General features: G+C 44.4%; 2 protein-coding genes across 2 annotated transcripts; one reads left to right on the top strand and one right to left on the bottom strand.

Moving 5' to 3' along the window:
- Positions 1 to 30920: 30920 nt before the first annotated feature.
- Positions 30921 to 34015, bottom strand: FAM43A (family with sequence similarity 43 member A). Its single transcript, XM_004278769.4, has one exon. It carries the CDS (start codon positions 33112 to 33114, stop codon positions 31828 to 31830), a length of 1287 nt encoding a protein of 428 aa, XP_004278817.1. The 5' UTR covers positions 33115 to 34015; the 3' UTR covers positions 30921 to 31827.
- An 11625-nt stretch (positions 34016 to 45640) lies between these two features.
- LSG1 (large 60S subunit nuclear export GTPase 1) lies at positions 45641 to 70433 on the top strand. The gene is made up of 14 exons (XM_049710471.1): positions 45641 to 45808; positions 47481 to 47607; positions 51553 to 51673; positions 51853 to 51939; positions 52473 to 52559; positions 57569 to 57629; positions 58775 to 58951; positions 62250 to 62645; positions 63070 to 63171; positions 63321 to 63466; positions 64139 to 64260; positions 66647 to 66726; positions 68252 to 68425; positions 69948 to 70433. The coding sequence occupies exons 1-14, from the start codon at positions 45710 to 45712 to the stop codon at positions 70128 to 70130; spliced, it is 1962 nt and encodes a 653-aa protein (XP_049566428.1). The 5' UTR covers positions 45641 to 45709; the 3' UTR covers positions 70131 to 70433.
- The last annotated feature ends 1290 nt before the right edge of the window (positions 70434 to 71723 follow it).

Genomic DNA, 71723 nt, shown 5'->3' with positions numbered 1-71723 from the left:
TAAGTGTTTGTATAGTCACATATACGTGCTCAAAACCAAAAAGAGATGACAGCAGTGGTGCTATGCCATGAAAGCTAGATTCAAACCCATCCACCTCCAGGGAGTTGAGTATTTCCACCCCACCATCATCCCTCCCTTAAATATACACATAGCACCTACTAGTTCATGTGAGGATGGGCAACTCCCACCTTTTACCAAGGTATACTCCTGAAAATCATATTATAAGTGGATTATGTTTTCTTATAACAATAGAATAAATGGAGGTTGTGTTCTAATTAAGAACTTGGCAGCAAATAAATCACAAAGATGATCAACAATGTCATACAAAATTATCAAACAATAGCCTCCTATGATTGATTCAAGTGTGAAACTTTAAAGTCCCTTAAAATGGGCCTAAGTATGTATGTCGATTAGTCAGTGTTTATAACGTGCTCAAATACCACGTAAGAACACCTAACTCTCCTGAATCATCCGTTTAACCCACCTAAAATGAATATAGAAGCTTCAGTAAATGGTAATTAACTTTTTAACTGAAAGAATTGGGTTTGCCTTCTTAATAATTAAGAAGCCTTTGAGGGGTAATTCGGATGATCTAGCTTTCTTTGGAGGAGAAGAGAAGCTACCAAGGGAAATCTGAACCATGGCTTTCTATTTTTCTTAAAGAGACGCCACTGGCCAATGTTTCTTGAAGCCTGCTCTGTGCTAGGTATTGTGCTGAAGGCACCAATAAACAAAATGATTCAAACTCATTTCATTGACCTCAGAGCTGCACTTGTGGGAGAGACCATTCTTTACAAAAGAGCTGCTGCATTGTTTAAATATTTGAGGACCTTACTATAGAGTCTGATTGCATCCTGGATGTTGACTTTTTGTTTATCTTACTCTCTCTTCATTATATATTTTAATGTTTTTACTAATTTTTCTTAATTTACTGTAACCATTGGAAAATGTCACCCAATGGCTGGAATCTACAGGTACTTATGCCACTACTTCTCAACCCTAACTGCACTTCAGAATCATCCAGGGGAACTTTTAGAAATGTTGATGCCCAGTGGCACCCTAGACTAGTTAAATCAGAATCTCTGGGATGAGACCCAGTCATCAGTACTTTTTAAAGTTTCTGGGCTCTTCCAATGTGCCCAGTCAAACACCATGTCAGACTTTCTTCCCTAAATAGAAGTAGGCAGGTATCCCTCATTGCCACTCAATAAATATGTGTCCATGCCTGAAGCAGGACTCTCAATGCTATTGGATTTAGTCAGCTCAGTGCTCTGGGAAGAGCATTTGTTTCTCTAAAAGAAAAGTGGATTCTGGTCTCCAGTTTTCAGTTGTTATGGTGATCAGGTAGCTAGAGAAAAGCTTTCATAAATGTTGCCTATTCTTGACTTCCAGAAACTGTCATACACCGTTTGGGTTTCTTTTTCTCACCACTTGATGACATGGGAGGGAGACCGTCTGGAGAACACTTAACCCACATCAAGACCTCAATCTAAGGGTCTCTGAGAAAGAAAGTTTGGAATGAATGTCAGTCCAAATTCCATCTCAAATTCCATTATTTATTACTTTTAAAGGGCTGCTGTAACAAAGTACCATAAACTAGGTAGCTTAAACCAACAGAAATTTATTCTTTCACAGTTGTGGAGGTTAGAAGTCCAAAATCAAGGGATCAGCAGGAACATGCTTTCCCTGAAGGCTCTAGGGAAGAATCCTTCTTGCCTCTTCCTCGCTTATGGTTGCTGGCAATCCTTGGCATTCGTTGGCTTACATCTGCACAACCCCAGTCTCTGCCTCTGCTATCACATGGCCTTCTCCCTGTGTCTCTGTGTGTCTCTCTCCTTCTAAGGACACAAGCCATTGAATGTATAACCCACCTTCATCCAGTATGACCTCAACTTAACTTGATTACATCTGCAAAGACCCTATTTCCAAATAAGATCACATTCACAGGTTCCAGGAGGACACAAATTGGGGGGGGTGGGACATATAGAACCCAGAACAGCTCATATACTACTTGTGGGTATTCTTGTTCTTCATTCTTAGGATGCAGGTGGTAGAAACATTTATCACATTCTACCTGTAAGTCTAGTTAGATACTTAATCTTCTCTAGAGTTTTAGAAAGAAAGCCATCTGCCCATAGTTAAAGGAAAACAATTTGGCTAATTAGGTTGGCCTTTTAAGTGTTATCAATACAGAGGGATGAAAAAGGCAGGTATTATGCTTTTGTTTTTTTAGACTTTATTCCACATTTTTAGCCATTTTTCTGGTTCCATACGTGTTCAAAAATAGGAAATATGTAATATTTAAAGTGTAATGAATTCATTTTTTTTCCTAATGAAGCTTGACAGACTATATAACAAACACACACAAAGGAACTGAACTGCGAACTCCTTTTATTGTTAAAATTTAATGTTGTAGCTATTCAATTAGATGGCCCCAGGAAGCTCAAAGGGGAGCCCAGGCTGATAGTGAGACTGTAGGAATTCCTATGAGATAATCATTTGACACCAGTTGCTTCTACTTCATCAGCAACTTTCTTTTACAAAACCTGAGGCAGGTTTTAGCCAGATCTATTGCTTATATTGCTCTTCAGCCCCACACTCCAGGTGTGTTTGCAAAATTAAACTGTGTTAGACTTTGAGTATGAGAAGAGGCATTTAGAAAACCCCCAAAGTCCCCAAGGTTCCTGGGCTGACGTAGAGGTCTGGGTTTGGGAATTCACTATTCCCTCTCCCATTTCTTCCTGTCATTTGAGCTGTCACCTTGGAGATGTCACAGCCCATACATGCTTCCTTCTGTGCAATGAGGCTCATGATCATTGGCTATGAAACATCAGGGGAGTTGGCAGAGCAGCCAGGAGATGTTAACTTATTTTTACCCACAAGTTGCACCAGCTCTGTGCTCAGAAAGGCAGACACGACAGCAGCTCAGGGTTGGAAACTAGATAGCAGTAAAGAGTAAACGAACAAGGATGCAAGCTCTGGAGTTGGACTGGCTGGGTTCAAGTCTTAGAACCATTGTAGGGGTGGCGGTAAGATACTTAACTTCTCTAAGACTGTTTACTCTTCTGTAAAAAGAGGATAATGACAGCGCCTGCTTCCTGGAGTTATACGGAAGTAATGTGATAGTGAATGAAGCATGGTGCCCAGCACATAGTAAGTGTTTATCTACTTCTAGCTCTTATTAACTTGAGTACAAATTCCACTGAATGTTCATGGTTGCCTAGATCAGAATCTTGAGAGGTCATGTTCGGGCTTAATGGGAAGGAATGGCTGATAGATTTGTGATGTCTACCCGGGATGTAGAAAGGAGAGTGGGTCTGCTGGAGCCACACATCTGCCGTTCCTGTAGGGACATATCGAATTCATCTCTGTCTTTCCATGAGCCCTTTCCAGGACCATCCACATGAAAGGTACTCAGCATATATGCAGAGAAATAATTAATTGGCTAGTGCTTCTTGCCATAGTGGTATAAGGCAGGAGGGGAGGGCATGGGAACTAAAGGGGGTTCAGACATGAGACAAAACCTTTCTCCCCAACATAGTTTTTGATGTCTCCATTTTGTGAGTCAGATGATCACCTGGACTACATAGAGTCTTACCAGCAGGTAAATCCTTGCTTTGAAATGGACTGGGCTGCTGTGCGATGGTGAAGTAGAAACCTGGAAAGCTGATGGGCTAATGCTGAAAAACGGGAGGAAGAATGCTGTAGAGGAAGGAGCCATGGCCTTTCCCAGCTCCTCTGACAACCCAGCCCACACCTCTCTGCTCCTCAGCTCCCTTATCTGTAAAACAATGATAATCTCAACCAGTGGTGCTGTGAGGCTGAAATGGCATAAGCATGCAAGTTGTTTTACAGGAGTAGGGGAGTAAAGTATGAAATTCCCCCTACCCATCAAGAGCCTAACCAAATACCAACAAATAGATAGCCAGGTATATTCAACCTGTTGGTGTTTTCCCCAAATTTCAGCCAACCTTCCTTGGTACTCCTGTCTCTCTCGGTCTAACCGCATCCTGATATGACTGTTCAAGTATAAGTGAGCCTCCCCCTCACCTTTCACAGCAAGTTCTAAGCCAAGGCCTGTGGAACCTCCCAGGGGGTCACCACCTCATTTAGCCAGAAGATAGACTTTAGCCACGCTGCTCATTCAAAGCTAAATGTTGCTGACCTAAGTACGCGGCTCCAGATGCAACATCCCAACACTAGGCCCTGGACGTGAAGGAAGCAAAGCCAAGAAGTCCAAGCACTGGCCCACCAACCACATCATTTTTAGTTGCTGCGGGTAAGCCACTTCTACTCTCCAGGCTTCAGATCCTCCGTTAGCCTGGGTCTGTGCTTGGAGTTGGAGAAGCAGCCTCAGAGAGAACCAGAACCTCCCAGTCTTGCTGTGTCATACACATCTGGGAAGTCTAATAGCTAGGAGGAGCCATAGATGGGAGGACATGGGCTAATGTAGAAGATTTCAGAAGGATCCTCAAGCCCACAATGCCTGCAAGGGCCAAGAACACCAGGGCTGCTCAGAGGTGTCAGCCACGGTGGAACATCTGTGTCTCAGGAGTAGATGAGCCAAAAATAAGCAGGAAACATTACCTGAAGACAGAGTCTTCACAGTGGGCTTGATCTAGCTGGGTTCCATGTTTATTCCAGATCTGTGGCAAAGGAAAAGTGAGCCCTATGTGCAGACTGGTAGCTGGTCCCAGGGCAAGCCAAACAGAAGTACATATCGGCTCTGGAAGGAAAACCCAATTCACCCTTCAGGGCAGCCTGGAGGTTATTTCTGTTCTGTCTACCATACAAGTTATCCAAGGTCAAAGTTAAGGGAAAACTTCAGGAAGAACCTGTAAATTATTAAATGTTTCTCAAAAAAGAGTTCGGGAAATGGAAAAATGAAGATATGGTGGGTTTCCCCATTGTTACGATAATAGGGGAGCATGCCAAGGAGGGAAGGGGCCCAAGAGGAAGTTGTAGTGCTTTCAGGGATAAGAGTCTTCAAATAGACCTGAGGATCACCTGCCCCGGTAGGGGTGGGTAGTAAAAGAAAATACAGTGCCTGCCCCCTACCCCCGCTTCAGACCAAGTGAATCATATTCTCCAGGGGGTGGGGCTGGGGGTTGGATGGGAGACTGTTGTTGTTGTGCTGTTTTGGAGTTTGGTGCTTTAGTAGCTCCTTAGGGGAGTCTAAGGTTCTACAAGGTTGAGAATCACTGTTGGAAAGTCTTATCCAGAGCTGGAGGCTGGGGTTCAGGCTGTTCTATAGGAGCCTGATCACTCAGAGGTAACGTAGGGAAAGGGAGATGGGAAAAGAGAGGGGCAGAGGAAGGAGGAGGGGGAAGTAACTTGGTGGGAAGAAAGAAACGATCAGAACCTGAAAGGCCTGCCGACATAAATTGCTAAATTTGTCCCTAGGAAAAGTTAAATTAATGTGTTGTGTCTTGTGCAGGCACTGTGCTTGGAGCCTTGACAAGTGAGACATTATGCAATCATGACATCATGCCAACCTGGTGAGGTCCATGACCCACTTACCGGGGGAAGAAAGGGAGGTCCAGAGAGGAGACACGGTTTGCTGGCTGAGCTGGGATTCCAGAGCAGGTAGGTCTCCAGATTCCAAGACCAGATGAGGAGGCCCAGACTGGATTTTCTTGGAATGTTGGCACTGACCTGGACCCAACCCATTCTTATGAAGAATAAAGAAGATGAGGTAGACAGATTAATAAGTGCCTGAAACCAGGACATCGGAGACCCATGCACTATGTGAGCACCTGGGAAAGCCTGAGGGAAATAAATCAGGATCTCCAAGCCTCCAAGATTCCCCTGTCCTTTGGCAGGAGGTGGGTGTGAACTTGTGCTCTTCTTATACAGCCCCAGGAGTGTAAAGGCTGGAGCCAGCCAAGGAGGCGCACGCGGGCAGGCAGTTCACCAGTGCAACAGTAGTCAGGGGCTTGACCTTGGTGCTGAGACGTGCGATTCCCAGCAGACAGCAGATCAGAGAGGAGCCACCAGATCAGACATGAAAACAGGAAGGGGAAAGAGGCACCGCACGTGTTGGTGAGCAGAGCAGAGACTGCACCATGCAGGGAGGCATCCAGGGCCCTCGAGCCTGGTGTTGCCACATCCAGACTTGCACCCCGAGTGCATGCCAGCCCGTCTCTCCCCTGGTCATCTCCACCTGTCTCATGCTCAGAACATCCTGGTTGGTGCCCTACTTTATTTTTGTTACTATATATGTTTTTATTATGAAATACTTCTAAAAGGAAAGAGAATAGAAAATGATATAATTTGTGCACATCACCAGGCTTTGTCAAATCCTAACGTTCTTCTCCATATTTGTTTCAGATATATATTTTTAAAGACAAAACTTCACAGATGCCTTTGACGCCTCCATAGGCTGATTTCTTTTTCTTTTTTCTATTCCCAGGGGAAACCACTCTCTGGAATTTGATGTTTACTATTCCCAGGCATGACTTTACTTTCGCTGTGAGTGGACATCCATAAATAATGTTGTTTTCACATATTTTAACTTAATCTTAATGGAATCATAAATGTAAACCATATAAATTAATATAGTATTAATAAATTATATTTTATATAATATAATAAATAATATACGAAATATGATAAACAAATAAATATGATATTAGTATAGATGGAATCCAGCTGCTACTTGCTCTGTTTTTCACTGATATTCTTGATCAGGGATTCATCTATATTAATGTTAATTCATTTAATTTGATGCTGAGTAGTATTTCATTGTATGAAAATGTATGATTTATATATTCATTCTCCTTTTGATGGAAGGCAATGTGTCCACTTTTTTCCCAGTGTTCCAATTTTTTACTATTGCAAACAATGGCATAATGAGTTTTCATGAATATGCGTGGGTTTGTCCAGGCTGTGTACCCAGGAGTGGGGTTGCTGGGCTGGGGGAATGCATATCCTTCATCTATGCCTCAGTCTCTTTTAAGCCTCTTTGCCCAAACCTTGCTATCATGGGTATTTCAGAGGCACTCCTGGCGCCAAGGGTAAGATCAGGAAACGTTAACCATGGAAACAGAAACCGCTGGACATATGCTCTCAGTACATGCATGAGTGTCCACTCTGAGCTGGGCTGAGTGTGCTTGTCAGTGAATCGGGGCCTCTGGTCCAGATGCTCTCCAGGAACTGAGAAAATCAACCTGCTCAACTGAGACCTGAAGCCTGCAGTGACCTCACCAGCTATGTTTTGGGGCCCAACCTCAAACATATAGCTGCCTTGTCTTTATTTTTTCTTTTTAAATATTTAACTTGATGACTAATAAGAACCTGCAGTATAAACAAACAAACAAACAAAACAACTAATACTAAACTTTCTTTGGGTTATTTGTATGGAAATATGTTAATATAAATGTTTCAGACATTACATGAAATTTCTAAAACTCTTATATGTTCTGGTATAATGTTATAAGTCATATCTAGTTATTACTTTAAAATGTGTATCTCAGAAATAACTAAATTTCCTTGTCAATTGCATTATTATGAACTTTCATAAAATCTTTAACCGTGGTCATTTTTAAGTCTTCTGTCATTTACAGACAGTTCTGGGTGTACTCTGATGCTTTTGCAAATATGTTCCTATAAAAGGTTTCATCTTCAAGGAATTCATGGAAAAGACTCTGACAAGTACAGGTTTCTGGTAACTGACTATACTGCTGAACTGAATGGATAAGCATTTTCAGAACTCTAATGGAAAACTGATGAACTCATAAAAGTGCTAACAAAAGATCAAGATGAAAAAAAAATTAATTACATGGGACTGAGTGAACTGATGAGGATGATTTTAATTTTTGTGACTTCCTGTTTGAATAAAAAAAAAATTAACTTTATTTCCCCTGACTATCAAAGTAATATGTACTCCTTTATTTTATTGAGTATAGTTGATTTACAATCTGTAATATGTATTCTTAACAGAAATTTTAGACAAATATGTTTTATGTTAATCATTTAAAATATCACTCCTGGGACTTCCCTGGTGGTGCAATGGTTAGAAATCCGCCTGCCAATGCAGCGGACACAGGTTTGAGCCCTGATCCGGGAAGATCCCACACGCCACGGAGCAACTAAGCCCATGTGCCACATCTACTGAGCCTGCGCTCTAGAGCCTGTGAGCCACAACTACTGAAGCCCACGCACCTAGAGCCCATGCTCCACAACAAGAGAAGCCACCACAATGAGAAGCCTGCATACCGCAGTGAGGAGTAGCCCCCACTCGCCGCAACTAGAGAAAGCCCACGCACAGCAAAGAAGACCCAACGCAGCCAAAAATAAATAAATAAAATGTTTTTTTAAAAAAAATGAAATATCACTCCTCAGAAACAGTCACTACTAGCATTTTAGCCTAAATATCTTCAGTCTTTTTTCTTAGCATTTTCCCCTTACATATATATTCTATTGCATTCTGATTTTTAACCTAACATTATATAATTTTCCATATTGTTGGAAACTCTGTAAACATAATTTTAATGGATTCAGATTATTCTTTTACTCATTTTCTATTATCTACTTAATTAGATACTCAGTTATCTACTTAATCCTCCTCAGTAACCATAAGGGATTGGTTCCACGAGCCCCTTCATATACCAAAATCCTGGGATGCTCAAGTCCCTTATGAAAGTCCACCTTATAAAATGGTGGAGTACAATGAATACAGCTGGCCCTCCATATCTGCAGATGCAAAGTCCACGAATAAGGAGATCCAACTGTATATTTATTGAAAAAAATGCAGTCCACAGGTTTGGACCCTGTGTTCATTGTTCAAGGGTCAACTGTGTATTGGATATTTAGGTTATTCCTAATTTCTGTTTTTACAATTACAACGCAGTGGCCATCTTTGGGGATAAATCTTTGATGATCTTTCAGATCCTTAAGAGAGGATCTTAGAAGTATAATTCTCAGAAGGGGAAAGAGCACTTTTAAAGCTTTAGATATTATAAAACTGTTTTAGAAAGACACCCATATTACGAGTCCACCAACAAAGTGTTCAGAATGCCCAGCGGGCCCACCTTCACTGAAGCTAATTGTGAGAGCTTGTTACACTGGGGCTCAGATGTGAAAAGAAAGGGAACCTTTAAATGCCGTTGTGCCCAGTCACAGACTGTCCGGTTTGGTGGCGTAGAATGTCTGGTGTCCTCCCAAGCGGTATGTACTAACCTGCTTTCCCTCCATGAGAACTAACAAGACAGCAAAATGGATGAATCATACCGTGGGAAAGTCGGACTCCAGAACCAGGTCTCTTATATATAGTAGACACTTGAAATAGGCCACTGGGACAGTAGAAGATGTGTTATTTAAATTTCCTTAGGTTGAAAGTAACAACAGCAAAAAGACTCTGGCTAATTTAAGCAAAACAAAAAGGAATTTGTTGGAAGGATACTGAGATCAAAGGACTGTGTCAACTGTTGGGCCAGTTGTACACTGTACACCTCAGGCAGGGTGGAATCATTCACGTTGCCACCTATATGATCTGCACTTCCTAGAGTTGCGCAGTGCACTACCTACACAACCGTATATAGCAGCCTTGCTAGAATATCTCATGACCAGTGTTTCTCAAACTATCTGTGCTGAAGGCCCAGGAGTTTTTTTTCTTTATTTTCTTTATTTATTTTTGGCTGCATTGGGTCTTCATTGTTGCATGTGGGCTTTCTCTAGTTGCGGCAAGTGGGGGCTACTCTTTGTTGCTGTGCATGGGCTTCTCATCGTGGCAGCTTCTCTTGTTGCAGAGCACAGGCTCTAGGTGCGCGGGTTTCAGTAGTTGTGGCACGCGGGCTAAGTAGTTGTGGCGCACGGGCTTATTTTCTCCGCAGCATGTGGAATCTTCCCGGACCAGGGCTCGAACCCGCATCCCCTGCCTTGGCAAGCAGTTTCCTAACCACTGCGCCACAAGGGAAGCCCCAAGGCCCAGGTTTTATTATTATTATTATCCATTGTAGATCAGTACTTTGGTAAATTACATCAATATGAATTACTAGAAAAATAAAATGCCTCTTAATTTACTAAACACTCACTTTCTGAATTTACCTCACTACAGACAAATAATGCACAGTTTGGGAAACAGCACTGGTCCACAAACACACCTGAGTACACTTTGAGTAGTACCGACATAGCTTAACCAAACTGCACAAAAGTGGGAATGGAATGAGAAGTCCAGAGCCAGAACCAAGGAGTCAAATACATCTGGTCTCTCCATCTCCTGTGTTTTTCCCTCTGCCTATTAGTACTATTAAACACCATCACAGAACAGCTTTCTCCGGATACAAGAAAACATAACAACTAACAGTTCTTCACATTTTATGTCTTACAGGCTCAGCCACCAGGGAAAGAATCATTGGTCCCAAATCCAAAGATTTCAGAAAAGGGACTGAGTGGCCCAGCCCAGGTCTGGTGCTCACTCCTATGGCTAGGAGGTGTGTTGCTTGTGGTCAAGAAAATGCCAGCTCCCCTGGGGACCACATGAATGCGGCTGGGAACATTTCTCAAGAGAGGGGTATGGTGTTACCAGAAATAATCGAATGTGGATATGGCACGCAGATGAACCGGTAGGTTTGCAATTATTAGGTCTATGTTTTCCTATATCTATTTTCCGCTGAATACTTTTTCTGAAATAGTTTTATCCCCCCTCCCAAAATGGTTTACGATCAAATAAATGTAGGAAAAACTTTAGATTGTATCACTCTCATAGAGATTCATAAGGAATATTAGTATATTAAAGGCTCTGAGAAGTCCTGTAAAAAGGAAGCTTGTTTAACTATGTTTAATCCAGTGTTTCCTGACCTCATTTGATCACTGAAACTTTTTTAATGTAACATCCAGTAACACCCCATGGGATTAGTGTTCCAAGAACACGTTTTGGGAAAACCTAGGTGATAGATGTTCTCCAGAAAGATGTGCCTCAAATCCTTTAAAAAAGAAAATAAAAAATATTTAAACAAACCAGAGAGCTGGGTATTTACAGAAACTGGTAAATTATTTGCAAAGAGTCGTTTTATAACATAAGTTATAACACCATCAAAACTACGAGTTTCTAGACTCAGAGTTTTGTATGTTCAATATTATTAACATGAGATACATCTCTGCAACTCCAAACCTTCCTGCTCTGGAACATTCCTTTCCTAGGGCAATTTTACAGGTTGTTCGGAACAATTTTCATGTGATGTCTGGTACCCTGCCCCCTTCGAGGTGAGGTGTATCTTTATGTGGCCACTGCGATTTGCAAAACCAACTTAATAGCACGGGGCATCTTCTCTGCCCTGTGTGCTCATGTAATAAAGAGGCCCACTGGGGTGAGCAACACCCTGGAGAGCAGTGTTAGCAGCACCTACATCTGGGGAAGCTTGGAAGTGGGGTCAACATTAACAAGTATAATGAGGGCCTTCTCCTCTCTAATGAGAGATTAGGATCTTATACCAGATCAGCCAACTGGATTACAGGCACAACTAAAGGACAGAGTAAACTGCCTGGACAGTCAGGCTCAGAGGCCATAATAGAGGTTGGCCACCAAGTCTAGCAACACAGGCCAATATATAATAAATGGTTTATGGAGATCACATTATAACACGTGATAAAATAATATCTAGGGCTTCCCTGGTGGCGCAGTGGTTGGGAGTCCGCCTGCCGATGCAGGGGATACGGGTTAGTGCCCTGGTCTGGGAGGATCCCACGTGCCGCGGAACGGCTGGGCCCGTGAGCCATGGCTGCTGGGCCTGCACGTCCGGAGCATGTGCTCCGCGGCGGGAGAGGCCACAGCAGTGAGAGGCCCGCGAACCGCAAAAAAAAAGAAAATAATAATAATAATAATAATAATATCTATGTTTCCAGACTTTGTGGCCACTCTGGAGCCAAAGCTAGGATTTATATCAAGCAGTCACTGAATGTCAGGAGGCACTGTTCTTAATGTTTCACCTGAATTAGCTAATTTAATTTTCACAACATCCCTATGAAGCAGGTACTGTCATCATTTCCACGGAAATATGTGCAGAGACTGTGGCACAGAGGAATTGAGTATCTGGCCCCGGGTCACACCGTTGGTGAGTGGTGGAGCTGAGTTGTGAGCCCAGGAAGCCTCACTCTAGAGCGCATCCTTGTACCCACCACACTGCAGCTGCCTCCCCTGGAGGCCTGAATCCCTATGCTTTGCTAAATAGCCATCAATAAGCAAGGACGTAGGGTTCTCTCTCTTGCATTTTTTTTTAAACGAAGGTGGCTTAGGAATAATCACTGGAACTAACATCTGTACTGTTCTTTGCAGTTTGGTCCTCATCACGACTCGTTATGGCAAACCAGGCAGGACCAGTTGTCCCACTTTAGAGGTAAAGGAAGTTGAGTGTTTAACAGGATACCTACCTACCAAATGGCAGACCACGTCCTCTGACGTCAAGAGTCTCCCGGTTTTAACTCACTTGCTGTATTGGGCTCTGTGGTAACCAACGTCCAAGCTGGTCCCCAGTGATCCCTGACTCTTGTATTATCCCCTCCCACACTGAGTAAAACTCACTCGTGTGACCACTAGGATGTTGTGGAAATGATGATGATGACTTCTGAAGCTAAGTCATAAAAGACTTTGGAGCTTCTGCCTTGATCTCTCTGGATTGCTCACTCAGGAGGAACCAGCTGCCCTGCTGTGAGGAGGCCAGCAGCCCTACAGAGGCCCCTGTGAGGACCTACAGCCTCCTGCCCACACCAGCACGAATATGCCAGCCACGTGGGCGAGCCCCCATGAGAGCTGATCCTCTAACCCGTCAGATGATGGCGGCCCCAGCCGACGTCCCTACCGCAATTTCACGAGAGACCCCATGATGGTTAATTTCCTGTGTCAATTTGACTGGCCATGGGGTGTCCAGATTAAACATGATTTCTGGGTGTGTCTGTGTGGGTGTTTCTGGATGAGAAACAGTAAAGTTGATGGCCCTCCCCAGTGTGGATGGGCATCATACAATCCGAAGGGCCTGAACAGGACAAATGGTGGAGGAAGGAGGAATTCATCCCTCTTCTTCCTGCTTCACTGCTTCAGCTGGGACTTCTCATCTCATATTCTCCTGCCCTCAGACTTGGATTTACACCATTGGCTCCCCCAATTCTCAGGCCTTCAGACTCAGACTGAATTACAACACCAGTTTTCCTGGGCATCAGGTTGTAGACAACAGATAATGGGGCTTTGTAACATCCACATTGTGTGAGCCAATTTCTCATAATAAATTATATATACATAATATATATATAGGTTATATATAGTTATAGTTATATAGTTCATATATAACATATAAATTTTATATAATATACACTAGTTTAGATATTTTATATATATAAAAGCCAAATCCACCCAACTAAGTCACTCTTGAATTCCTGACTCTTGAATTCCTGACTCACAAAAACTCTGAGATAATAAATGTTTATTGTTGTTTTAAGCCAGTTTTTTAACTGTTTTTTTTAAAGTTGGGAGGAATTGTGCTTTGCAGTTATAGGTAACTATTACAACTTATACCTCCAAAGTGTCGATCCTGGGGAAGGTCACTAATTAGCTGTGATCCTGAGAAAGTCTTTGGAGCCCTCTCTGGCGCTCCGCTGCTAAAAATAATCTAGGAAAATGTCTGAGTCATTCTTAAGGTAATTAATTAACCATTACAGCTGGATTCAGGGAATGCTCTGTGTAAAGATGAACTCCTGGCACAAATGGACTAGTTCATGGTAAACATGCATCACGTACCTGTAAGTATTTAAAGAACATTTCATTGGTGCATCTGATCTACTTGAAGATTCTGCTAGCAGTAGCCAACAAACGGTCACCAAGAGTCTCTTAAGTTCCATTCTCTGTGCCGAGATACCCCAGAGGAAGGTAGGCCTTTGCTCACACTGAGCGTTCACTGAAAATGTCTTCCCTTACGCCCTACCAACCACAAACTTATCGCTTGCCCAAGGCTCATCTCAAATGCCTCTGAAATCTCCGGAGGCCACTGCCTCTGATGCCTCCGTCTGCACCACCCACAGCAGGAGAAGCTCAGCAAAGGTGTGTTGGTAAATATTTAACAACCGGCTCTCTGAGGAGAAAAGGTCCTGATTTGTAGACTATTTTTAATTTCTGTGGTGTTAATGCTACTCCCACGGCTGCTTTAAAGGTGCCAACATGATGTTCCTGAGTGCAGAGTTAGGAAAAGATGTACACAGTCCGTCTCCTGAGCCAGTGCCCGCCGGCTCCAGCACACCCCTGCATTTTGGACACCTCACTCTCCCTTATTCTTGTCCTCCTGATGATTTTGAAATGTCCCTGGGACCTGTCCCCCTTCCCCATGCCCAGCATCTCTCCCTCAGCCCAGGTCTTCATCGTCTCCTGCCTGGACTATTGCAAGAGTCTCTTCCCTGTTCTCCCTGCCTCCGGGCCCTCCCTCCTCACTGCCCCCCTCCTCCCCGCCGTCAGGAGTGAGCGTTCCTACACCAGCCGGCCGTCTCACGGCACCATGCTGCCCATCCTTCAAATCCTTCAAACCCACGGTTTTCAATGGAAAGGTCAGAGTTGTCGAGTGTGCAGGCTCTTTATGATCTGACCCCCATCCACCAATCCATCTTCACACACACGCGCGCACACACGCACTGAGCCCCAAGGCATTTCTCTGATGAACCATGATACTCTTCCTGTCCCCCCTTGACGTTCCTACAGCCTAAAATGCCCTGTCTCCAGTCACAGCCCCGCTCCTCCCTCTGGACTTATCAGCATTGTCTGCTTCCTCCAGCCCCTCTTGTCCCACATTCCCGTGCGTTTTATGGAAAACTCTGTGGGGGAACTTGCTACGGGGAACCATGGCTGCTTCTGTGTGCCTCCACCTTTCTCTCCCCCCACCAAAGCCGCAAGGTCCTTGAGGGCAGGAGCCTAGAGTGAGTCTCCTACTCTTTAGTGCCCGGCACCGTGTCCTGTGTGATGGGAGAGCCTGTCTGGCTCTGGAGAGGGAGGGTGGTGCTACGAGGTCAATGGGGTGAGGCAGTGGGAATGTGCCCAGCCAAGCACCTCTCCCACCCCAAAGCCTCGGAGCTCCCGGCAGACAGGGGTACAGGTTGCTGAGGGAGGTGGGGGTGTGTGCGGGAGGGGAGTGAGGACCAGGAAGCCTTCCAGAATGCTCTATGGTGGCTGAGGCTCCCAGGATCCCTCCCCTATCTGTTTCCTTCTTCTGGGACTGAATGCCCCACTCTGCATAGTTAAAACCCGTCTCTTAGGTTCTATGTCTGTTACATTGCATTAAATTGGTAATTACGGGCTCAAAACAACCACTGGGCCACATGTTAAAGGCTCTGGTCCAGGCTCTGATCCTAAGGCTGGAGGGCAGCCACCCCCCTTTCCCCAAACACATTCAAACTTAAGTCCCAGATCAAATGGACAATGTCTTGGATTTCAGGTACTTTCCTTAAAATAATTGTGAGAAAACACCCTTGGCAAGTTATTTCTGCTCCAATTACTAAGAGACTCGGCAAGTCTCTTCCCTCCAGCTGGTTTTTCCATCTGAAAAAGAAAGTCAGTGACCAGCTGATCACTAATATCTCTGCTGCTACGATTCTAAGCCAGTTCCTGCTCGTCGTGCCTTAATCTCCTCATCTATAAAATGGTCATAATATCTACCCATCTCAGAGGGCTAGTGAAGATCAAAAGAGATAATGGACATAAAAATACTCTTGTATGCTATAACTATATTAGTTATTATTATTTTTGAAATTTAATGAGGGCACTGAAGTCTTCTATAAACATTCCTGGGTGATTTAAATAGATTTTAACACGACGGTAGTCATCATGGTGACTGTGAATTTAGGAGAAAAGTGAGAGTACATTAAAGGCAAGACTTCCTAAATGGGGACTCTTCACATAATTGGGCAAACTCATAGGTCAGACATCTCCTAGGCGAACTATGGACAGTTACAGGCCAGGCCTGTATCAGTAGTTTTCATTATGGCTTTTCTTATTCCACAGGATCTACACAAAGGACTGGCCATTACAGTCTGTGCATGCCGGGTTATACTAAGGCTTGACCTGAATGTTCAGTCCGCCTTTTAACAGATGAGCTGAAGAGAATTAAAGTAACTCCTGCCTGTTCGCCTTTCCCAGGTGGAGTGTAGCTAGGTCACTATAGTATTTCAAAACGTCTTCATTCCATCCTTTTTATTATCATTATTATGATTCAGCCCTTCAAAACCAAGGTCAAGATTCAGAAGTAAGCCATGTCTTACTCTGATCTTCAAGATCATGGGCACACTCTGCTCAGCAGCCTACATACCCGTGTCTCCAAGCACAGTAAAAGCCTAATTAGGAAATCTTTATATAGTGTCCTTGAGAATTGGGACTCCGGAGGTGATTGAGGCCAGGGACAACAAGAGGAGTCCACGTCACTCCACAGCTTTTGCTTGAAAATGATGGCTGACCGCTCTTCCAAGCCCCCAACCAAAGAATGACACTCTTCTTTTGCTCGGTAGATTAGTAGAGAAGTACTTGTTGGTAAACACCTGTGAGTGAATAGCCATTGACCCAGGCCTCCCTGCGGTCCTCCTGTTTGTGTCACCCTGGCCACCCAGGCCCTCCCTCTGTGCCCCGCACCACACACGTGATATTGGGAGTGTAGTTTCTGTTCAGTGGTTCCAACTGATGCTTAGAATAAAAGGTTGACTCCTAAGCAACCCACTTTTTCATCAATATACAGTTACCTGATCTACAAAGGTGGACAGATACAGGTGGCCTACCCACAGGTGACCATCTATCTTGCAACAATGTAAATGTATCTTGCTGATGGAAGACACAGAGGAAGAAAGAAAAACTTACTCTCCCCACCACCCTAAAAGCAAGAGTTAACCAAGGCTCCCAGTCCACTGACCAGCCAATCAGAAACATCCTCTTGGGACTTCCCTGGTGACGCAGTGGATAAGAATCCATCTGCCAATGCAGGGGACACAGGTTCGAGCCCTGGTCCGGGAAGATCCCATGTGCCGCGGAGCAACTAAGCCCATGCGCCACAACTACTGAGCCTGTGCTCTAGAGCCCGCAAGCCACAACTACTGAAGCCCCCATGCCTAAAGCCCGTGCTCCTCCACAAGTGAAGCCACCGTAATGAGAAACCCGCGCACCAAAACGAAAAGTAGACCCCGCTTATCGCAACTAGAGGAAGAGTGCACGCAGCAACAAAGACCCAACACAGCCAAAAATAAATAAATTAGTTAATTTTTTAAAAAAAGAAAGTGAAATTCAAACATAATTATTGTTCTTTATTAAAAAAAAAACAGAAAAGAAAAGAAACAACTTCTTGGTATCTGAAAGGCAGCCCGTTAGAAAATAGGCATGAAAGCAAAGTCCAATAGTGCTATTATGAAGGGACTAAATGTCATCATTTTATTATTAATAAAATATTATTATTATTATAAAATATTTGATACTCATAAATTACTTTACAGATTAAAAACGTACTTTTCTCATGATTGATATTCTGCTAGTACAGTCATATTGATTGGTAAAACACTGAATTATTTCCATATCTATTGGTAAATAGCCACTGACCCAAGCCTCCCTGCAGTAGTGCTTCTTGGGTCACCCTGACCACCGGGCCCTTCCTCTGGACCCCCTCCCCCACCCCAACACACACACACACGCACACACGCACACACACACACCTGTCCAAGATCCAGCAATCAAAGAGTTAGCACCTGGCCAAACAGAGGTCCCTAAGACCCGTGCTAGGCCAGTGCTACAGCCAGTGTCCATTCAGTTGGGTAGGTGAACACGCCGCGCTGGTTGTTGCCTATTTTAATTCCTCCCTGCCTAGCTGCACTGAGGACTTTAGGGTGGAACAGCCTGCAGGGTTCCTGTACTCTGCACCCCACACTCTGCTCTCTGGCTCTGTGGCAGCCCCATTGTGGGAACACAAGTCAGGTGGCTTCAGAAAGCCACAGGGCAAATGCTGAGTGCCTAGGCAGACCCTTCCTTAACTGTGAGGGAGGAGAGAGAAACGTCCTCAGTGACTAGCACTTAAATGTGGCCTCCTTCCCTTTGGCTGTACCCCAGAGCCCCAGGTTAGGTGCCTCTTAAAAACCAGAAATAATAACACACAACAGTCACATGGGCAAGTCCGCAACCTGCCATCTGCATCAATTTCCCTCTGTTCAGTCCAATGGAGAGAGATAATAACCTATCTTAGGCTTAATTAACATCTGGGCTCTGCTGCTGTATCTGCATGTCTCCCTGTAATTGCAAACCTTTATTTATTTGGGCACTTTGATGACAGCCACATAATGGGAACTATGGCCCAGACCCCATCCATAGCCTCATACCTGCCAGCAGCTGCCAACCTCCCCTCCGCACCCCGACCTGCCCCTCTCTATTACTCTCCTGCCTGTCTACCCAGCCATCTCCCAGTATTCCTTGCTCATAATCCCCCTGCCTTGTGCCATTCTGTGCTTGTAGAGCACTTGGAATCTGGAAGCCTGGACCGCAGTACCAGATCTGCCCGTTACTTACTCCACCACCATGAGATGCATGCACTTGAAGTGCCCAGCGCTTTGCCTTGCATACAGTAGGTGCTAAACACTTGCGGTGGCTTTCCTTTCTACTCCATTCCATTCTTTAAACCCCTAGGTCTCTCACCTGAAACCTGAGTTATTTATGCTGCCCAGCCTGCCTCCCTTGAGTGGTTATGAGCATCAGAAGAGAAAATGGCTAAGAGCATCCTTTGTAAAGTATGCTACACAGAAGGGTGGTCTCCTCAGAAGGAGGCAGGGTTGGAGTGCCAGAGGGATCACTGACCAGAAGAACCTCCCAGCGGGGAGAGTCCCTTGGACAGACCCCAATCTAGGGTCTATCCTTTAGTAATGCAGGTCTCTAGGAAATAGGTATCCATCCTCAAGAAGTTTTCGGGGAAGTGGAACTCCCAGGAAGCAGCTAGAGAAGGACAGAGCAGGCTTGGCCACCACATGGCCAGAATCTCTCCAGGGCATGCTTCCCGATTCGCCTGAGACCCAACTGTCAGCAAGGAAAATTCTCACATTTGTGTCATGCTTTTCCATAAGAGGTGGCTTATATATGTGATTTCCTTTGAATTGCACAATGCCATAAGGAAGCATAATGACCCTGTTTACAAATTTAGCAGACCTAGGAGAAATGCACCTCTTTCTGCAACATCACACAGGGAGCCTTGTAGAATGGGGTGCAAACCCAGGTCTCTGAGTTAGAATCCTGTGCTTCTCCCCCTGTGGTGGTTACCTCTGGAAGAGGCACAGCTTGTTGCCTTTGTTTTCTTTTTTTTCCCCTCCCTTCCTTCCTTTCTTCTTTTTTTTTTTCTCGATAATGATGCATTTATTTAAACTATTTGCTAGTTTATCTCTAAACTTATCAAAGAATAATGATGAATAAAGTAATGCCATATTCCATTAACACCCACACCAGTACATTTCCCAGTTAATCCTGTTAGGTACCCTAAGCCTTTTAAAAAATACTATTCTGAATTAAAATATTTCTAAAATGCACTATACAATGTTTTTTTTAAAATTAGTTTATTATAAATGTAGCATGCTAATAAAATAAAAATTCAGCCAATCTAGTATCATATAAAGTATAAAGTCCCTCTCTCCTGCCCTCCCCCGGGTCAGTATGCAGATTGAGCATTTAGTAGAGGCATTTCTTTTTATATATATATAAATTTATTTATTTTATTTATTTATATTTGGCTGTGTTGGGTCTTCATTGCTGTGCACGGGCTTTCTCTAGTTGCAGCGAGTGGGGGCTACTCTTCGTTGTGGTGCACTGGCTTCTCACTGCAATGGCTTCTCTTGTTGCGGAGCACGGGCTCTAGGCGCACAGGCTTCAGTAGTTGTGGCACGAGGGCTCAGTAGTTGTGGCTCATGGGCTTAGTTACTCCATGGCATGTGGGATCTTCCTGGACCAGCGCTCGAGCCCGTGTCTGCTGCATTGGCAGGCAGATTCTTAACCACTGCACCACCAGGGAAGCCCAGTAGAGGCATTTCTGACATGGGACAGTGGGACCTCTCTCAGACCCCTGGGGGACAGTGCAATTCACTTAGGGCCTTCCCAGAACTTTCAGTGACCACTCACGCATCTATCCAGGTCTCCCTTTCACTGGAAAAGCAGAGCCGTCCTCTCCCCAGGTGTCTGGGTCCCTGGTGGGAGAAGCTGAGGCCTTTCTAGGAGAGAAGAACCCAGGCATCTCCCTGCAGGCGGCTGGGTCTGACCAAGGAAGAAGTCGCTGACTTGTTCTCTGCAGCCTCACAGGGCAGTGTGACAAATCTTAGAAGAACTTTTCAAGAATCAGAACTGTCATCCAGGGGCTGGGTTGTCTCAGGAGAAAGAGAGATCTGCTCCCAAAGGCCGTAGGAATTCACAGAGCCCCCAGAGAGGGGACAGTTTCCCTCAAAAATCCTTCTAGTGTTGGGCTAATGTTTGCAGCAACTGTTTCTGAAAAGTTACTGGAACTCTGGGTCCTGAGCTCTTCAAAGCAGCCCTTAGGACCAAGTGCAGACTGAATGATGACTGTCTTCACAAACTTTTTTTTTTTTTTTTTTTTGCGGTACGCGGGCCTCTCACTGTTGTGGCCTCTCCCGTTGCAGAACACAGGCTCTGGATGCGCAGGCTCAGCGGCCATGGCTCACGGGCTCAGCCGCTCCGTGGCATGTGGGATCTTCCCGGACTGGGGCACGAACCCGTGTCCCCTGCATCGGCAGGAGGACTCTCAACCACTGCGCCACCAGGGAAGCCCCCACAAGCTTTTATAAATAACAGTTTTTCTCTGATCCTCCTAAAGTCTCAGCTCATCTAAACCTGGGCCTGTGGTCATAAGATGAAGAGTTTCTGTTGCAGAGACTATGTATCTCTTCCCCAAGTCCATTTCCATTTCCTTATGAGCATACTGTTGGACTACATTTCCCAGCTGGCCTTGCAGTTACATGTAACCACAAACTGAATTCTGGCCAATGGAACATGGTGAGAAGTTGTGTGTGTCACTTCTAGGCCTGCCCATTAAAACCTCCAAATGGTCATGCACACTTTTTCTCTGTCCACTGGAAGACATTCTCTGGCTGGAAGCAGGTGACCCAGAGAGAATTTTGAGGTACTAGGATAGAGGTCAGCAAATTTTTTCTCTAAAGGACCAGATGGCAAATATTTTAGGCTTGTGGGCTATACAGACTGTTGCAATTACTCAAGTCTGTTGCCATAGTGCAAAGCAGTCATAGACAATGTGTGAATGGATGAGCATGACTGTGTTCCAATTAAACTTCAAATACAAAAAACAGCCAGCAAGTGCAACTTGGCCCATGTCTCCTGCTCTAGAAGATGGTGGAGCCACAATGTAGAAGGAACCTGGGTCCCTAAATGACTGCTTGACAACCACAAGTATTCACACTGAATATTGCATAGGTGAGAAATAAGCTCTCCTTATGTTAATCCAGTAAGATTATAGGATTTGTTAAAGCAGTTAACATTCTTTACCCTATTTAATTATACCCAACATATTCTATTCCTTCTGGTTGCCAAGTTCATGGATCAGGAAATGGACCAATGAGGAAGAAAACCCAAATATTCTTCTAAAATGGCCTTTAGAAGTACAGGGCTGGAGAGAGGTTGCAGGTAGGAAATTTTCAAAAGCATCCTCCAATCTCACCCTTTAAAAAAAAAAAATGTTCTGGAGGATTATACTTCCCCCAGAACCTAGATGAGGCAAAGTTTTAACTCAGTCAGAGTCTTTGAGAAGACCATCTTGATGGTTGAAAAGGATAACTATCTCTTTTGTGAAGCCCTCTATGGTCATCCCTCCCTCACTTGGCTGGGTAGCGGTGGGTTGGCTGCTTGTCCTGTGTTCCCTCAATACTTTACACACTGACTGCCCATACTTCTTTTTAGGTTGTACAGGTATTACATGTTTTGGTCTCTTCCACTGGATTACAAGCTCCATTAGAGCAGGGATATCTTCTTGTTTCCCTAGGTGCACCCCATCCCCCACCTCAGACTAACCCACCTCACCCCACAGCCAGCACAGTGCTTGGCACACAGTAGGTGCATTATAAATGTTTCTCCAGTGAAGAAGAGAACTGGAATGCATGGATAAAGACATGCACAGATTAAGTCAAAATTATCTAGGTAATAGGTAGGGAAACATGTAATTTATCATCCAAACTAGGACCCTTTTGAGAGTGAAATGTGGCTCTACTATAATTATGTGAGGACATCAGGCATAAATGGGGACTGTCCTGAGCAAACCAGGATCTGTGGTCATCCTAGCAGAGGCCCCTGTGGATCGTGGTCTCCCACGATATAGAGCATTCCTCAAGGAAATTGGTGATTTCTATTAGTTTTAGGATCCTTTACAATTAAAAACAAGCCAAAAAGAAGACTCAGAGTACAATGGAAAGGAAAGGGTGACGTGATTTGAAGTTTTTCTTGGCCAAAATCTCGGAGGAACAGCATAGCTCTCTCATTGCGCTGTGAGTTTTCACTGATCATTTCACACTAATGCCAAGCACAACATCTTGAGTTTACAGTACAGCTCAGCTGCATCCTAGAGCACAGTCCCAGGCACACCCACAGGAACTTGCACATGTGCGTGCGCACACACACAAGAGCACAGTCCCAGGCACACCCACAGGAACTTGCACATGTGCGCGCGCACACACACACACAAGAGCACAGTCCCAGGCACACCCACAGGAACTTGCACATGTGCGCGCGCGCGCGCACACACACACACACACAAGAGCACAGTCCCAGGCACACCCACAGGAACTTGCACATGTGCGTGCACACACACAAGAGCACAGTCCCAGGCACACCCACAGGAACTTGCACATGTGCACACACACACACAAGAGCACAGTCCCAGGCACACCCACAGGAACTTGCACATGTGCGCGCGCGCGCACACACACACACACACCAGTTCCATCAGAACAAGAGGATCCTAATTATTCCTGTGTGTACTCTATCTACATAGCATGTCTCCAAGGAACACCTCAGAACTTCCACATTTCTAGAAAATAGTCTGAAGAATCACTCTAAGAGAACCGTGTCCATTTCAGGGACATCCATTTGAGAAGTAAATGAAATCATGACTGTGAATATTTGTGGAAAGTTTCGGGAAGTAGTGCGTGTGTGTGTGTGTGTGTGTGTGTGTCTGTCAGTCTGAGTGTAGAACAGTAATCACACTAGAAATACTGATCTGGCTGATCATGAAATTACAGAGAACAAATAAAACTCTAGCCAGAGAACACAGGCAGTTGCTCTCCCGCCACAGCCGATGGAAGAGATTGGGCTGGAGGTGGAGCCGCATAGCTCAGGTGGCTATCTAGAGCTTCAGACGGAAAATTGGCCCATAATCTTTCCACATAAAGCATGCCATTTGAACGCCCACCTACTGTTTCCTATTCTTAATAGATTACTTCCTTGTGTTTGCCTGTTTTCCCTCCTTGGGTCCCTGGAATATGTTTCATGGAAAATGTCCCTGCCCAGTTATACATTCCCTCCATGGAGGAGCCCCACTGTGGCTCACTCATGCCGACTGTGTTATTTCAATCTGAATATTCCAGCAGCCACCACTCCTTTCCTGGCCTGCTCTTTACCGAGAGCACTGACTTATCCAACGTTTAGATTTTGAGCCTCAAAGCAACGCGAGCGATCGTTTGGTTAGCTATTACTACCTCCATTTCACAAAAAGAAACTTGCCCAAGGTCAAAGAGCTGATATACGGGAAAACCAAGGCTAGAACCAGGTCTCAAGTCCAATTCTCTTTTGGCTCTACCCACAGTCTCATCCCCCACCCCACCCCAGCCCCCCAGTTATTTCAGTTGTCAGTTAATATTGGACATTTGCTAAGACCTGGGTCAAAGAAATGAAGTGGCAGAGATATTACGTAACTAAAACCTCTTTGGACTTCATCAACGTGAACACCTCCAAAAGGGTCTGACCAGCCATGGGCTCTGTGAGCTTCCTTCATCAGCAACAACTGCTACAGATATGAGAGGAAGGGTCCCACACACCTTGGTGTGGCTCCGCATCTCCTTCGGGTAAGTAGTGTGGTTTGGTGTGGGCACAAACAGGACCACCTGATCTCATGGTGCTCCTTTAAAGAGATGAGCTCCTCTACTGGAAATCAGGTAGTGTGAGCATTTTCCCTGGGAATTGAGGACATAGAGGATGAGTTAGCCTGCAAAGGCTAAGACAGGTTTACCTGCAGAGGAAGGCTTGGTGGAGGACAGACAGCAGCTGTGGACAAGGAACTGCTGATGGTTTTGTAGATCTTTAGATGGTGCCTGGGAATCATTTGCAAGCCCTGATCTGGCACACAGAACTGATAGTAGGACCCAGTGGCCCTACCCACCCTCCCTCCTTGAACTCACGAGACCTTGGAAACATCACTTTCTCTGTGTATGAGTTCAGCTGCAAGAGTGTGACCTTTAGGAACGTGGCTTATGACGCTAGAACATCGGTAATGTTAGGAGAGGTATTCCCTGCACTAAAACATTTTTCCCTGCCTACTCTGGCCGCCTACATCATGGCGCCTGAAATTCTCTTATTATGGGGTTTTATATCTCAAAGGCTTTTAATATCCAAGAATACCCTATTAAAATGTCAGTTCCCTGAAAAGACCACTTAGGTAAGAGTTTGGGACACACTGTAGGCTTTAGGAACAATAGCTTGAGGATGCAAAAGTGTGAACATTACCACTTAGGGAAGGGAGGGAGGCAGGCCCTGTGCTTCACACACACACACTTGGCACATGTCACCAAGGCAGTGAGGGGAGAAATTAGAAGCCTGAGTTCTAATCGTTGCTCCACTGTAAGCTCCCTGCAACACCTGAACGAGTCCTTTCCCTTCTCTGAGCTTAGTGTCCTCATCTAGAAAAGGAAGGGACTGGTCTGGAAGTGCGCTGAGGTTCTGTCTGGCTCTCAGGCTCTCAGGGAGAGTAGATGATCTTGGAGTGAGCTGGTGACCTCTTGAGCCATTCATTGTTGGCCAATCCTGGAACAGAGGGGAGGGAGAATCCCTGACAGGCAGCAAAGAATAAATTCCCCTAGGAGAGGGATCCAGGATTAGGATGGGTTCTGGAGTAGGGAGGAACAAGAGGGTGGGGAAGATGCCCCGGGATGCCTACTCCCTCTTTTTTTTGCAGTACGCGGGCCTCTCACCGTTGTGGCCTCTCCCGTTGCGGAGCACAGGCTCCAGACGCACAGGCTCAGCGGCCATGGCTCACGGGCCCAGCCGCTCCGCGGCATGTGGGATCTTCCCAGACCGGGGCACGAACCCATGTCCCCTGCATCGGCAGGCGGACTCTCAATCACTGCCCCACCAGGGAAGCCCCCTACTCCCTCTTACTCCCAGACTTGTTGTCGGTGGGTCCTGGCCTCCCTTATTAGGAAAACAAAACACCGTGCTACCAGGTGTCCTTATGGTCTTTGATCAGATGCCTGGGCTCTGCCAAGTCTCCTTGGAGAGTGGCTGGGTTGCTTTCAAACTACCTTATCCCAACCAAAAATATACAGAGAAAAAGAGGGTAGGACTTGGAGTTAGGAGACCTGACTTCTCGCCCCAACTTTCTGAGTGATCTTAGGGCAAGTTATTTTATGTTTCCTAACCTGGCCCTTAGATACAGTATCAGTCTGCATTTTAGGACACAGCATGGTCTCCAGGTTTTGAGGTAGTGAAAGGGATGTCTAGCAGACAACTCCTGCTCTGGCTTGGCCAAGAGAATATCACCTCCAAATTAGACTCTGGTGAGGGTCCAGGCCACAGTGAGTCCTAAAGATGTCCCCAGAGTCCCAGACAGTTTCTAGCCACAGTCAGAGGTTTCTTCTGTTCTCATCCACTAGGGGATGGAGGAAGGCAGAAACACACTTGACCTTAACCTTTGCTCCTTCTTTGATTCAGAACACTAGTTTTGCTATTATCTAATGCAACCCATCCATTTTACCTATGAGGATCCCAAGGGTAGAGAGGGGAAGTGACTTGACTGGGTCAGTGCAGACAGGGTCCGGATCACTTCAAGGCCTGGATTCAAGGCTCTTCCTTCAGGCTTCTGCCATGCCACATTTTGTGAGCCTTCATTTGGCTCAAATTACAGGGAGGGATATGGGCAATAACTTTGGTGACTACAATTCCATTAAAGCTAATTCCAAGTAAACCATCCTTCTCCAAACCAGAACCATCCCTTCCCTAAGAAGGTTGGGGAAGTTCCAAGGAAAATCTTGAGAACTGAATCTACCTGATGTGGAGTGGAGGAGTCAATTGAATCCCAGTCTTCCCTCCCTTACAAACATAATATCCTTAAAACCTTGGCTCCTCCATCTGGGTGATGACCTTGAACTTTATCAGCCCTATTCTCATAGCATGAAGTGGAATCACCCCCTTTACTTACTCCCTCCTTAGCATTTCCTGAGCACCTACTAGGTGTTGGGCTCTATGCTAAGTTTGGTGAATCAGAGATGCCTAAAGTCACATGCCTGTCCTGGGAGAACTCAGCCAACCAGGAGGGATACAGATGATTAATAAATATGGTGCAAGGGAAAGAGCTCCCCCACGCTCAAACTACACCTGCTCTTCTAGGGCAAGAACTTGCCAGACCAGACCTCAGGGGTGGGAATAAGAGGAGACCAAGTTTCTCTGGGGGTGGCCACCCCACCCACCAGCAGCATCCTTGCCAGGAAGACAGACACCTGGCCCCTCTACCTGCGGCATCATGCAGCTAGTAGACACTCATGTGCACTTGTTGGTGGGAGTGGCACGTTGAAGAATGGCACACAAGTTTATCATCCAGCATCTACCATGTGTAAAATGTAGGGGTACATAAGAAAGGGGGAAACAGGGCTTCCCTGGTGGCGCAGTGCTTGAGAGTCCGCCTGCCGATGCAGGGGACATGGGTTCGTGCCCCGGTCTGGGAGGATCCCACGTGCGGTGGAGCGGCTGGGCCCGTGAGCCATGGCCACTGAGCCTGCGCGTCCGGAGCCTGTGCTCCGCAACAGGAGAGGCCACAACAGTGAGAGGCCCACGTACCGGAAAAAAAAAAAAAAAAAAAAAAAGGAGGGAAACAAAGAACAATTCAACTGCCAGGTTCTGCCATCCCAAAGCTAAACATCTAGTTATAAGCCATAAAAACTGGAGGAATATGAAAAGAGCATGGGTTTAGGAGTTTGAACCCCTGGGTCTTGGTGTCTCCTTGTATAACTTTGGGCAGGACATCACCCCTCTGTACCTCATTTGTTCATTGCTAAGTGGGGGGTGGGCAGGGCCAAAGCATGCCCTGGAGTTGCAGGATTGGTGCTGATGGATGACTGTGTGCTTGGTTTGTTTTTCCTTTAAAGTTTGGGCTTTCTTTTCTTCCATGTGATTAAAGTCTGAACTAGGTTTGTGGGAAGAAGGAAAAATGAAGCCAGGATCAGGTGGGAAGCTGGGTAATAGGAGAAGCCCAAGGGGAACGATGTGTTACAGGAGGAAGTGGGGTGGGAGATAGATGAAGAAGAGAACCAGGAAAGGAGGTGGTTGGAAGGGCTGCTCTCCCTCGGAGTTAGAAATAAGGGCCTTTGCTGGTGCCACTGAACAGCCCTAGAGCGGTGAAGGAATTAGTGTCAAGCTGCAGGGCCACCTAGCCATTCAAACCACCAAAATGGTGGTTAGTCAAGGCTGTTCAGATTGGGTCACTCCAGAGCTGGCGGGGGGGGGGGGGCGAGGGCCGGAAGTGGGGCTGGGCCCAGGCACATTGTGAACATGGATGAGCTAGCAGGAGCAGGAAAGGCCCCAGCTAACCATAAAGCCAGATCCAGATGGGGCCGAGCACATGGAACATTCTCCAGGGTAGATCACATGCTGGGTCACAAAGCAAGCCTCAGTAGATTTCAGAAAACTGAAATCATAACAAGCATCTTTTGCAACTACAACACTATGAGGCTAGAAATCAACTATAAGAAAAAAACTGAAAGAAACACAAACATGTGGAAGCTAAACAATATGCTACTAAACAACCAATGGATCACAAAAAATACCTAGAGACAGATGTGGCCAAGTACAGAAAAACCTGGTGGCAAGAGTATAGAGCGCCCTGGCCCTAGGGGCCTCCTGCCCGCCTGGAGCCCTGAGTAGTTTCCCACGTGTTAGGCAAGGCTCCTAGCACCAACAGTCTACGCACATTGCTAGCTCTGTCACGCATCACTTACCAGCAGATGCTCAGGCTACGGTTGCATACCACACAGAGGAAAGAGTTTTTCTTATTACATTACTAAACCCTTTAGAAATGAGGGCAACGAGCTCCTAATAGAATTGTTACGTTTCTCATGGTTCTTGGTGACTCCCATGCGGTTTTCTAATCTCCAGTGTGGTGCTAGGGGTGGACTTTACCAGCCATTTCTTTCTCCTTTCACAAGCAGAACCCTTAAAAGCAACTCTGTCCCTGGGAGGGCACTGTGCTTTCTCAGTATAACAGAGCCTTTCTAATTTGTTTAAAATCTACTCTTCTGCTGACTGCGGGGCAGTGAGGGGGAAGGTTTTCTTTAGGAGGGGAGCATGTGTGTGTGTAGAGTGGGTGTTGTCTGACACCCACTGACTGTAATAGTTGAGAGGCTATGTAATACCATTGTTTATTTTACTCTGCCCTACTCCTCTCTCCTTCTGCCTCAACGCACACAAAAATGGTACAAACAGGGGATGTTTGTGCCGAGAGAGGTGGAGAAACACCTCCTCCGTGGACGCATGCGGCCACCCCTGCAACCATCTCTCTTTCAGCCGTAAGTCACTCCGTGTTTCATGCAGTCAAGGCTGCAGTGCTGGACACCGAGGATTACTTAGGCTGGGGAAGACTGTGGCAAGAGTCTCACTGCATTTAAAGTACCATCGGGTAGTAAAGGAGAAACGTGAGCCTCACCTTGTGAGACGGAAAAGCTAAATTTGATGAATAAACCAGACCTCAGGTGCTTTCTGGAACGTGTATTTCCACTACTTCGCTGTGCTTTTGTCACACCACGCTTTTCCTTCTGAGCGTCAAGAGTAAATCGGTTTTCCGGTTTTGTTTTGTTTTTTCATTTAAAACATCTCTCCTTACGCTAGTGATGTCATCCCTGGAAGACTGAGATGTAAGAAGAGGTGAATCATGTATCACCTTCGCATCTCTTCTAGAATTACATCAGCCAGAGCCCTGGGGTGCAGTGGGGATAAAAGCCAAAAAGTAGAGGGGAGGAAAGAGGGAAAGGGAGGGTGCCGGTGGGGGGAGGGAAAGAGAGAGCCGGTTCTTTTGCAGTCCGCTTATTTTCTTCTTTCTCCTTCCTCAACCCCTAAACACCCCTTCCCTATTTATAAATCAGATAACAGGAAAAATCAGACTTTAAAGAGACAGTTGCCTTATATTTATTGATGGTGTTGGTGTAAATGTCACTTGTCTGAACTTTCTGACCAATCACCATACCCCCATCAGTCACAGATGAAAGCCACCTTGGCATTCTCATTGGACACATCAATTGGATTAAGAAGGAAGACATGAAGACCCTGCCCCACCCCCAAGTATTCATCAAATGATCTTCACGGTGATGAATGTTCTCATCAGTTTCAAACAGCAAAGAAACTGGCAGTGCATGGAAATAACCTGAAATATGAAATTACTGAAATGTGAAATCTAACCATGCAAACTAGCGATGACCCACAGCTGACCTTCCTGCCCTCTCTCTACCTGAGGGTTTGAAAACATCATCCAATAATGTGTAGCTGAGGTATTCAGCAAAAGGGATAGGGACTCTCAACCCAACCAAAATATAATAGAAGAGAAATATACGCTAGGCCTTGTTCTAATGCCCTCAGAAAGTGACTCTGAATATTTTTCAATTTCCCACACACCCACCCACCCTTTGCTCTTCTAAAGATCATCTTATGCCTGAACCACTCCTGTTAATTAGGGAGAAAATCTACCTCCCCCTTCCTCTATGGCTCCAGTGAATTCCAGACTCCCTAGGATCACGGGGTCTAGCTGCTCGGAACATATTTATGATGAAAACAAAACCAAGGGCCTCAGGACACTACACGAGGGAAGGCCAGGAGAGCGATCAATTTCTGTAACATAGGAGAAGGGGCCCATAGGGGCAAAGGGAAAAAAAAGTTTGCAGAATGCAGTTTTCGCAGAATCTTATTACAGCTTCCAGCTGATTGGGTGTAGCCAAACTAGAGACATCTGTTTGGAGTTTACAACAGAAACAAACACAGGGAAAGCATGAAAACGCTAAGACACACACACAGACCAAGCTCTAGCAGTTCTTCTCCGCCTTGACCTCCAAACCATTCTCCCACTGGGTCATGCTGGGTTGTAGAAGGAAAGGAAATAGGCTCTTCCACCTGCCCCTGCCCCGACCCCACCCCACATGCACCATGACTCATTCAAGCCATGACTGGAGCCTCTCCACTTTCCTCTCTCCTTGACTTTCCTCCCAGGAAAAACAGAGATGCTCCCACTCCTGAGAGCATCGTGGGGACTTTCCTTAGTTCTCTAATTCACACCTTTAAAACTCCTTGAGCTGTCTGGAAAGGAAAAGGTGAACCACAGAAGAAGGTGGTAAAACCTCAGAAGACCTTGAAAGTCACCCCTCCCTAAATAACCTCACAGGTCTGGCAATGAGGAACAGAACTCAACCGGCATCGCCAAGAACTGCCTCAAAGAAGTCAGAAAAATCCTACGCTCACACAACTAATCATAAGTGAAGAACACGGCCCTAGCTGCAGCACACAGAGTTGCAGAGGACCAGAAAGGCCCCAGGCTACGCATAAAGTGGGTTCCCCTTCCCTAATTACCTCCAAGCCCCGCAAAGGACAATGACTGTCCTCCCACTCCATCCCAGCCATGGTCACACCCTCTGCCGCCCAGCCCCACGGCCAAGCATTTTCTGAAGCAGGTCTAGACACTCACCTGTTCTGTTAAATTTTCCTCTTTATTCTCTCCCCACTGACGGGCAAACAGAACCAGAGCAGTGCTACTCTTTAAAAATAACAAAATGTTTTATACACATTTCTGTATATACAACTGAACAACATTTTACATGTCCCTTTTGCACAGCAAAAGATATAAACATTGGACTCTGACAACAGTTATGTACAAAAAAAATGTCAAAAATACTTCACAACAGTGCAAAAATATTTTACACAGTATCATGGAGTGAGATCTTTTGAGCGGAAGCAAGGTGTGTGTGTTTCTAAAGGAAAACTCCTTTTCTAGATATTAGATGTCTTTAACTGTAAACAAAATGCAACTTTCTTTCTCCCCCCCTCCCTTCCCCACCAGTTATTTGAGGAATTTGGCAGAATTTCAAGGGTCTGAGTCTGAGGTAAACAACCCAAGCTCTCGCACCAAAAAGACTGGGGGCAAGGAGGTGGCACTAAAGCCTCAAACGTTGAGAGCAAATCCTTTTTTTTTTTTTAATGACATGTCAGTGACAGCGCCAGGCCGCTCCCAGCTGGGGGCTGGTGCAGGAAGTTAACCCCTCCTCCTCAGGCCCCAGCTGCCCACAAACAGGAAACTGGCCAGCAGGCACCTCACGCCTGCGGGGCTTTGCTAACACCAGCTGCCCTTCCCCTCCCCAGACCCCAGAGGGCTGCCTCTCTCCCCTTCCTTGTAGGGTTTCCCTCCCCCATATCTCCACGTGCAATCTGAGCCCTGCTTCAAACAGAGCCAAACGTATGGGGGTGGGGGAGGGTCTGGGCCTCAAGTGTCCCCTTTCCCCTTTCTTGGGGGGGGTCGGGAAGGTAAGCAAGTGGTGGAGAGACGGGGGTGCGGTGTCACGATGCGGCAACAGGGGCGCGCACAGGACATTGCTGGGAGCTCAGCCCGAGTGGGGCTCGTCTGGTCTGGCGCAGTCGGCGGGGTCCGACTGGTCCCCGGCGGTGGTAGTGGTAGCTTCCGGGCCCCCTCCTTCGATGGAGCTCTCGCTACCCGTGCTCTCACCCGACAGCAGGCGCGTCACCCGCAAGTCGGCCTGCAGGCTGCGCACGTCGTTGCCGAAGCTGAGCTCTCCCAGATCATTAATAAGCTGGGACAGCTCGGCCTTCATGTCGGAGGTGCTGCCCAGCAGCAGAGACGGCGATCCAGCCTCAGGGCCCGGCGAGACCCCGCCGCTCCCCAGCACCTCTTCGCGGCCACTCTCCAGCGTGTCCAGCAAGTCCCCGCATTCGAAGTGCATGGCCACCACCAGCGCCCGCTGCGCCTCGGCCTCTTGCTCTGCCGGGTCTCCCTCCCCGGCTCGGTCCTCCTCCTCATCCCCCTCCTCCTCCTCCGGGCAGCCCTCCGTGTGCACCCCTCTCTCCTCCTCCTGCAGCTCCTGCTCCTGCTGTTCGCCGAGCAGATCCTCGGTGATGGAGCCGAGCTTGGGCGCGCTGCGGCTGCGCTCCACCGGCGGCTTGTAGCAGCAGGGTCCGTGCAGGAGCAGCTTGCGCAGGGGCACTAGCGGGATGGTGTGCGCGCCCACCAGCTCCTGCTGTTGGTGACGCGCGTCGTCCCGCCGCTTGAGCCGTTTAAATTCCGCCAGAGCGTTGGCTGACGTCTGGTAGAGCAGCAGGGCCATGGCCTGCGCCTTCTCGGGCTTGGACACCAGCACCGCGTGGCAGCGCAGCATTACCGCCTTGTGTTTGAGCTCGTGCCGGTAAACCCAGGCGAAGACCTTGGGCAGCCGCGCGTCCGCCACGCAGTAGGTAACGCGGTGCAGCAAGTAGAGGTGGCCCGGGCGGCGCAGCGCACGCTCCTCGGCGTGCACCATGCGGATACCCTGCGCACTCACAGTCAGCTTCATCTTGGTGCCCTGACGGCCCGCCTCGCTCTTGCTCCAGATCTTGCCCACCGCTAGGTCGGTGCAGCCGTCGCCGCGCGCCTGGATGGTGGTGGCATTGCCCAAGTAGAGCACGGTGTAAGTTGGGTCCTCGCTGGTGATGTGCAGCTTCTTGCGCTTGGAGCGGAACATGCTGCCCACCCGGCTGAGCGCGCCTTCGGGGCACGCCCGTGCCAGAGAGCTGAGCGCCGAGTAGTGCAGGCTCACCGCGTAGCCCTTGGGTTTGGACGCCTGCCGTGGCGGCGCCTCGGCCAGCAGCTCGAACTTGTGCTTCTTCCACGGCAGCATCTCCGGAGGGCGCCCCAGCGCAGCTGGGCGGCGGCGGCGGAGCGCCGATTGAGAGCCCGGCTGAGCCACCCGCCCCGGCCGGGCCCGGCCGGGGCAAGACCGAAAAATAAAACTCTGCTGGGAGTGGCCCAGTCGGAGGGAGTGGGGGCGGGGGAGATGTTCGAGAACCCCGCCGAAAGAGGTAGGGGTAGAATTTTTTTAAAGAGGATTTAACTGCAAGGAGAGGGGGTGGGTAGGAGCACACAGATTTACCCCAGCCTGGGCAGGACCAGGGCAAAGAGTCTTGGGCAAGCAAAATGAGAGAAAGCACGAGAGTGGAGCAGAAAATGTCTTTAGAAAAAAGGGATGCGTGCGTGCAGCAAAAGCAGCCGGGATGGTGCGAGAATACGCAGGAACTCCTCGGCGAAGGTGAAAAGGGGCCCCCTCGGACACACACACAATCCCCAGGGCTAGGGCCAGAAACCGCGGAAACTCAGCCGCGAGTGTGCCCAGGGGTCGGTGCTCCCCACCCCCAAGGGGTGCTGTAGGCAGAGAGCCCCTCGGCTGAGCGGGTCCCAGAATCAGCTGCTTGCCCCGAGTGCGCTCAGATGGTGGGTCCAGCTGGCCGCGGCGGGCCCAGCGCAGCAGTCCCGCCGTGGCTCACTGCATTTTCTCTCCCGCAGGACGCCGGGGACACTGGCTTCGCCGGCTCACTGTCCGGGATGGCTCCGCCAGGGCAGCGCCGGCCTCCGAGGGCGGGGCGTGCGCATGGTCGGCTCCGGGGATGGTCGCTACCTCATTTCTTCTCTCCGGAGGGTGTCCGACTGCGCTCCCGGGATCCCCTGGCTCGGCTGCCCGCCTTTGCAGCGCGCCCCCTCCGGTGTCGCGAGCGGTAGCTGCCTCGCCAGCCTCATATCCTTGCCGTCTGGGAGGAAGATCTCGGGTAAATATAGGCCGGCGCGAACCATTCGCCGCGCGGGGACAGGGGAGGAGCAGAGAAGAGGATCTGTTTCGGGCTTGGAAGGCCGGCGGGTTCCTGGTCTCTTAAAGGGACCTGGTTGCAGCCATTGGTTGAGGGAAAGGGGAGAACGGTCCAACCTGGCAATTAAATCCCAAGTTTACCAGCAGAAATTCTGTAGAATTTATCTACAAAAATCGCCAAGACCTTTGGTTACCCCGCAAGAAAAGCAACTTGAATTCTTACACTCCACCCCCTGCCTGAATTGCAACTCACTGATGTGTGTCTCCATCGGAACTTCTGGGGGAGGTGGTGGAGGGTGGGATTTACACTATAAAATACAAAAAGGTTGGGGAAATAGTGATTCTTTCCGTGTGTAATAGCTTTCTGAAATTGACTGGGTGCTGTTTAATTTTTTTTTTCCAAAATTTTATTCTATTAAAGAAAATAAAGAGGGGCAAAGAAAACGCTGAGACTTATCTTTCACTATCTTGGAGCCCTTTCTCCACAGGCAAAGAGCAGATAGTGAAAAGAGAGATGAGTGGTAATGGGATGATTAGCGTGAACACTATAGTATGTGTTTGGTAAATAAGGTGCTTCCAGCTTCTAACCCCCAGCAGTGCCCCCTCCTTCTGTCAGGCCTCAGAGTAGAGCAGTTTTCTGAGATATATTCAATTTCTAAGTGATGCTTGTGTGTGGTTAGAACTCAGTTTATAATTTGGCAGGCCAGTCATTCAGTTTTATTACATCATTGTCACATTATGGATGAGAATTCCTACTAAAAATTCAAATGATGTTTTTTATTTGTGTCAAATAATGCCCGGCCACCCTCCACAGAGAATGATTAACATTAATCATTCTTTTCTCTTGTGCCAGCTGGATAATGTCACTTTAATCATCTGGCCGGCTTGACCCTTGGCTAGTAACTCATTTCTGGGCCCTCGAAACAACGGGCTTGCCTCTACGGTCTGCTCAATCAAAGCAAAACCACTTCTAGCTGGAATGTGCACGTGACCCTGCGTCAAACTCCCAAGCTCATCCCAGAGGAGGAGAGTAGGCCCTCCCACTCCCCAGGCCCAGTCTACTGGGGATCTAGATGTCTCTGGCTTCCATACCAGGTTCTGATTTCAAAACAACTGTAACTTCTCATGGAAATTCTCTGACCCTCTACCTTTACTAACTTTTAACCTTTCTTTGAACTCTAACCCAATTTTCTAGAGTCACTGGCGCTGCGCTTCAATTTAACTAACTTTCCTGAGTACCTTTTGGTACCAGGCCCTGAGCTGGGAACAGACCTAATTCCTGTCTCCAAGAAGCTCCCAGTCCAATGAAGGATGTAAACTTCACCCACCTCTGGGCTTCTTCTGGAATGTAAGTTCTGTGAGAGCACCCTATCTCCCTCCAGTGCCTGACACTACTTAATTGTTGAATGAATGAATGACATATGCATGTAAACAAGAAGACAGAGGGAACTAAATGCCCTGAGACAAGACCCAAAGTACTCTGAGAAGCTGAAAGAGAAGGTTCTTTGTGACTAGGAAAATCAGAAAAGGTTCCATGGAGGTGGTGAAGTGTGAAATATGGACAGGATTTTGCCACGGAGGGAAGAATTAAAGGGCTTTCCAGATATAGAGAACAGCAAAATTATAGAACATAAAAATGCGTGCACATGTGTAGTTGAGGATGGCATTTGACAATTGTGACAATGAAAGAAGAAAATTTCCCGATCAAACAAGGATGTCTCCTGATCATGCCCTCCTAGTCTCTGAGGGAAGGAATGGCATTTTCATGGCTGGCTGGTCCCAGAATGTCATTAGACCAAAGCTCTAATGCCTTACTACTCAGCTGCACTGATGGGTTAATGGAGCTACGGTGTTGGAATGAGCTGGTTAGGACTATAAGAAGCCATTTAAACCGAGGTTAATTCCTCTTCTGCTCACGTTTCTGGAATATCTTGCAGTGGCAATGGAGTAGATGGTATGTGCTCCAAACAAAAAATTCCGATAAAAAACCCACCAAATTAACCTGTGCTAAGTGACCTTTAGCTGGTCCATAATCTCGAAGTCTAGACTCTACAAAAGCAGGCATCATATTCAAGCAGTTAACATTTCCAAATTACTCAGAGGTCCAGGGACCAGAAGTGTTTGAGCAGGAAGAGAAGGGACCAGTGGTGGGAGCTAAGGCTGGTCTCAGCCTCCGCGAGAGGCACCTCTTTGGGCTTCATGCGGTGGCAGGGAAACCAGTGGACCACAGCAGCAGGGAGGACTCCACTGGTGGGCCAGGCTTTCCAGTGGAGCCAGAGTGTCAGACCCAGATGCACAGGCCCACAGAGCTGCTTCTGGGCTGTCTTCTTAATAAGCCTGTTTTCAACCTGGGGAGGACAGAGAAATTCTAGGCAAATGTCAACACTCTGACATGTGAGTCCCGCTCTGTGCAGATTTGAGACACAGAGCAGTTCCAGAAGAGACCTCAGCAAAGTCAGCCGGAAACGGCTTAGAAACTGCATAGGACCGCAGACTGCACTTGTTTTTTATGACACTGCCCCATCTACTGGTGCCAGGCAGAAGTGACACTTGATGAGATGGTTTCTCATAGAACTGGATAAGCCAGTGGTTGAATCAATACACAGCCAAGTCACAGCTGGAAAGAAACCCAGCCTCTAACGTAACATGTAAGAGTCAGCCTTTTAGCGCGCAGGAAGCTTTCAGGCTGGTTTTCTCCCACCTTATTTCTTGCATAACGCTCCTGCCTCTTGGTCCCCCTCCTGCTACACCCCACTGAATGAACACCCCGCTTCAGAGACGATAAATGACGTACCTGGGATCTTCAAAGTCATTCAACAAATATTTGTGGATGTGATTTGTGGATATACTGTGGATGTGATGTTGTTGCTGGGGATACTGCCCCAAAGCAGACAGACGGGTCTCTGCCCTCATGGGATTTATATCCTATGGGGAGGCAGATAATCAGCAAACAAATAACTAATAAAGTATCAGTTAGTGATAAGTTTCCGAGGAAAAGAAAACAGTGTTAGGAGTAGGAAGTAGCTGGCTTAGACAGCAGAGCCAGGGAAGGTAGCTCTGGGCAGAGACCTGGAGGAGATGGAGCCAGCCAGGCAAAGATATGGAGGGAGAACATTCCAACCCGTGTTGGCCAAAGTGGTAGTCACTGGCCACGTGTGGCTAATGAACACTTGACATGTACTTGGTCCAAATTGAGATGTGATGCCAACATGAAATACACTCTGGATTTTAAAGACTTAGTAAGATAAGAAGGATGTAAATTATCTCAATAATTTGATAGTAATTATATATCGAATGATAATATGTTGGCTATTTTGAGTTAATAGAATATACTATTAAAATTAATTTTGCTGTTTCCTTTTACTTCTTTAATGTGGCTGCTAGAACATTTAAAACTATACATATGGACAGCTTTGTGCTAGGCAAAGGGCACACCCAGTACGAAGTCCCCAAGGTGGGAATGATTCCAGTGGGTTCAAGGACTCTCTGGCTTCAAAAGCCCACTGTGTGCTCACAGCCTCTTACCCTTCCAGCCCTCTTCATTCCTTACTCTATCACATCAGTTCTTTAACCTTCTCAGGACCTCCAGGATCTACATCAGCATTCCTCACAAGTAGACTCACCCACTGGCTGCATCAGAATTCCCTGGGACAAGTCCTGGATCCCACCCTTAAATGGGAATTTCTGGAGTTAGGGGCCTGTATTAAACTCCTCCATGATAGAACAGTTACTCAAGTTTAGTGAGCCCTGTCCTAGCCCACTTCATTTTTCCCACTATCAACTCCTTCCTAACCTCTTATCCTTGCCTTCCTCCCCATCCAAGACCTTGTGGATGAGCATCGGGTCCACAATTTCTGTGCTCTGCATCTACCCCATACCTGGACCACTGCCACAATCTCTATGCTCTGCTTCTGGAGCTGTAATGCTGAGTAGAATCCCTCAGCTGTTTGGGCAGTGCCTCAACCCATTCTGACCCCTCCTATGGTAGGCAGAATAATGATCCCCCCCCAAAGATGTCTATGTCCTAATCTCCAGAACTTGTGAATATGTTACAGTACATGGCAAAGGGGAAGGAAGATTCTACAATTAAGGTAGAATAGGTAGGTAGAAAGGTAGATAGAATTAAGGTTGCTAACTAGCTGACCTTAAAAAGGGAGAATAATCTGAATTATGCAGATGGGCTCAATGTAATCACCAGGGTCCTTAAAAGTGAAAGTGGAGACCTCAAAAACATTATGCTAAAGTGAAAGAAGACACAAAAGGTCACATACTGGGCTTCCCTGGTGGCGCAGTGGTTGAGAGTCCACCTGTCGATGCAGGGGATGCGGGTTCGTGCCCCGGTCCGGGAAGATCCCGCGTGCCGCAGAGCGGCTGGGCCCGTGAGCCATGGCCGCTGAGCCTGCACGTCCGGAGCCTGTGCTCCGCAACGGGAGAGGCCACAACAGTGAAAGGCCCACGTACTGAAAAAAAAAAAGAGAGAGAGATAAGGACATACTGTATAGCACAGGGAATTACAACCATTATCTTGTAATAACCTAAAATGGAGTATAATCTACAAAAACACTGAATCACTAGGCTGTACACCTGAAATTAATATAATATTGTAAATCAACTATACTTCAATTTAAAAAAAAAAGAAACCTGCCAAAGATTTCCAAAGCCTATGCTCTTTTTATTTTAAAATTTATTTTATTCTAGTAGAGTTGATTTACAATGTTGTGTTAGTTTCTGCTGTACAGCAAAGTGATTCAGTTATACATATATATATATGCATTCTTTTTCATATTTTTTCCATTATGGTTTATCACAGGATATTGAATATAGTTCCCTGTGCCATATAGTAGGACCTTGTTGTTTATACATTCTATATATACTAGTTTGCATCTGCTAATCCCAAACTCCCAAGCCATCCCTCCCCCATCCCTCCTCCCCCTTGGCAACCACGTCTGTTCTCTATGTCTTTGAGTCTGTTTCTGTTTCGTAGATAAGTTTATTTGTGTCATATTTTAGATTCCACATATAAGGGATGTAATGTGATATTTGTCTTTCTCTTTCTGACTTACTTCACTTAGTATGATAATCTCTAGGTCCATCCATGTTGCTGCAAATGGCATTATTTCATTCTTTTTCATGGCTGAGTAGTATTCCATTGTATATATGTACCACATCTTATTTATCCATTCATCTGTTGATTGTTTCCATGTCTTGGCTATTGTGAATAGTGATGCTATGAACATAAGAGTACGTGTATCTTTCTGAATTATAGTTTTGTCTGGATATACGCACAGGATTAGGATTGCTGGATCATATGGTAATTCTCTTTTTAGTTTTTTGAGGCTCCTCCATACTGTTTTCCAGAGTGGCTGCACCAATTTACATTCCCACCAACAGTGTAGGAGGGTTCCCTTTTCTCCACACCCTCTCCAGCATTTGTTATTTGTAGACTTTTTAATGACGGACATTCTGACCAGTGTGAGGTGGTACCTCATTATAGTTTTGATTTGCATTTCTCTAATAATTAGCTATGTTGAGCATCTTCTCATGTGCCTGTTGGCCATCTGTATGTCTTCTTTGGAGAAATGTCTATTTAGGTCTTCTGTCCATTTTTCAATTGGGTTGTTTGGTTTCTTGTTATTGAGTTTTATGAGCTGCTTGTATATTTTGGAAATTAAGCTCTTGTCAGTTACATCATTTGCAAGTCTTTTCTCCCAGTCCATACAAAGCCTATGCTCTTTGTGTTGAGTCAAGTCAGGCCTGACTCTGGAGGACCTTGAATAGCAGGCGGAGGCATCTCACAAACTGGGTGAGTCATTGGAGGCATTTGAGTAGGGACGTGCCTTGATCAGAGCCGGAGCTCAGACACCCACATCCCAGCTCCCACTCAGTGAGGGTTCCAGAGCAAGATGTTTCCCCTTTCTGGCCCTCACCTTCCTGCCTGTGAGCTGAGCGAACTCCCCTCTGGTTCTAAGATCATAGGAGGCTGTGCTGGTTTTCTAGGGCTGCCATAACAAATTACCATAAACGGGGTGGCTTCAAACAATAGACATTTTTTCTCTCCCAGGTCCTGAGGCTGGAAGAAGAAAGCATCCTTCCTTGCCTCTTCCTGTTTCCACAATCCTTGGCGTTCCTTGGCTTGTAGACATATCGTTCCAATCTCTATCTCCATCCTCTGATGGTGTTCACCCCCTGTGTCTTTTCTGTGTGTGCCCAAATTTGTGTCTTCTTATAAGGACATCATTACAGTAGGGCCCACTCTAATCACATATGACCTCGTCTTCACTTGATTACATCTACAAAGCTCCTATTTCCAAATAACATCACATCCAGGTTAAGAGTGGAAGCTCTCTTTTTTTTTTTTTTTTTTTTGGAACCTCTGTTCTTGAGAGACACCATTCAACTCAAAGCAGAGGCCATGATAGGAAATTGCAGGGGTGAGAGAAGAAAATAGACAAGTTAGATGTCTATAAACTCTGAAGGTCACCCTGTGTCTGAAGCCCCCAGAGATGTTCTCACCATGACCTTGTTTGCCCTGAAGCCCCTCCTTTCATGCACTGCTTGCTTGGAATATTTACCACCTGGACAAGGGCCAGGCAGAAATGCAAAGGCATAAGGAGGCAATCGAGAAGAACGATGAGCCTTGCAAGTGAGCCTTTCTCATCAGTGCCACCAGAGGCAAGGAAGGCCAAGTTTGTCCCCTCCAAAAGCAGAGGGCAGAGAAATTGCTATGCCTGCCTGGCTCCCTTTAAAACTGAAACCTTGTATCTTCACTTTTCCGTTTGTGCTAACAGTACTTTAACTAATGATGACCGCATTTGCTAGATGGTTGATTCATGGTGCCCTCAACCCTCACATGACAAAGAGGGTGCAATGTTGTCTTTTCCCTGGGTTATATGGTGAAGGAACCGCCCTGCTATTGACAGCCTGGGCACCTTTTCTGAGCCCGTCATTGTGCCCCTGTTATTTCAGGGACTGGGGTGAAACAAAGGGTAGCGTGAAGCAGAAGGGAACCCATTGAGGTAAGGAGTCTGTTAAGCACCTTAGTGATTATGTATTCCAACACCCACTTTGAAGTATGAACCTACTTGAGAACATCCTGATGCCTGGTTATTTAGCCTTTGCTTAAACACCTCCAGTGGCAGAGAGCTCACTCCCTTTCAAAGCTATCCATTCCATCTTTGAACCACTCCAATTGTAAGTAGGCGGAAACAGATGGCAGTGGCAACTCTGTAGCTTCTCCCTATTTGTTCTAGTTCTGCTTGCCTCATGTCTACTCAGAACACTCTTCTCTCCTGTCCTAGGGTAGTCCTTCACATAAATAGAAATGGCCCATTATACCTTCTCCTGAGACTAGCCATATTTCCTCCACCTTTTCCTCATTCCCTCACCATGCAAGTGTACCTGCTAACATTATCAATGTATCTATTAAAGTGACTTAGGGGAGGGCCCACAGTTAGACACAAAAAGTAAAATCCCAGTAGTCAGAAGACTTTCCCAGTGGATTAGGGTCTACCTGGTGGTATAGTTCGTGGCTCCACCAGCGACTTGAGCTATTTAACCTTGGATGAGTCCCTCTGTCAGGCTGATCACCACTAAAATACAAGCTCATAGGGGCAAGGAGTTTGTCCAATGCTGAATCCCCAGAGCCTAGAGATGAATGAATGAATGAATGAATGAACAAGAGAAACCTGGCACTTTCCATCCGCAGATTTTAGAGTTGGTGATTATTTTTCTTTTTTTTCTTTTTCTTTTTTTTTTTTTTTTTTTTTGCGGTACGTGGGCCTCTCACTGTTGTGGCCTCTCCCGTTGCGGAGCACAGGCTCCGGACGCGCAGGCTCAGCGGCCATGGCTCACGGGCCCAGCCGCTCCGCGGCATGCAGGATCTTCCCTGACCGGGACACAAACCCGTGTCCCCTGCATCGGAAGGCGGGCTCTCAACCACTGCACCACCAGGGAAGCCCTAGAGTTGGTGATTATTCATTCTACTTGGAGCCTTCTTTACTTTGTATTACTTCACTGAACTTTACTGGGTCTCAATTTCTACAACTAAAAGTTCAGAAAAACAACAGTGCCCTTTCTCACCTGACTGTTGTGAGGGAAAAAAGAATGACAAAGTCATCTGTGAATAAAAGACCCCAGAAATTCCACATGTAACTACAAGAGTTGGGAAAAAAATCCACAGGTTCAAATACAGTACACGTAGGATCTTGTAGCCTGCACACCAAAACAAGAGGTCATTTACACGTTTTGTTGCACACACAATGACTTGCACAAGCAGGAAATCGATGTTTGAAGTGACTCAAATTAATCATTTATAATAACCACAAAGGGTTGCTGAACTACTGAAACTTGATAATGTGTAAGAATCCACTCATTTTCAACAGGGATAAATTGAGAATCGCGGATAACCGAAGGGAGTTTCCCTACTGATTCAGTGACTCTGCAGAGACTGCCAGACTTCTATTTTCACAACTCTCAGCCTTATGCAAACTGCTTTAATGTCCTTGTGGAAGTAGTTGGTGTAGAGAATGGGAGAGAGGGAGGGGCAGGGTTGCAAGCTTGCCTGGGAACAATTTTTCTACCAGTGACACATTGTTGGCCAAGGGGTGAAAAGAAAACCAAAACAGAAACCCACCTACTCACCCCTCTCCATTCCCAGAGAGAGGTGGAGCCCAGAGGCAGAACAGTGCAGAGTTGGAGAGCAGAAAGCTACTCCCAAGGTTTGTTCCTGGGTGTGGGTTTGCGGGGCTTGGAACTACATTTGTTGAACCACAGTAAATCAAGTAGTATGCAACATCATGAATGAGGAACACTCCGTATTGCTATTTGGAAACTGGATACGAGGCTTCCAGTCTCAAAATCAATGCAACTTTCTCCAAGCGTCAGCTATTCAGAAAGTCTTGGCTTCAACAGAAGGTCTAAGCTATATGGGCATTCAGGAGGATCTGACCAGTCTTCCAGACAGAAACATTTCCACTGTCGTGACAAAGGGATGAGGGCAGTTTGGCTGGGTTGTGTTGTTCCCTGAAGTGTGTGGGTGGAATGGCTTCTGTAGTTAGAGGGCAGGGACCGGGCTGATTCATCTTTGCAACCCCCTCTCTCGGGAGCAGCAGCCAACACCTTCCCCACCCTTCACCACCACCATCATCACTCCCTCCTCATCTCACTTGGTTTCTCTGAATCTGGATCCCATAATCATGTCTCATCAGCATCCTCAGGTCCCCTCCCTCCTTGCCCTTCTCACTGAACTAGCCTCATAATCCCTCAACATGGACCAATTATACATCTGGATTCTCACCTGCATTGTCCACTTCTGGGGAAAAAGTCGTTCAGTTGTGAAAATGGGTACCCCACAAAATACCAGGCAATGAACCTGCAGCATTATCTCATTTGCTACCTCTGCCGGACAGGAATTATTATTATCCCCATGAACCACATAAGAAAACTGAGGCTCGGTTAGTTCTTTTTCAATGGTAGATTTGAGGAGCATCTTGGGGCGATAGAATTATTTTTATTTTTGACTTACTTATTGGTCAGCCAGGAATAGTTGCTGCTATTTTAATTTTATAATGTCAGTGTCTTTTTGACGCCCCACCCATCTTGATTAAATTATCACTTTATTTGGTCAAGATTTTTTGGAGCCCATAAGAGGAATGACAATAGAAACCAAAAGTGTTTGTTTTCCTTAAATCTCTGAAGGTGACAAAATCTGGAAGAGGAAATGAGGGTGAAGTCCCAAGTTTCTGATTGAGCTCTAGGAATGAGGTGGCAGGTTTCTTTATATCGTCTATTATTATTTTTAATATCTTTATTAGAGTATAATTGCTTTACAATGGTGTGTCAGTTTCTGCTTTATAACAAAGTGAATCAGTTATACATATACATATGTCCCCATATCTCTTCCCTCTTGCGTCTCCCTCCCTCCCACCCTCCCTATCCCACCCCTCTAGGTGGTCACAAAGCACTGAGCTGATCTCCCTGCGCTATGTGGCTGCTTCCCACTAGCTATCTATTTTACGTTTGGTATGTATATATGTCATATATTATTATTATTGTCACTAGAACATAAAGTTCATTGAATCTTACTGTATGAGTTAGTTTTATCTTTAACCACTCAGCTCCAAGAGAATGCCAGAAACTGCTAATTCTCTTCCATGGGTCTTCTCCATATCTTACTTCTGGAAATGATGTTCAGGTTTTTTAAAGATACACTGTTTCTAAGTTGAGAAATGGGAGAAACCACGTTCTAATGTATTCCTTTACTGATCTGTGAGCACTGCCTTCCCAAAGCCTTGCCAGCTACTACATGGCTTGTCAGCAGTCCTTTGAGTATTTCCCAAAGTTCACTCCAATTCAGTAAGAGTCAGCAGTGAGGTGTAGCACACAGTGGTCAGGGTCCCAGCTTTTCCTGACCCAAACTTGCTGTGACTGACTTTTAGCCAGTCCACTTCAGTATCTTCACTAGCAGGGAGTGGACTTCTCTTGCTACTCAGAGTGGCCTGTGGCCCAGACCAGCATCATCAGCATCTCCTGGAAGTACAGAGTGCCGGCCCCCCCAGACCTTATCAATCAGAATCTGCACGTTAACAAGATTCCCAGGGGGTTCACATGCACATCAAAGTTTGAGAACTGGATTCTGAAATACACACTAACAACCGTCATTCTCCCCTTGCTCCAGGAACGAATAAAATAGTGAGGAGACCTGGGTTTGATAACTGACTCCGAATATAGTTCATCTCTGACTTGGGCAAGCTGCTTCCTCTCCGGAGCATCACAACATTGAGGTGTTTCTCCTGATTAAGGAGAATGGAGCTTAAACGCCCAACACCCACACAACTCTGACCCGACTTTTCTAACGATAAAGTGAGAAACAAAATCCAGGCCGAAAAGAGTGGAGCGGGGTCACTGTTTTTCACTTCATTTTAATTTATAGGAAAATTTAAATACAATTCTAGGTGGAACTTTTAAACGTTTTTTAAAAAATTATTTGAAAACAAAAGCATTTAAGTCAGATCCATTTGGCTTTCCTTGCAACCTTGCCAAGCTCTTTCCATTCCCAATTACCATCAAGGCTGGGACTCTTCTCACCAATTCACAGCTCCGGAAGAACAAGTATACAAAAAGCTGTTTAGTTGCCGGGCGTGACAGCAGCGAGGCCACACCTTAGAACACCGGCCGAAAACTAGCGCCAGGAAGCAACGCCACCTAGCGCTGCAGGAACACCCTTCACCCGGGTCTCCGCCTCCTTCTGACGAAAGTAGCCGGGAGGCGGGGCTAGTATCCCTAATATGAAAGGCCACGTTTTCCACGTCTCCTAGTTCTACACCGGACGCTAAAGACCGACGCACAAGTTTGGAAGGTACCATTCTTTTAATTTAATCAACTTATCAAAATTTGAGATATTCATAGGAAATATATTGAAAATTAAGTCCTCAGACCACTTTACATTTATTTCCCATCATAGTGGCAAATATGAGATATATAAGTGGTGATTTGAAACAATTATTGTGTTTCCCTTCAACTTCGGGCCTTAACTACTTGGGCTAGCTCATACGTCACTTCCGGAGATCTATCGCCTAACTATCCAAAAAACAGGAGCGGGTACGGCAAGGAAGATTCGTGTGCAGACGGGGCAGATATGGGTCGGAGGAGAGCGCCGGAGGCTGGGACCCTCGGTCGGGCTCTTATCCGCCAGCAAGTTCAGCGGAGCCGTAGCCATCGTCACACCGACTCCTGGGTAAGACCTTGTCATCTTTCCCAGTCTGTCTAGTTATGAGAGTCTGAAAGCTGCGAAGCTTGGGGTAAGAGGTCACAGGGAAATTTTCCAGAGGAAATGATGCCAAAATAGGGTTTCTAAGGATGAGTACAGTCGTCCCCCGTTAACCGCGGGGATCGGTTTGGGACCCCCCAACTCCCCGCGGATACCACAATGCGCAAATGTTCGAGTCCCTTAGAGCCTACCAGGCAGATAAAGAGGCCCTCCTTCTAGCAAGGCACAGGGCCCAGAGGTGGAGGCTAATGTGGTGATGAGGTTGCAGTGAGATCTTGAATGCCAGGATAAAAGTTTGGTCTTTGCCCCGTAAGCTATGGAAGCGTTTGGAAGTTTCTGCACAGGAAAGGCATAAAAACGACTTTTCGTATTCATTTGTTCAAAGAATTGACCCTCCAAGAGCCGCTGGTTGGTTCCAGAAGTACAAAATAACTCAGATTCCTGCTTCACCCTTTTTATTCCCTAGTGGTTTCACTCAAAGATGAACAACTCATCTCCAAAGTTTGGCGGGCCTAATAGTTCCCTGGGCCTGGGAACGATCATAATTTTTAGGATCCTTGAAAAGCGGTTGAAGTAGTTTGACTTGTGTTTGTCATTTTGACATTCATTCCCTCATGTATTTGAGAACTCACGAAGTTCTCTGTAAGAATCTGTGCAAAGTCAAAGGTGTCTCTAATTATCCATGTGCACTTCACACCATCTAACTTCCATCTGTGTAATCTGCAGAGTAAACAGCATACAGAGCTCATCAATATTCATCAGGTCAGAGTTACTCTGGACATTAGATTACCAGTAATTTTAATTGATTTTGAAGCAACCTGTTTTTAATGTACCCATTAGGAAGTAGTGGGAAGATTCGATTATGAATTCTAAAGAACTGGATTCTAATCCTTATGCTGATTTTTGCTGATTCTGTGGCCTTGGGCAAACCACCTAGCCTTTTAACCTTTAATTTTTTCATTTACTTGCACCTGTACAGAGTGTAGAGCTTAGGATGGTGTTTATCTTATCAAACTGTGGGTTGTGTCTGGAAATCAGTTCAGTAACTCTCAACTAGCCAGGTTTTCCACCCTACAGAATAGAATTCAAGAAAATACCAGTCTGTGTGGCATGTAATAAAGTAACTTTGTTTCAGGATTCTTTTGTTTCCATTTTACTATACTGAATGGTACACAGTTGTATCACTAAGTTTCTCACAGCATTTGGGTCACTATGTGAAGTGTATTTCTTACTGTGGGTCTCCGTCAAAAAAATTTGACTAACAGTGGCTGCCAGGACCAGAGTATATGGTATATGGGTTCAGGTTCTTACCTCTACCACATATTAGCTTGCCACTATAGGCAAGTTGTTTTATCTAATTTAATCCTGTTTCCTCATCAGTAAAATAGAGATACAATAAAATTTATCTTAAAAGATTTTGAAAATAAAATGAGAAAATAAATGGAGAGTAACTATCCATCTATAAGATGGATGAGAAAGTGAGGTAGGAAAGTGCTCATTTAAATGTTAACTGTTATTAATATTGACTCTAAAGGGGCTGATACCACTCTCAAGACCATAGAATAGTTACTTGGGAGTTAGTTTGGATGTTAAGAACAGAAGAGAGCAGCTATATTACCACCTTGTGTTTTATTCATAGTTGCACACAAGTGAACTCAATGATGGCTATGATTGGGGTCGTCTTAATCTTCAGTCCGTGACTGAACAGAGCTCCCTGGATGACTTCCTTGCCACTGCAGAACTTGCAGGAACAGAGTTTGTAGCTGGTAAGTTGTTGCTGAGTGCCTACAGCACATTTGTGTCTTTGCTGACTATATACAAATAAGTCTGCTCGGAAATGTTTTGCCAATCCTACCAAACTCATAAAGGAGCTGTCTTTGATCCAAAGGCAGATATCCCAGAAGTAGTGTGGGGAGGTCGAGATGAACTCAACTGGGAGGTACAGAATGTGCCACAGGTTTCAAATTCAGCTCTAAAAAACACTTCAGATTATCCATCATCATATCAAATTCAAGAACCTCAGTCTCTCATAAGGAAAGAGACCAGTCAACATTACAGTGGACAATACCAGCATTTTCCAGAAAATGTTTTCTGATACCGTTGTTAGAAGCAAAATCCTGGGCCTGCTGCTGTAACGTAGGCAATTTGAATTGTATTTTAAAGCACTTGTTAACACATTATAGTGAATTTTTCCATGCATGTAATTTGTTTTAGTCACTGCTTTCCCTTTTTTTGTTTTTGTTTTTTCTAAGCACTTAGAAAACTACCTGGCACAGAGACAGCATTATAAACTACCATTTCTATTGCTCTTCTCTTATTATAAGTGTTATTATGTGGTTTAGCAAATTCATTCATTTGTTCAAAATGCTTTTATTGATCCCCAGCTACTCTCAGGTATTGTACTGGCTCCTGAAAGTATGGTGTTGACTAAGACAAATTTTGTTTCTGCAGAATTTTGTCTAAGGTGCTATAAAAGAATTCTGTAGCAGAGAATAGGGTCATAAAAGATGGAGTTGGTGTTCATTTCTATCTGAAGGAAAACTAGGGCCAGTCAGGGCAAGCTTTACCCTGGGGCTGAGTCTTAAAAGATGAGTAGATGTTAGCAGGACAGGTGAGATGACACAGGACGTTATACACAGGCAGGCAGAGCACTTCAAGCTAAGATCTGAGCAGCTGTCTACTTTGTTCAGAAAACGGACTGAGTGAACTGATGAGGATGATTATAATTTTTGTGACTTTCTGTTTGATTAAAAACAAAATCCCCCCCCAAAAAATAAAACAAAACAAAAATAATAATGTGCAAATAAAATAAAATAACGTGCAAAAAGAAAAAAGAAAATGGTTAGGAGCTTCGCCCTGTTGGTGCTTAAAGTACATGGGGACGGGATGTGATGCACAAACACTAGGGAGGAGGGCCAGGGCCAGGAGAGAATAAGGGCTTGAAAGGAGTCTTTAGAGGGATGTAAGCAAGTAGGAAACATTTTTTGAAAGATCACTGGTGGATTTTGAGGAAGAAAGAGTAGTTAGGAAACTATTGCTTTAGTACAGCAAAAGAATCAGACTAGAACTGAAATAGTAGTAGTAGAAGAATGGAGAAAAGAATAGGAACAAGATTTTTAGTGAGCTAGAATAAACCAGACTTTATGGAGGGGGTGGAGTAAGTGAAGAGTGAGGAGTGTCTTTTTGCATTTTAACGAGGACCCCTAAATAGCTTCAGGATGGGGGTTGGTCTTGTGAGCAATGTAAGGTTAATTAGAAGGTTGGAATTTTTAGCCCCACTGGGGAGAGGAGAGGAGCTGGAGATTAGTCACTAATGACCAGTGACTTGAGCAGTCATACCTACATAATGAAGTTTCCATAAGCCTTTCAAAAATCGGTAAGAATTCCTCATTGAAATTAATTTCATGCCTTTTTCCCTTTTCCTTAATAATGTAGAAGTGATAGAATTTTATCTCAACTCTCTATGGCCTTCAGACAGCACTTGTCTCCTGGACACACAGGGACAGGGATTTAACCTGGAGGCTACAAGTTTCAGCTGTGAGCCCCTCAGATTGCAGGCAAAATTGTACGTCTGTGTGTGTGTACATAGTGCGTTTTGAATCAGATTAGGTCCATGATTTTTAAGCCAGTTCTCACATGGATCCCTGACCTTGCAAAGGAGAGCAAAACAATGAGAAATGCTAAGTGTTCACTGGGAACTCTTTACCTTTAAAAGATGGCACAGGCCGTACTCACTTCTTATGTTCAGCAAGTAAGAGGAAGATGTGATATTGTGATATAATAAGAAATACATTTATATTTGGTCTTCATCTCTGGTTCCTTGATACAAGAGCTTCTAAAACCCTTGTAATTTCTTGAGTGGTAGGGGTGAGAGGAGTGTCTTTTGTTGTTCATAATAAGCCCCTTGCAACCTTACTAGAGTTTATGCTAATGAGGTGACCGGTGGGCCCCTAGGTAACTTCTTTGTGGGGGCTGATTGCCACAGAAACCAACCCTGGGATTTGAGGGTTGGGACTTTCAGAAACTCCTCCCTCAACCACTGGGGAGCGGAGTCGTCCTGGAGATTGAGTTAATCACCAGTGGCCAATGATTTAATCTATGAGGCCTCCATAAAAATACATTCAGAGATTTGGCACCTGAAGTGGGGAAGTCACTTGATAATTAGTGTCAGAATAGAATTGAATTGTAGGACACCCAGTTGGTGTCTGGAGAGTTGGAGAACTGGTTGTTGGTGTGGGAAAACCCACACATTCGGTGTCAGAAGTTTTGGTAGTAAAAACAGTTCAGAGACGGGTGGCTGCATTATTGTGTGATTACCTCCAGCAGAACTCAGCATCGTTACTGAAATGAGAACGAGAATGGATAGTTGGCTCGGTGCAGTGGGCTAAGGAATTTGATGTTTGGTCGGAGAGGGGTGGAGTGGATGGACCATATGGTTTTAGCCAAATAGGGAAGGAAGTGAAGCTACAAGCTGGGTGGTACCCTGGGAGAGGAGGAAAGAATCAAGGGGCTGGAGGCGTTTACAGAGGTTGGCCCAAGCAAGGTGGGAACACTGGGTGGGAGATCACCATTGGAAGGAGGAATTAATGGGAAAGAATTATCCACTATGGGGCTAAAGGGATGTGTATTCTGACTGTTGGTTGAGGATGACATGAATGAGAATGGTGACTGAATTGGCTGTACTCTAGGTCAGGGGTCCCCAACCTAGCTACCAGTCCACGGCCTGTTAGGAACCGGGCCGCACAGCAGGAGGTGAACGGTGGGCCAGTGAGCTAAGCTTCATCTGCCGCTCCCCATGGCTCACATTACCGCCTGAAGCATCCCACCCCACCCCCACCCCCCGCCAGTCCGTGGAAGAATTGTCTTCCATGAAACTGGTCCCTGGTGCCAGAAAGGCTGGGGACTGCTGCTCTAGGTGACTGGACCGTGCAGTATTGGTGGTCCAATGAGGGTAGCAGATTGCGGTCTTTGCTTAAAGGTTAAGAGGCACATTGCTGAAGATGTCCTGTTATCCTTGGATAGGACCTCCCCTTGGCATTTTGGTAAGAAGCTTAGCTGGCTTCTCAGGTGCTTATCTCAGTGGAGTCACCTGCCCAGGAGACTAGGTGGCCATGTGTGGTACAGTAGAGGGGCCTGGAGCAACTTGAGGGGGATGGAGCCCTAGAGCAGAGGTCTCTGGTTCATACATAGACTGGGTGTTTTTTTATTCCTTTGAATTCTTATGTAGCTTAATTGTGGATGTTCATAAATATTTCATATAAATTATAGTTGTGTAGTAATTTACCAGTTCTAACTGGAGTGAGTCTCCTTGCTGAATCTTTGCTTCCCCCCTCACTCCCATTGGCTTACAATTATTCTCCACTTGTAAAATGAGGAGATTGGTTGTAATGAATGTTTACAATCCCTTCCCACTCTTATTGCTTCTGTTTCCATGAAATGCATTTAGCATGTGGAGTTTTATAAAATCAGTACTTGAAAAAGTGGTTGACCTTTTGAAAGTTTTAGTAAAGATCTGTTCTTGTATTCTTTTTTGTGGGGTGGCTAGAAAACTTCCTTTAGAAATTATGATTAATTCAAGGCTAGGGGAATCTATCTAAATTGAGAAAGCTTAAATTCTGTTTTAGGTTCTCCTATTTTTAGTTTTCTAAGTAATGACCAACATTCACTCTCTATACTTCCTCTTAAATAACAGTACTTTTGTTTTCCTACAGAGAAGCTTAATATTAAATTTGTGCCTCCTGAGGCTAGAACTGGACTACTGTCTTTTGAGGAGAACCAGAGAATTAAGAAACTCCATGAAGAAAACAAACAGTTCTTGTGTATCCCAAGGAGGTGAGTTGAATAAAGATATAGGACATTAAAAGGCATAACAAGGCAACTAAATATAAAATTTTTTATTTGGTGTTCACGTTTTTCTGCTTTCTTTTCTCAGCTGCTATTATTAAATCCCAATCTCCTATATTATTTTGGTAACTCATGTGGAATTTTTTTTTCCTTTATGATTGTTGCAGACCAAAGTGGGACCAAAACACTAGTGCAGAAGAACTCAAACAGGCAGAGAAAGATAACTTTCTAGAATGGAGACGTCAGCTTGTCCGGTGAGTGTTAGTCTACAGGAAGATTTGCCTTGAAATTCTGAGTTAGGCATTTTAGTGTGCTTGCATTGCTATTTGCATTTTGAAGGCTTTGTTCTTTTAAAAGGGAAATGGTAGATTTCATCTTATAAGTGCAAATTGGTTTGTGTGTGCAAACCGCATTGCTTTGTGCACGTGTGTCCTTGCACAAAGATGGTGAGTTGATTGCTCCATTCCTGGCCTTTTCTCCTTTTCATACCCTTCTCTAGCCATTAGTAACCCTGGAGTTGATCCCTGCTCTCTGGAGCATTCTTCCAAGAAGAGATGTCTGGGGGAAATGTCACTTTGTGTGTTAAATAAACTTTCAGGGCTTAAAAAGCTTAAGTATAAAATTTGCATTTGATTTGCATATTGACTCAGCAGAAAGTATATAAAAATCATTTGACAGTTAATAGTTGTGTACTTATTTTTTTAATGCAGTGAATTTGGGTGTTTATACTACTTGAACCCTACTATTATAATCTGACAGAGGTATAAACTTCTCATTCTAAAATCAGGTTGGAAGAGGAACAAAACCTGATATTGACTCCATTTGAAAGAAATTTGGATTTTTGGCGCCAGCTTTGGAGGGTGATTGAAAGAAGGTAGGTTACCGTTTTCTTTTTGTGTAAGGAGTATGTGGTGGTGGTGGTATATTAGATTGGGAAGTTATATACGTTTGTAGCCCAGGGAGGGGCTGAGGGGACAGGATCAAATTAGGCACAGGGCTACTGAGAATTATTATAAAAACTGAAAGTAGGATACTATATTTCTTTTTAAATATAAGGGGTTTTTGTTATTAGATAAACACATTGATAAACTTGCAAGAGTGGTGACTATTTTCTGTAAGATGAGTTCTGAAGCACCTGTAGTTACTTCAGCAAATGTATATGAGTTCCTACCGGTAATACGGAAAATATGGCTGGGAAAGGGGTAGGTGTCTGCTTGCAAAGAGCAAATATGTTATGGGGGAGGCCAAGCAAAGGGCCAAGCACCAGGGGCACACAGATGGATGAAACGCGATCGTTGCACTAAGGTATTAGTAAAATACAAACTGGAGTGTGATTCCTATTGTATTAGAGAGAGGGTAGTGGGCTGAGTCAGAGCAGAGGAAGGAGCAGTTAGTAGTATTGGGGGAAATTAAGGAGTGATTTGTTTTAATTGGGCTTTGAAAAGAAGAGAATGCCTTTGATAAGTTGAGACTGGGAGATTTTTTAAGTCTTTTCCATATCCTGATAGCTAAAAGGTTTTTATTTTTGTCAAAGAGTGTATGAATTATTTATAAGGATTCCATAAATAAACCTTTTTTTTAACATCTTTATTGGAGTATAATTGCTTTACAATGGTGTGTTAGTTTCTGCCTTATAACAAAGTGAATCAGTTATACATATACACATATCCCCATATCTCCTCCCTCTTGCTTCTCCCTCCCACCCTCCCTATCCCACCCCTCTAGGTGGTCACAAGGCACCAAGCTGATCTCCCTGTGCTATGTGGCTGCTTCCCACTAGCTATCTATTTTGCATTTGGTAGTGTATATATGTCCATGCCACTCTCTCACTTTGTCCCAGCTTACCCTTCCCCCTCCCTGTGTCCTCAAGTCCATTCTCTAGTAGGTCTGCGTCTTTATTCCCATCCTGCCCCTAGGTTCTTCATGACGTTTTTTTTTTTTTTTTTTTTTAGATTCCATGTATATGTATTAGCATACGGTATCTGTCTTTCTCTTTCTGAATTCACTCTGTATGACAGACTCTAGGTCCATCCACCTCACTACAAATAACTCAATTTCGTTTCTTTTTATGGCTGAGTAATATTCCATTGTATATATGTGCCACATCTTCTTTATCCATTCGTCTGTTGATGGACACTTAGGTGGCTTCCATGTCCTGGCTATTGTAAATAGAGCTGCAATGAACATTGTGGTACATGACTCTTTTTGAATTATGGTTTTCTCAGGGTATATGCCCAGTAGTGGGATTGCTGGGTCATACAGTAGTTCTATATTTAGCTTTTTAAGGACCCTCCATACTGTTCTCCATAGTGGCTGTATCAATTTACATTCCCACCAACAGTGCAAGAGGGTTCCCTTTTCTCCACACCCTCGCCGGCATTTATTGTTTGTAGATTTTTTGATGATGGCCATTCTGACCGGTGTGAGATGATATCTCATTGTAGTTTTGATTTGCATTTCTCTAATGATTAATGATGTTGAGCATTCTTTCCTGTGTTTGTTGGCAATCTGTATATCTTCTTTGGAGAAATGTCTTTTTAGGTCTTCTGCCCATTTTTGGATTGGGTTGTTTGTTTTTTTGATATTGAGCTGCATGAGCAGCTTGTAAATTTTGGAGATCATAAATGAACCTTATATTTGAAATGATGCTTTTAACAAGGAGCCCTTAGGATGTGGGTTTGTTTGTTTAGTCCATAGAATATACCCAATAAGAACATTAGGAAACAGGGTGCTTTAACTGGGATTCTCAGGAAAGAATATTAGCACATTTAGCACCGTTACTAAGAAAAAGGACTTGGATTAAATTTGTAGAAGTTATTTACATTTCTTTTTAGAGTGATGAAAATGATCTGGAATTAGATAGTGGTGATGGTTGCACCACTTTGTGAATATATGAAAAACCACTGAACTGTACATTTTTTAAAAGATGGAACTTAATGATATGTGAATTATCTCTCTCTCTCTTTTTTTTAAGTCACTTATATACTCCCCCCCCACCCCCGCTTCTTGCTCCCTCAGGGGCAGAGAGGGCTGTTGGCCTGGGATGTGAGGAGGCCAGAGTAGCAAGGCAAATCTCTAAGCCTGAAGAAAGGGGAAGCTTGCTCCTGATCGCGGGCTCCATGCAGGCTTGAATGGGGCTTGGGAAGACCCAGTATGGTTCTCCCAGGGAACAGAGTGAGCTAATTTCTCCATCAGGGCCTCATTAGCCTTTTGGATGTATACTGCTGAAAATGTCTGTTTTCTTATTTCCAAAGATAAATGGTAACAATGTGAAATATTGAAACCTCACCCTTGAGGGAATGCCCCCATTTGCACGCTTATCGTTTACTATTTAATTCTAGATTTTCTCCTACTTCCTTTATTGTCTGTCTTCCCTCTGCATTCTTTTTTTTTTTCCTACTTATTCTGGTTTCTGACTTTTATGTAAGAGGCCTTCCTCCAATGTCAAATGATGTTTGTTGTCTGTTCATATTTAAGAGCAAAGCATTACAAAGCTGATTGACAGGATTTTGTTTGGGTGGAGTTTGCCCACTGGTGAACTTCACTGTACAGTAACTGAGCAGGGATCGATTTTATTTTACAGTATCTGTGGGTGTTTTCCCTAGGATCGGTCAGTTTCTTAAAGAGGAGGACTATCTCCTGCCAGGAGCAGGGCTAAAGGTGGTGGTGTAATACAAGGGAGCTGGGCATTTCCATCGTTTGGGGTGTAGACTTATGTTTAATCCTCCTTTCTTCAGTATAGCACCTCTTTCCCACCTTCTCCTGTGCTTGAGGTCCCAGTTCAGGAGCCTCTCAGGTTCATTTTCTCCACAGGGGCTGTGGGGTGACGTGTGGCTGCCTGGCTGAATGGAACAGGGGCGTGGACCTAATTGCTCCCTGCTGAGAATGATTTCAGTCCTATACCTCACTCTTGCCATGAGAGCTAGACGTGATGCTTCTAATCCTGAGCTTTCTCGGAGCTCTGGGGCATGAACAGGCTCACTTCTCATTGGGCTCACATTTCTTAGTTGCTGTTCTTTCTTTCTCTTTGTTCTGATGAGTTCCAGTCTTTGCTTTCATGTTTTGCAGGCTTTGAGAGGGAACAGAGGTAGCCATATGTGTTCTTCCAGGTTCAGCAACAGCAAGGCCCTTCCCTTGCTTTTCATGCCCCTAAATAAGCAATTTGTTTCCCCAGAGTAAGCCTGTACTATTGAAACTTCTAGCTTCTATTGCATTACAGCATTACTTGCTCTTTTACTTTTTTGTGATATTTCTCTGTGTTTTTACAAGAGAGAACATGTTCCTGACTCAGGGAATATAGTTTATATCGCACAGAAGTGGATCTGAGTCACATAGAAACATCAATAAAGTGACTACTGCTGTGTCTTTTAATAGGAAATATTTATTGACGTGTTCTGTACAGCAGATGTCTCCTGTTTGGTAACAGGCTAGCTGCGCCATCTGCCTCTTTAATTTCAAGAGTAGTTATCAGAAAAGATTTGATGTATAATATGTCATTGAAATGGCGGAAACTGCCGAGGCACGGAGGACAGAACGCCGTATTCCAGGAAGACAAGGCGCTTCCATTGTGTTGCATCAGCCTTCCCAGTACATAGCTGGCACTTTTCTAGGCATCCTAATTCAGCACACGAAGCAAGCTGCCTTAAACTTTTCTTCTTTTCTTACTGGTGTGTCTAAGCTGGTTATTCTTTCTACCTGTTTGGTAGGTAGACATAATGTGTGTGGACCTTGTAATTTTAGTTCATTAGGCTTTGTCCATTTTTTGCAGTCATTTTTGCATTTACTGTTAAATCCTCACAGTTGGAAAGTGGTAGATATTACCTTAAAGAAGGAAATACTAGGACCCACTTAACTAGAGAACTTAAAAGCAATTTGTCATAAATTAGCAGGTCTGTGAGTTTCTTTGACTCACAAGATCATGCTGGAAATTTAACTCTTCTGAAGGGAAAATGCACTTTGTCAAAAGCTCTGACCTAACTGGTAACCTTGATTTAATACATTTCCTTCAGTTGCATAGGAGTTACCTGAGGAAAAGCTGACCAGATACGGATTTGCGGGAGACTGGTGGAAGGTGGTAGCACACCCACAGCTTGTTTCCCTCCAGTGGCAGTCACAGCTGGCCCTTAAAGCAGCTTTCCTAGCCACAGGGTCTGAAGGGAGGGAGGATTGTGCCAGAGAAGTGCAGTATTTATTCTTACAGTGCTCAGCTGCTGTCGTCCCCACTACATTTGTGAGGGATTCGAGGGGCTTGCTGTCAGCCGCAGAAAGTTTTCATATTGCTACATCATCTTACATGTGATGGAAGGCGTTGGACTCATCATTCCTGCTTCATTATGGCAACTTAAGTTGATATTTTGCTGTTTTGTATTTTTGCCATTTAAACACATTCTTGGAACTGGTGGGTGGTGATTTGCTACATGTACACATGTCAGCCCTAGGTTTAAATAAGATGTAGGCTTTGATGTGGTGGCAGCTGTGAGCAGGTGATATATTAGGAGGTTTTGAGGCCTTACTTAACACAAGTGTAAACTAGGCACTGAGTATACAGTAGACCTCACCTTGGATTGAAGTCTTCGGAATACTCTTTGATCTCTCCAGGAGAGTTTACTAGAAGATACAGGTAAAAGTTTTAACAATGAAACATCATCAGAGACTACAAGCTGTGGTCCAGAGTGCTTGCGTTCTCATTCCAGCTCCCTCACTTAGTAGCTGGTGACCTTGAACAAGCCACTTAGCTGTTCTAAACTTCAGTCTCTTCGTATATAAACTGGGGATAATTGCACCTTAAAAAGTTAAATATACCAGTGCTTAATATGTCGAAAGTGTTTGCTACTATTTCCTTTCACTTCACAGTGATTGGTGTATCTCACATTTGTTTTTCAGTGATATCGTGGTCCAAATAGTAGATGCTCGAAATCCACTCCTATTTAGGTGTGAGGATTTGGTAAGTAAAATGTGACATGATTCGAACTTAAGTCCTTGGGCAGCAGTGGGAGGACAGCATCACCGATAGCAGTGAGCCTAGGCAGGCCTTTGCACCCTCCTCTAGCTTTGTTTAATCTGGCCTCCTGCTCCTCCCAAGGTCAGGAGTTTGCATTTTGGGACTGTTTAGATAGGTGTTTTCTTCAAACAGTTGTTTCCTTCTGCAGGAAGGCACAAACACTTGAACTTCCTACTTTTAGTTTCGAAGCCACTTTGTTAATAGGCATTTGCCAGTGTTTCTCATTTTTTAAGAGACTAGTTGAAATAGCATTTTGCTTACTTTAGCATATGCCTAGTCCCTTCACTTACCCATCCCACTAAGCTTTCTCTTCTCACACCGTACTTATTACCTCCTGTGGTATTTTACAAATGAACTAAGTTTGTAAAACACCACAGGGGGTAATCATTAAGGTGTGAGGATCACAAGAAATAATGTGATACAGGCTTTCAATTAATAAGACACTGAACACACATGAAGTATTCCTATTTTTGTTTGAGGACCAGAGTAGGAATAGTGCTGATTATTTTAAAATCCACTGGTGAATAACAATCTTAATGGGGAAACTCTTATTAATTCAGCTTTCATACTTCTGGTCTGTTTCCTAATGGAGAGCTATGCTTGGGAATTAATTTAATCACTGGGTCTTGTTTTCCTTTTAGCCTTCAAAAATATTTTTTTATGTTAATAGGTAAGATTATTATTAGCTATCGTCACTTGGCTTGAAGGTACTCCCTGCTGGCCGACAAATCTAGTTATACAGTTCTTTAACTTTGCTTAAAAGAAAAAATTCAAGATTATTAAAGAGAGGAACTATATAATTTAAAGAAATAAGAACCTGTTTTACTTAAACTGGGTAGGAAAGTATTTCTTTTACCCTTTCCAGTTTCTTATGTGAAGAGTATTTTTTCTAAGTATAGATGACCTAACTTCTTTTCAGAGCTTGCTGAAAGGATCCATAGAATGTATCATGATTAAAAATCTTTAAATTAGGAATGATTTAAAACTGGGGGCGGTAAAAACTTTTAGTCATAGCTGGGGATCTTCAGTATAATTAGCCTAATTTTCCCCCTTTTGGAGAAATATCTAAATATCTTTATCTTGCATAGGAATGTTATGTGAAAACAGTTGATGACAACAAGGAGAATGTTATTCTGATAAATAAGGCTGACTTGATGACTGCCGAGCAGCGGAGTGCCTGGGCTGAGTTCTTCGAAAAGGAAAATGTGAAGGTCATTTTCTGGTCGGCTTTGTCTGAAGCCATTCAACTGATTGATGACTCTAAGGTAACCTGGGGGACTTTTTCAGGTTGGGTTTCAAGGAGGAGGATTTTGGCTTCTGTTAAGTGTGCTCTGTTTTTTTGTTTGTTTGTTTGTTTGTTTATTGTTGATGTGTGGGGTTTTATTTGTTTCTTTTTTCCCTAAGTGCTGAGATAGTCGGGTGATCTACAGAAAAGTAAGCCACAAGGTTGCTTTCTCTGGTTTTTAAATAGTCTGCTATCCCAGGGGTCTATGATGCACACTGATAGTAGCTATAATTTTTAATTTTTAAAAATTTTAGGCAGAAAATTGTATAGGAAGTTTCATACTGCCCTTGTATGTAATTGCTTTTAAGAGAAGTCGGAACAAAAATCAGATACAACTGAATGTAGTAACTTCTCTGGACTTGATTAGACTCTCTTTTGACTTTGTTTTGAAAACAAAGAAATGAAGTAGTCCTAAATTAAGATATACCGTGTTATTTTCTGTATCTTTTAATCCACTTTTTACAGAAACAGTTTAGGAGTTATTTTCTAGTAAAAATTAATGGTAACCAACTATGAAAAGAAATTAGTAATAGAATCTTAGAGCTGGAAGAGACTTAAAGTCATATCTTTTCCTATCCACCTCCTTTCCTCTCGCCTCTATTTATCAACTACTTGCTGACTGGTTAGGGTGCTATGAATACAACACCCTCCCTTGGTGAGCTCACAAGTTAGTGAGCTCTAACTCTGTGAAGGAGTTCTTCCCTTCACCTCCCTGGCAGTCACATGCTGTCTCTGTGACTCCTTTAAATGGCAGACACCAGGTGTCTCATTCCTTTTTATCTCCAAGGTTAGAAAGTTGTTTAGGCCTCTTCCTAACTTGAGGCCTCTTCCTCTCTCCCCGTGTTCCCTCTTCTGCAGAAGAGACGTTGTCTGCTTTCCTGCTCCTTATATTGACATGACCTCCAGAGCACTCCTCACCCTGAGCACCTGTCTGCCTGTGTCAGACGCCTAAAATGGGTGGCAGCTGGTTGAGTACAGCATTCCAGGTGTGATTTGCCCAGGACATGTACTCTTGTTTCTTGTGATCAGGATACTCCCAGTAATTCAGAGTTTTTGTTAATTCACCCCCTTTCAAAGGAGCTTATGCTCTTGGCTCATTGAAACTTGGCTCATTGAACCTGTGAACAGCCACATCCCTCACATGTTTAAAAGACAAGACTTACTAAGCAGATCTCATCCTGTCTTTACACGTGGGAAAAGGTTTTCATTTTGGTTTTAGCTCAGCTTAGAATCATGCTGTTCCTCTTAAATATTAGTGATTTGGGAACAAGGTAGAATTCATTTTGCATGTGTCATTTGCTTTTCCCTTCTTCCAGCTTTGAGTCATCTGCAGCTTTTGTATTGGCCCTTCTATATATTCTTTCTGTCATTGATAACGCTGTTGAGTAGACCGGAGCCAAGGATAGAGCTCTGTGAACTTTTGTGGACTTAATAAGCGCTCAGTACCAAGCATTTTAGTGTGACGCATACAGATGTATTTGAAAGGCTATAACAATAGTTATTCTGTTATTACTGTTAATAAAAACTAACCCATAGAAAACTTATTCTTAGCCAGGCACTGCTATTCTGAGTACTTTATGTGTTTCATTTCATCTTTTGCATCTGTGGTATTCCCTGACCTATCAACCAAGGAGTAGATTGCAAAGGGAAGTGGGATTTGTTTGCACCATCTGTTCTCAGGGAACCGTTGTTGCCTCCCATTACTGTCAGGGGAGGAATTGTTTGGAGGAATTTCCTAACTTGAGGAGTTGCTTCCCTGTCAGACTCTGGATTAACAGTGCATGATTTATGGAAGATATTCTTTCTTCCTTTTTAAAAGTTGAACCCTATTTATTCCTTCCAGGTCTTCTGAAATCTGTTATTCATGATTTTCCAAGTCAAGTAGCCAGCTACCATTGTGATATATCTAATCACATCTGTCATTTGAGTGTCAAACATGAACTTACTAAAAATAGATATTCACTGTTTCCTCACCTATCTGAAGTTTGGTTCTTTCTCTATGGTTGCTTAACCTTTCTTATTTTAAAAAAATAGGACATTTTTTTGAATTGAGTACTTTGGTTTTCTCTTGGCCATCTCTTAAATTGCACTGTGTTCCCCCAAAAGACTGACTTTTCCCTTCTTTCTTTCTATTTTTGATGTAACTACTGCAAAGTCCTTTTGTTGCCTTTATCATTTTTCCTGAACCAAAACTGCTCCTAGCCTTAGTTTTCCTAATACACATTCATGCTCAGTTTACATTCTTGTGTCTGCAGAAGAGCACACAGTGACTTCTTTACATTTATTGCTCATTTATCATAGAAATTGCTTCCAATTCCATATTTCTTTTTGAGTTGCCAGGAATGACAATGAAATCATACCTTTTATCCCTGACATTTTTTTTTAATATCTCTTTCCTAAAATGTAGGATGCCTGTTTAACTGAGTTCCATCATGCCTCTCCTGCGGTGGCTACTCATTGTAATGCTAGACTATTTGGAAATGATAGGTTTCCATCACTTCTGAATCTGAATCAGTTCTCCCTTGTTGATACTGCTTGGTAATACTATAAATTTGCCATATTTCTGCTTTGCTGTCCATAGGAATTCAGAAGGATTAACACACCCGTGAATCGTAAATGACTTTTACCTTTCTCTTTCCAGAGGAAGTCGTTGGTTGGTGAATAATTTCCATGCGCAGCGTTGAGTTTTATTGCTCTCATACTTCACACACAGGGACATATGCTCCATGGTGCTATGATTTACTAAAGGCAGTTACAAAAGAATAGCAGTTTCCTTAACTATGCAAACCACTGTCTTTGAAAATGCAAATATACAGTGAAGCTCAGATTACAAATTATACCCTTCTTGCTTTGTGCAGAGAAGAGAATGTTAAATGTTTTATCGTTCATGAGAAATGCTTTGTTTTATTCTACAGACCATTGCCAAAAAAAGTGTACTGCCAAGGAGTTCAGCTTGATACAGGTTTTTCTAAACCCTTGCTTTCTTTTAATAGGTAAAAGAGTTATCTACTAGAAAAGTAATACACGCTATTTGCACAGAGTTCAAATAATACAAAAGTGTGTAAAGTGAAGGTCCACCACTCCAGAGGACACCACTGTTGATAGTTTGGTTATATCCTCATTCTATCTTCTCCCTCTATTCACCTTTCTCTTTCTCCTTCGTAACTTTCCTTGTCCTGTGTTCATCTTAGGTAACCAACTCTGAATGTTGTTCACCAGAGTGAAGAGTGCAGTTGTTACACACTTCTGAACTTTTGTGGTTTCTGTTATTTCATCAGGAAGAAGTAAATGGAGACAGTGCAGAAGCCATCACAGCTGACTTTGAAAACTCCAGTTGTGACGAAGCTGAAACTCTACACAAAGAGACTGAACATCTTTCAGTTAATGAAGTTGCCAGGAGTGATGAAGATGAAAGTGAGTATGAGGACTGCTGGCAGGAGGAGGAGGACTGGCAGACGTGTTCGGAAGAGGGCAGCGGCCCCGACGAGCAGGCCTGCGGCCAGGATTGGAAGGAGCGCTGTACTGTGCGTTCTGAGGCGCAAGGAAGGAAGACCCCCCAGCAGAGGCAGATACACAATTTTAGCCACCTGGTATCAAAGCAGGAATTACTGGAGATCTTTAAACAGCTACACTCTGGAAAGAAGGTGAAGAATGGACAACTTACTATTGGACTGGTAAGATGAAATATATCATAAAATTGTTCTGTGAGGGTCTGTATTCCCCATCCTTTGGTAGCTATACTGGAACTCTAGAGATCAGGCCCTGGCGTCATAGGGAACATTGATGCCCTCTTGTTGCCCACGGGCATCCTGGGAGCAGACTGGGTGACAGGCAAAGCCCAACTCAAAGAATGAACTTTCTCAAGGCTTATATTGGTTACACCACTGTTCATATTAATTATCTTCTACAGTCTCCCAGTTCATCCCTACCTGTCACGTCACTTACAAGAGATACTAGAATGAGAGCTTTCAGGGTTGTCTTCAGACTTCCAGTCCAATGTTCTTAGCTTTAGATAGGCTTTTTACATAGGGTAGGCTTTCGGCATCCTGTGATCCTTGCCAACTTATACTGTAAACATTCCTTCTGACACCCTTCTAGGTGGGCTACCCAAACGTTGGTAAGAGTTCAACAATCAACACCATCATGGGCAACAAGAAGGTGTCTGTGTCTGCCACGCCCGGTCACACCAAGCATTTTCAGGTATTTCTACAGCATCGGCCTCTGTATTTCCTTCTCCGCCAGTTCCTCCCTCTGGGTGTTTCCTGAAGTTCTTTGCCACTCGTGTGCTGCTGCTCTCCTTTCCCTTCCTTTGCTGTATGCGCAGCATAAACCTCTTACGTGTCTTTCAGACTCTCTATGTGGAACCTGGCCTCTGCTTATGTGACTGCCCAGGCCTGGTGATGCCGTCCTTTGTCTCTACCAAAGCTGAGATGATTTGCAGTGGAATCCTCCCGATTGACCAGATGAGAGATCACCTCCCACCTATATCACTAATATCCTCTATGCTGTGTCAAAATTTTGGTTGTTATGTGTATATTAGGGCTTAAGAAAAATCTGGGCAATAGACAGGGGAGGAAAAAATAATCACTCCTTACATAGTTGTAAGGATTAGAAACAAATACTCGGTGCTTTATGTCTGAATTAGGGTCATCTCACAAATCTATAGTGTATTTACATAAAAATGTGTCATCTTTAAGGTCTGTTTTCAGAGATAATATTTTTAAAGGATACATTTGGAAGTGATCATTGTGCATAAGGCTTTGTTTAAAAGAGGGGAGAGGGGATTCCCTGGTGGCGCAGTGGTTGAGAGTCCGCCTGCCGATGCAGGGAACACGGGTTTGTGCCCCAGTCCGGGAGGATCCCACATGCCGCGGAGCGGCTGGGCCCGTTAGCCATGGCCGCTGAGCCTGCGCGTCCGGAGCCTGTGCTCCGCAACGGGAGAGGCCACAACAGTGAGAGGCCCGTGTACCACAAAAAAATAATAATAATAATACAAAATAAAAGAGGGAAGAAAAGTCTTTTAAATTAACGAATAATCGTACTTCTTCTTTGGAGAGGTGAAAAGTTTTTTTGTCACAGAGGTGCTGAAATACCATGTTCTTAGAAGACACCATGGGGAGGAGGGAGGGGTCAGTTCAAAGAAACGGATTCCTTGACAATCTTACATTTGCCAGAATATTCCAAGGCATGTTTTAGAAGCTACGTATGGCATTGACATCATAAAACCTAGAGAAGATGAAGATCCCCAGCGACCTCCAACGTCAGAAGAACTGTTGACGGCTTATGGATGTGAGTTGTGATTTATTTTAAAACATGAACAAAAAATAATAGTATAGCTACTAAGAGGAATACTCTGCAAAGGTACAAGTTCAGAAGTTTTCCTTAGCATTTGTCATGTCACCTTTCAGGCTTGATATTTTTGTTGTCCTGTTGGTCTTGCCCACCAGGTGGCCTCCAGGTAGCTGACTTGGTCCAGCAGTAAAGGAGGGAGAGCCGGCCACTGCCTGAGTGGTATTTTACTTCAGTGTTAAGTGCTTTTTAGAGTTAGAGAAGGAGCTGCTCTGTATCCTTTGCCTCTTCCCCAGATCTTCATCATAGAAATCAAGTGCCTGGGAGACACATCTTCCCAGGCTCTCTCAGGCCCTTTCCTATGGGAGGCCTAGGACCCAAGTGTAGACACAGGGCTTCTGATCTAAGGCTATGTTGGCTTTTCCCTTTTCTGCATGGGCATTATCTTTGTCATTTCTCCAATTCATTGTGATTTATTTACCTTAAACACAAGCTTTAAAGGTAATCTGGAAAGACGCATATCTACCTAAAGAAAAAGCGGTGTTAAAAAAGTTTCCATGCGTGTGTGGCTTGCCTTGTAAGGAATTGCCCCCAGCCGGGAAGGAGTTCAGGTTATTTGAGTATTTACTGGCAGAGAAAGGTGATTTGATATAAACCACACTTATATGGTTAAAATCAGACCTTGAATTTACTTTAGTTGAGCGACTTTAAAGAGGATGAATACTAAGCACTTGTTGCAAGACTGCCATAGTCACAACATCATAGGACAAGAAGGGGCCTTAAAGATTCCCCCACCTCTCATCCCCCTTTTCTTAAGTAATCTGAAATCAGATTTTCTTAAGTAATCTGAAATCAGAGCATGAAATGACTTGCCCAAGGTGGTGTCTGGTCAGTGGCATAGCCTCAGTGAGAACCCAGATTTCCTAATCTAGACCTCTCCAGTGTGCTAACCTGAAAGATGGGGAAAGGTAGACTTTGCACTAAACTTTGCATCTGGTTTGATTTCCAGATAAAACTGAAAGAAATGTGAGTCTTTTAAGATTTTTCATCTGATTCTCTCTGATGAAATCAAAGAGAGTGAGGACAAAACCAGTTTGTAAAAACAGATGACTGAACATTCTTAAAATATTAGTGAAATTCAACATCTGTCCATATATTTGTTAGCCATTTTGTCTTCTGAGAATCACTTTTTTCTATGCATCATTTGTTTTTGTCGTAATGATTTGTAGGAGTTCTTTGCTACCTGGGCTGCAAATGTTTTTCCCAGTGTCTATTTATGGTTTTTTTAGCCCTGTAGAAGTTAACGGCTTTAATAAACAATGTGGGTTTTTTTTGTTTTTTGGGGGCGTGTTTTTGGCTGCATTGGGTCTTTGCTGCTGCGCACAGGCTTTTCTGTGGTTGAGGCGAGCAGGGGCTACTCTTCTTTGCAGTGCACGGGCTTCTCGTTGCGGTGGCTTCTCTTGTGGAACACGGGCTCTAGGTGCACGGTCTTCAGTAGTTGCAGCGTGCGGGCTCAGTAGTTGTGGCTCGTGGGCTCTAGAGCGCAGGCTCAGTAGTTGTGGCGCACGGGCATAGTTGCTCTGCGGCATGTGGGATCTTCTGGGACCAGGGCTCAAACCCATGTACCCTGCATTGGCAGGTGGATTCTTAACCACTGTGCCACCAGGGAAGCCCAACAATGTTTTTCCTTCTTAGTTTTGTTGGGTTCGGTGTTTTACTTGGGAAAAACTATTTTACTGTAATCCTTTTTTTTTTTAATCTTTAGATTTTTTTTTTCCTTTTCCTAAATGTTTTTTTGTGTACGGTTCTAAGTATTGATACTTTCTTCTAAACTGAAGGAGCCAACATACAGCTAGTATGGGAGGGAACTGAGTTTTGAACCTGTCAGCCAAAGTTTGTGTTCTTGCCTGCTGTGCTCTGCTACTCCCTTCTAATTGAGTTAGTATTAAAGGGATCTTCGTTGCATGTTCGGGAAACTGAGAAAGGTGTAGACATATCATTAAATAAGAAAACTTGCTCTGTTGCTTTGGGGGTTGCTAATAATATTGACAACATAGCATTGTACAAGTAGCCTCCTTGAATCAATAATTAAAATCAGAGAGATAGAAGAAATGACTGGAGTAGAGAGAGGTTGAATGTGTCACAGCATGTTGCTAGGTGGTTGTCAGAAGATCAGATGTAACAATATAGTCTGTTCTCCTGGATTATCAGATGTTTTTGTAATGCTAACCAAAATATTTTCTACATTATTAATTGATTTGGGTTTTTTAAGGTTAAGTAAGAATGCACAGTGTAATAACAGAAAAGGCTAGATTTCCATCACCTCAGTTGTCTTTGTTGTGATGTTTTCTAACTTAGGTTTTGCAAAATTCATTTCTCCTCACAGGTATGCGAGGATTCATGACAGCACATGGACAGCCAGACCAACCTCGATCTGCACGCTACATCCTGAAGGATTATGTCAATGTAAGTGAACCCTGCTTCTCGTTCCTCTGGAATAAGTAGGTCTTCTTTCTCCACAGCGTATGTTTAGGGTAATGGCAACCAGCTGGGTTATAAAGGAGATATCTTCTCATTGATATTGTGCCATAACTGGAATTATATTCTTGATCCAGGAGAGCTAGCATCATATAAATCATAGAAGTGACTGACATAATATGAAAGAGACGAAGATCTCTGAATACCTATTTGCAGTGAAGGTGATAAATTTATGTCTCCAGTTTTTCCATCTCCTCCAGCCCTTGGGTGTTTCTACTGCAGCTATATCACAGTATTTCTTATAGTGTAGCTGTTTATATACCTGTCTTCCAACACTTGTCCAGTAAAAATAATAATCATAGCTAACATTTATTCAAAGCTAGCCCTGCTAGGAATAGTTCTAAATGTTTTACGTTTGTCATCTCATTAAAAATATGTAAGGGGCTTCCCTGGTGGCACAGTGGTTGAGAGTCCACCTGCTGATGCAGGGGACACAGGTTCGTGCCCCGGTCCGGGAAGATCCCACATGCCGCAGAGCGGCTGGGCCTGTGAGCCCAGAGCCTGTGCTGTGCAACGGGAGAGGCCACAACAGTGAGAGGCCCGCGTACTGCAAAAAAAAAAAAAAAATGTAAGTCTGTGAGGTATTATTCTCCAATTACAAGTGAGGACATGCTAAGTTTGGGGTTTTCTTCATCAGTAAAATAGGAATTAATAGTACCTATCCCATGAGATTATTATGGGAAATAAATGAGAACAGTGTATGTGTGTGGAGACATACACACACGCACATCACTAAGCTCAGTGCCTGGCACTTAATTAGCCCCAATAGTTTTTATTTATTAAGCTACTTGTTTCCACAAAAAAGCATTCCAGGGGCTTAATTGGTTGTGAGGATTTCACTTTATTCCCTCCTCTTCTCAATACACCATCAGTGGAGCTTGGAGCATAGAAATAAAAGAGGGCAGCCATATTCTCTTTTTTTTTAATTCGGTAGGAAAACAGTTAATAGAATATTTGTATAGATGAATTATTCATTCATTTACCATTTGTAAAACTATGGAGGGTGGGGGAGATGAGTTAAAAACAACCACAGTTTTTAGAGTGTTTATGGTGGAAAGAGGAAACTTGGCACCCAGTGGACAACAGCAGCAGGCCCAGTGTCCCCATCAGTACAGCCACACTGTCCAACTACGTCCTGGCTTTTGTTTTGGAAAATATTCTCTTAAGTACAATCATATACATGTACTGAAGAGTACGGTAAACAAGGTGAAAGGGGGCACAGGGAAGATTTCGTTCTTGTGTGGGAGCTGTGGGAAGAGGTAGGCCTCTAGAACACTAAGGATCATCATCAGGGTGTAAGTTGGGACTCTCCAGTTGCAGTGACCAAAACTCAGCTCAGCTGTCAAATGGCCGAAAGTTCCATCAGAGTGTGCACCGTGGAGAGGCCTCCTCTGTGGACTCTCACACAGATGGCCCTGAGGATGTGCTGTTACCATGCATGTTGTCTTTGCAGGGTAAACTCCTGTACTGTCATCCTCCTCCTGGAAGAGATCCTCTGACCTTTCAGTATCAACACCAGCGACTCCTAGAGAAAAAAGCGAATGGTGGGGAAATAAAAATGCAGCCACGCAGAAATAAAAAAGCAAATCAGATTGAAAATGTAGTGGACAAAACTTTTTTCCATCAGGTAAGTTTTAAAGTTTTTTTTTAACTTCTGATCCAGTACATTTTGTATAACAGCTTTATTGAAATAACATTCACATACCATAAAATTCACACTTCTAAAATATATGGTTCAGTAGGTTATAGGATATTTGCAGAGTTATGTAACCATCACCACTCACTCCGAAAAGAAACCCTGTACCCATTAGCATTCACTCTCCACTCCCCTCTTCCCCCCAGCCCCTGCCAACCGCTAAGCTACTTTCTCTATATAAAGATTTGTCTATTCTGGACGTTTCATGTAAATGGAATCATATGCTCTGTGGTCCTTTGTGACTGGCTTCTTTAGCCTAATGGCTTCAAGGTTCACCCATGTATCAGTACTGTATTCCTTTCTACTGCCAAATAATATTCCATTGAATGGATAGACCACATTTTGTTTATGCATTTATCAGTTGTTGGACATTTGGGTTGTTTCCACTTTTTGTCTATTATGAATAATGCTGCTATGAACATTCATGTGCCAGTGTTTGTGTGGACATATATTTCATTTCTCTTGGGTATATACATTAGGAGTGGGATTGCTGGGTCATGTGGAAACTCTAAGTTTAAGAGTTGAGGTACTGCCGAACTTCCCAAAAGTGGCTGCACCATCTACCATCCCCAGCAGCAATGTATGAGGTTTCTAATTTCTCCACATCCTTGCTGAACTACAGAAAAGAAGTGATATTTAAGCTGGACTTTGAGGAACAAATAAAAATGTGTCAGTTGGAAGAAGCGGTGAGGGCCAGATTTCCAGGAGTAGCATGGGCCAGATAGAAGGAGTAGCATGAACAAAGGCAAAAAGATGTGAGACTGTGGATTTTTTCAGTAAAGAGCCTATGTTGTAGGTGGCCTTGTGTGCCACGTGAGGGAATATGAACTTGATTCCCCAGGCCACAGGCGGCCATCAGAGATCTGTGAGGACAGGACTAGAGAGATACAGAATAGAGCACTCTGATAGAAATGTGCACACTGGATTTGAGGAGTCTTGCAGTGAAAGTGAAAGTTCAGTGAAAGCTGATGAACACCTGGGTTAGAGCAGTGGGGATGGAGAAGAGGGGGAAAGATGAACAGAGTTCTTGAGAGTGGAATCCACAGAGCTTAGTGCCTGGCTGTGTGTGATAGATAAGGAAGACAGAGTGCGCCATCTTCAGGGCTGGGCAGATTCTTATCCCACTGGCCTAAATGAAGAATGGAGAGTCAGCTTCTAACTAACTCTGGGTTGCGGCCGGTTGAAGTTTGGTATCAAGATAGAGATTTCCAGAAAATAGCTGGTATTGAGCCTAGTTATAGATGTTGTTTGATGCCGTGGACTAAACAAAGTTGAAGACAAAGAGAATGGAGTGAAGACAAAACACTGAGAAACTTATTTAAGGAATGGGGAGAGAAAGAGGACCAGTGAGAGATGGAAGTCCACTCTCTTGGAGTTCTCCATAAGCAATCCTGTGCATATCCTGTAAAGGAGACTGCTGACATCGCCAATAATATTTTCTCTTATTTCCTAGGAAAATTTGAGAGCTTTGACCAAAGGAGTCCAGGCTGTCATGGGCTACAAGCCTGGGAGTGGCCTGGTGACAGCAGCTACTGTGAGCAGGTCTGAGACGGGGGCTGGGAAGCCCTGGAAAAAACATGGCAACAGAAATAAAAAAGAGAAAAGTCGTAGACTCTATAAGCACCTGGATACGTGAACTTGGGCTGCAACAGAGGTAGCATCTGCACTGTGCATCTGTGGTGCTATAGGGTGGCCCCTGCCCTTGTGATTCACACCCAACAGCTGATATCAAGACCGAGGGGCTCCTCAGAGCACCAACTCCAATTAACAGGGTCGTCTTGGAGCCCCAGAAACCTGTTCCTGTAGGAGGCTGAATCTGAGATGGGGGAATGAATGATGTATGTTTATTTGTGTAAACATATATACAGATGCATAGTAATTTGTAATCTGGGAATTTTTTGAAGAGATATTAAAATTAAATTGCCACATGGGTTTTTTATTTGTTCGTGTAGCTACACTGCAATTTGGACATTTCACATTATTTAAACAATTTTAATCTGCTAAAACATGCTGGGATTTTAGATGGATTTTTGAGTACATTATGAGATTTGTGATTCTCCGTCTCACACACATACCCAATACACACCCCTAATATGGCAGAAGGCATATCACGTCTTGGAATAGGGGCTAGCACGGGTGATTTTTAAAAGCCCTTGAAGAGCATAATCCTCTGTTGAAAGTCGCCGTGAGTCTCTTCCCCAGAGGGGAGCGTGGGTTTTTCTATAGCCAAACCCACAGCGAGTGAGGAAAGTGGCAGCTAAGCAGCTGGTTCTTGTTTTAGGTGTAGGGATCCTTGACGTCCTGAGCACTTAGGACCATCAGGAGTAGTTGACCAACAAGGGCAGTTGACCTTTTACAATCACCTTTGTAATACACTATGGCTGCTTCAGCCTCTCACTTCTTTACTTTTGTCTCTCTTTTTCTCTGAGCCTCATTATTCCCTTAATTCAGATCCTTACCTTGTTCTGTGTCATAGATATTTTTGGAAATCTAATGGAAGTTATAAATGCTTTCTCCAGAAAAATGCACATTCCCACCTACACAATTTTGAAAAAGTATCAGAACATTCACAGGTCCCCAAAGTTCATGAATTCACTGTTACGAAGCCTTGCCTTGGGAATTCCCTGGTGGTCCAGTGGTTAGGACTCTGCTTTCACTGCCAAGGGCCTGGGTTCTATCCCTGGTGGGGGAACTAAGATCCCGCAAGCCATGAGGTATGGCCAAAAAAAAAGTGTTAAAAAACTTCTTTTTTATTTAAAAAAAATTTTTTTTTAAAAGAAACCTTGCCTTTAACTGACCATAATGTATTTGGTATATTTAAAAATTGTTATATGTGGGAAATTAAAAATTTTTGTTCATTAATAAGTATTCATTGACCAAATTTTAATTTTGATGAAGTCCAAATTTATCTTTTTTTGCTGTGGTTGCTTGTGCTTTTGGTATTATAATTAAGAAAGTATTGGCAAATAAAAGGTTACTAAGATTTACTCCTATGTTTTTTCCCAAGAGTTTTAGGGTTTTAGGTCTTAAATTTAGGTCTTTGGGCCAGAGTTGATTTTTGTATATGGTGTGAGGTAGGGGACAAGCCAACTTCATTCTTTTGCATGTGGATATCCAGTAGTCCCAACACCATTTGTTGAAAAGACTAGCCTTTCCCCACTGAATTATTTTGATACCCCTGTCAAAAGTTGAACGTAAATGTGAGGGCTTATTTCTTGATGTATGCCTT

This window comes from Orcinus orca, chromosome 5, assembly GCF_937001465.1.
Source record: "Orcinus orca chromosome 5, mOrcOrc1.1, whole genome shotgun sequence".
Classification (NCBI taxonomy): Eukaryota; Metazoa; Chordata; class Mammalia; order Artiodactyla; family Delphinidae; genus Orcinus; species Orcinus orca.
This window is presented reverse-complemented; position numbering and strand designations above follow the sequence as displayed.

Bases quoted from the DNA above. Each gene is read 5' to 3' on its own strand.
- FAM43A (XM_004278769.4), bottom strand. From the start codon at position 33,114: ATGCTGCCGTGGAAGAAGCACAAGTTCGAGCTGCTGGCCGAGGCGCCG.
- LSG1 (XM_049710471.1), top strand. From the start codon at position 45,710: ATGGGTCGGAGGAGAGCGCCGGAGGCTGGGACCCTCGGTCGGGCTCTT. The intron at 47,608-51,552 runs GTAAGTTGTTGC...GTTTTCCTACAG, and splicing joins AGGAACAGAGTTTGTAGCTG to AGAAGCTTAATATTAAATTT. The intron at 63,467-64,138 runs ATCCTCTATGCT...ACAATCTTACAT, and splicing joins CTCCCACCTATATCACTAAT to TTGCCAGAATATTCCAAGGC.